The sequence below is a fragment of the Coturnix japonica genome, chromosome Z (genome assembly GCF_001577835.2).
Source record: "Coturnix japonica isolate 7356 chromosome Z, Coturnix japonica 2.1, whole genome shotgun sequence".
Lineage (NCBI taxonomy): Eukaryota > Metazoa > Chordata > Aves > Galliformes > Phasianidae > Coturnix > Coturnix japonica.
The window spans coordinates 58,491,311-58,552,258 of record NC_029547.1 but is presented as its reverse complement, the minus strand read 5'-3'; the positions used below and the strand labels follow the sequence as shown (position 1 = coordinate 58,552,258).

Here is a 60,948-nt window from a genome sequence, read left to right as displayed (position 1 = left end):
TGCAAGGGATTACGACAGCCTAAAAGCGCTGTGCCTCTCCCCCTGCCGTGTGCCGCTGTCTCTAATTAGCGCTCAACAAACACATTTATTTCGCAGTTTGAACCGTGGCTGAGCTCAGTACAACAGCCCCGCACATCCCACGATCACACAGCCCCACAGGGGCGGGCCGGGCCGCCTTCCTCCGGCGGGGCGGGGCGGCAGGTGGCGCGGCGGGGCCTGTGGGGCGGGCGGTTCTCTCGCTCCTCCTCCTCTGTCCTCTTTCCGCTCCTCCTCCGCCGCCGCCTCGTAGTGCGGTGGCGGCGGGTAAGCTCTGGTAGCGGCCCCGCAGCTCCCCGTCGAGGCCTGCGGTTGCCGGCCGGCCCCGGCGCGATGTCGGGTGGCGCGGCGGGCATTCCTAAGCCTCTCCCGTCTTCAGGGCCCAAATCGCTGCGGGAGATGCCGCATCCTTTGGCCACGTCCAGCAGCGAGGAGATGGGGCCGGCGCTCACCCCCAGCCCCGACCTGCTGCTGCCCCGCAGCATCGCCGACAAGGTACGGCCCCGCCGAGGGGAGCGCCGGGGGGAATGGGGGGGTAAGGCAAGCGGAGGGGGAAGGGCTGCGCCTCTGCTTCCCCGCAGCCCCTTCCCGGCTGCATCCCGGGAGCGAGCCTGGGGAGCCGCTGCCATCGCTGGCAGGAGGGTGCCGGGGCAGGGCTGTGCCCTGCCGGGGTTGGGGGCGGTGTCGGTCCATCGCCGTGGGGCTGCTCTGTGCTCCGGAGCAGATCCCCCACCCGATTCTTACAACAGTTGTGTGGAAGGATGCTGTTGTGTACCTCAGCCTGCCTTCCCTTTGCTTCCCAGCCTGTGGTGTGTGTCAGGAAGGGCTCTGTGGAGCGTGCAGCCCGACTGTGGGTCCTGGGTGTGATGGTGGGTCAGTCTGTTTCTGTTAGTGCTGGTCTGCTAACTGCTGTTAAAGGCAGTGTGTGTCTGTGGGCAGAGTTCCTGGAAAGCAGCAAGGTAGGATTTCCTGGGAGCAGGCTGCAACTTTCTCTCTTTGAGCACTTCTGCTGTTCCTACAAGGTGTCACGGACCTGCTGGTCTCTCAGAGATGCAAGTGCTTCCCCTGTGTGAAATGGGATTTGTGGCACTTAGCATTGCCAGTTCCTTATATGGGTCTTCTGGTCTGCCTGGAGCATGACAGTGGTCCTGCAGCCCCTTGGTTGATGCTGCCCATCCATACAACCTCATTCTTGGTCTGTATTGCAGAGATTTGAGTGTTCAGAGCACAAGCAAGGTCCTCTGTGGTTGCTGCTGAAAGATGTCTGAGAGGTGTACCACTGTCTGTGATAGCTGGTCACAAACTGAGGCTGGAGAGGTATTTCTGCCCCCAGGCCAACTTCCTGCTCATCAGGAGGTTTTTTACCAGTTTTTCCCCCAGTGGCACAATGAAGTCCATCTTCTAGTAGTTATGTGTAATACTGCATGTTCTGGGTGCTTGGCAGCATGGGCGTGATATAAAGGGGAGAGCAAAAAGGGGATGAGCTCTGTGCTTGACCTGGAAATGGCACCGGGGTAACAAGCTTTGTGGAAGAGGATTCCCAGTAGGAAGAGAGCAGCATTCTTTTTTTCTTTCTAGCTGAGTTAGCAGAAAATAACCAAGCTCCTGGTCCATCTAATGGAAGGAGTCCAACTGATCTATTGTCTGAAAGCTGTCCCTTCTACTTAATACCTAAAGTGCTGGTAAGAAAAAAATTAAATGAATTCTTTGTCACTTCAGGAGGAACTCCAGTGAGCAGACAAGTGTTCATGAGTTTAAGGCAATAATGGACTTCAGCTGTCTGCACATAGTGAATGGTCTGTGGAGTGACTATGATAAGTAGAGGTAAATAGAGACTTCTGGGTGGTCAGTATAACTCTAATGCTGAGTTGCTGGTGGTGGGTCATTGATCTTTCCAAAGGTGAGGTTAGCTCTCTTGTCTACTTCGTGAAAATAACTCTGGTAGTTGGGTAAAAGGAAGAGGTCCATCTTGAAATCCAACTCAGAATCTTTTCACTTGCTCTTAATTGTTGATGGGATCGGAGCTATTCTCTCGGCCTTCCTATGGACCTTCTTGGGGAGAGTTGGATTCCGGCACTGCAGGACGTGTGTGGGTTGGTCTCTTGCTGAAGCGGCTCTGTGTCTGTAAGCTTCTGTAAGAAACACTCCATAGCCATGCCTGTGTTAGGGCAGTCTGTAGATGAGTAGTGTAGCTGCTGGCCCACCACCATGAACTGCATAACTTTATTTTTCTGGGTTCTTTTTTTCTACTCTGAGCAAATACTTCCTAAACATTGCTGTGAGATAAAGGTCTCCTGCCCTGAGACTGGAATCCTGTCAGGAAAGTGCGGGAGTAAAGGAATTTGTCTGCCCTTAAAGCAGTGCTTCAATTTCCACCACAGATGTGCAGCCTGAAGTGGTTGAACCCATGCCATCACGGCTTTGCATTCTTTAAAGCATGGCTTTCTTGCCTTTTTGGAGCGGATGGATGAGGACACTACTTTATCCCGAGTCAGAGAAACCTGGAGGACAGGAATATTGCCTGCATGTTTCATGCTGGTTTTTTATTCAAACTTGGCAATAGTCTGGTAGCTTAGACCTTATCTGAGTCTGAAGTCTCATAAGATTTTAGTTTTCTTCTAAGAACAGTGGCTAATGGTGTTGGATCAGTTGTTCATGGGAAAGGGAAGGAGATCCTTGTGTGTTATTTTTCTGCAGGTTCTCTGGTTTGGAGCAGAGGGCTACTGTCAATCTTATAAACAGTGCTCCAGAATATTTATTGTCTGAAATAATGTCTTCGTCTTGACTTGTAGGGAAAAAAGCTGTTTTAAGAGCCTGTAACTTCTTAAATAAGGTGGGCATATCTGCCTGAATACTTAGCATTCATGGTGATTCTGCAACAAGCATAAAACATTTGAGCTGCAGGCTCTTATCTCTGAAGTATTTCTGAATTGGCCAGATCTTTCTATAAAGCATTCTTTTCCCCTCAGGATAAACAGCGCTTTATGCAATTAGACTTGATGTCTGACCTCCATCAGCTTTTTCAGACTTTTTCTTCCCATACCCTTGGCAGCCTCCAAACAAGAACACTGCTGAAGCTGAACCTAGGCAGTGCTAACCCCCTGATGTCACCTGAGAGAGAAACATGCAGGAGGAAGCAGTCCCTCAGAGTAAGTGGTGATGTTCTGAGCAGACTTAGAGCAAGCTTTTGAAAGGCCTGCACATCTGGTAACTGAGGTCTACTTTTCCAAGCAGGTTCTTTGCAGAGGAAGGTAAGACCAATGGGGAAGTGTCAGTGTGAATTTATCTTTTCTTCTTCTTTTTCTGGAGGAAAAAAAAAGGGAAGTTCTGCTTGCATGTGGCTGTGTGACTACTTCACCATTTTGTCACTTTCAGTAGTGAATCTACTGTACAGTCTAGGAAAAACACTAACACTGAGGATAAAAGACATTATTAAGAGCTTGCTGGGTTTAGAGCAGAGGTGAGAAGTACGTGGTATGCTGCTGTGTAATTCTACCCAATTTATTGTAGAATTATTGTAAGACTTAGGATCCAGCTCTGCTGGGGTTATGCTGCTTTAATAGGCTATTACTAAATATTGGAAGTGCCAGGCTGTTCAGAATTAGAAATAAAGTATTCTGTTGGCTTACTCCTGCTGTCCTCTAGTGTTGTTGTCTTTGCCATCACTTTAATGTAGTGTCATGAGAGCAGCTTCCTAATAGTGGTATTGGCTGTTCCTCCTATGGTCTGCCTTGAGACCAGCAACTGCTGCATGAGCTCCTGAATGCCAGGGCTAAGTTCCTGTCTGCTGCTTCAAAAGCCCTCATATCCCACCTGTTCTGGTGTCGCAGTCCATTTGGATCTTTCAAGTTTACAAGACAAGGTATTCTGTACGTTAAACTTAACTTTATGAGCTCAGCTGGATAGAAAACAAGCAGTGTTTTGGTCTGCTTCATACAGACTAGTCTAACGTGAAATAATGAATTTATCTCTTATTTCATGAATTCTTAAACTGTTAACTTGTGACTTTCAGCTTTCTTACCTGTGAATGGAATAGTTCCCTACTGACAGCTCTCACCCTTCCTCCTCTGTCGTGATTTGGGCATGGTATTGCAGCAGGAAGCATGGAAACCTAACTGGTCCAGCTTCTGATGGATCCACTACAAAAATGTTTTGGATGAGCTGCTCTAATGGAAGTTTTGTTCTGTGCCATTTCCAAAGATTATGGATTCTGAGGAGACTGCTGGCAGCCAGTATGCAAGAACTGTGGCTGCAGGAGATAGTGAGCTGCAAATGATAATGGTTTCCATCTCTTCCTGTCCATCCTGTCTTGCATACTAGTTGCTCCTGCTTTAATTGAATGGTGCTGTTCCCAGAATACATCAGGCCTTATTGTGAGCTGTGTTAGCTGAAGTCTGAGCAGGACTTCAGTGAGGATTTGCTTGTCCTTTCAGAACCTTTGACTCTTCATAGTGCTTTGTGGCCTATAGCCTGTGTTGCTTTTGTTCTTTGAAGGTACACTTGTCTTCTTGTTGTTTATATTAATACTAGGCAGATGAACTGAGCTTCAGGGCTGTTTTGCAGGCAACGTATCAAGCAGTTTGGATGTGGGTTACCAGACTTGCAATGCATAGCTAGAAATCTGCTAATGCATGGAGGAAGCTGTTAGAACTCCAAATGTCTGTGTGCGCTAACTGGAAACTATTGCTTGCATGTGACCCTTTGCTCGTCTGATTCCAGCTACCACCCTGATGAATGCTTAGGCCTATATTAGCACCTGATCAAGTGTAAATACTTGGTGCAGTTGCTGGAGTGCTTTTACTTAGCACTCATATTCTGGAAGGGAGCCTGGCAACTTCCCAGCAAAAAATATACTGAGAGTCTGGAGCTCTGCTTCCAGCATCCTTGGTTGTTAGTTTAATTATTGCTCTTCATCCACCCACAAATGAAACCAGTTTGCAGTATAATCTGAAAGCTTAAAATAAATCTGCTTAAGCTTCTACAAACTTCTTTCTTTTCTGACTAAATAAGAACTCTTAGACAAGCACCATGTACTGTTCTTAAAGTAGGCCTGAGGTAAATTCTCAGTATTTGGAGAGACTGAAACTAGGAAAAAAAGCCAGGATCTGAAGCTGGTGAACTCATGAAACTAAGTCAGTGTGGATGAATCAAGCTTGGTTCCAGTCTACAGGATATGTATAATTGATATGAGATCATATTAACTGGGAAGCTGAGGTTTCCAGTATTATTTTCTTCACAGAGTTGAAGGTGAAGCTGACTGGCCTGTGTGTCCCTTGATCAGCCTTCATGGAGAGATGAGTGCTGTCTTAGTTATTTCCCTTTCACCTGTTCCTCAGTATTCAGGAGCCTCCCTTGGTAACTATCCTGAAGATAAGATAATCCAAAGTGACGTTAGTGACATCAGCCAGCTCCCTCAGCACGTGTGAGTCTTTTCCATTTTAGCCCATGGGTTTGTTTCTGTCCAGTTTGTTGAAATGTTTCTTAAGCTGATCCTCCCTAACTGACTGTATGCTTTCCTTCTGGCCTTGAAGGGCCACAGGTTCCTGTCAGGGAAGGCTGAAGTGAAGATAGCCCTGATGGCCTTAGCCTTTTCTGATCCTTTGTCATCAGGTCTTCTGCCACATCTTAGCATCTGGACTGCATTTTCCTTTCATTTTGTTTTGCTGCCAGTTACATCCTTAAAAACCTTAATTATTGTTGGTGTTCTCATCTGTCAGATCTGGCTCCATCCCATTAATCCCATCTCTGTGTTCCTTCTGGGTCATCTATTGCTGCTACTACCTCTCTTATACTTCCTTTTATATTAGAATTCAGTCAGGAAAGGCCTTGAGCTGCCTTTGGTCCATTTCCTACTTATTTGGTTGGCCACTTCTGAGGGTGGGGAGGTGTTCTATGGAAATCAGCTGGCTGTTCTGGATGTCTCTTATCTCCTAGGCTGTATCTGTATTTTTCCAGCAGATCCCTAAAGAGGCCAAACTCTGCTCTCTGGAAGTGTGAGGTTGTGGTCCTGCTGTGCTTTGCTCCATCATCTCAGGGTCACTTCACAGTCATTGCGCTGAGTGGAGAGGTAACACTTCGTAGTAGATGAGAATGTCAAGAGCTGCTGATGTTTCTTAAGCTAGGAAGCTTTCATCACATTGGCTTCAGCCCAGAGATCCGGCCTGCCCATGTCACTCTGTAGTTTTTTCTTGTATTTATGTGGAACCTCCTGTTTTCCAGCTTGTGCCCATTGCCTCATGTCTTATTTTTAAGATGGATGAGCTCCAGAACTGACACCTTGTAACTGGTTGCCAGCTGGATTGAACTCCATTCACCACCGTGCTCTGGGGCCAGCCATCCAGCCAGTTTTTCACTCAGCCAAGAGTGTCCCTGTCCAAGCAATGGGCTGCCAGTTTCTCTGGGGAATACTGTGGGAGCCAGCATCAAAGGCTTTGCTGAAGTCTAGGTAGACTACATCAACACCCTTTCCCTCATCTACCAGCCAGATTACCTGGTCATGGAAGGAAAAGAGTTTTGTCATACAGGACCTGTGTTTCATGAGCCCATCCTAGCTGGGCCTTATCCCCTGATTGCCTTGCATATGTAGTTTGATTTCATTTAAGATAATCTCTTCCATAAACTTCAATGTCACTGAAGGCAAGCTAAGAGACCTGAAGTTCAATGGATCTTCCTTATAGCCCTTCTTATAGATAGGAGTCGTGCTGGCAAGCCTCCAGTCCTCTGGTTCCTCTCCAGTAGACCAGGAACACTGATAGATGGTGGAAAATGGCTTGGCAATCACCTCCATTGAGTGGATCCCATCTGGCCCCATGGACTTGTGACAGACCAAGTGCAGTTGGGGGTTTCTGTCTCCACCTGAGTTGTGGGGGGTTTATTCTTCTACTCATTCCAGACTTCCACATTGGGTTAGAGTACCCCAGTGTAGTTGCTTATAGCTGGTTGCTTTCCTTATAGAAACTGGAATGTATTGATAATCACGCTTTCATAATACTTCATAATGTAGACGTTGTGGTGTTGTAAAACTTAGTGTGGTGATCTTTTTGTGATACACAACTTCTCAGTACAGCGTGTTTCTCTGGAATTAACAGTTCTCATCCCTTCTGACCAAGGTGAAGGATAGCTGACATTTAATTGCACAATCACTTGCATTAACTTAACTATCTTAGTACTGTTATTTTTTTTTAGTCTTGCCGTGTGGTAGAAATGCACATAGCTCCTAATGTGCATCTGAATTATTGTGTGGGTCTTATTTCACCTTAATGGAGAAGGTGATATACTTTGAGCTTTAATTCAGCATTGCACAGCTTTCACAGTTTTTTTCTAAAATATTTCTTTTGTGGTGGTTTAGTGACACAGAGTGCTGAAAACAGTCAGACATTAAAAACATACATACAGGAACTTGGTTCTTAACTTCAGCTGTATTTTAGGAGGGTGAGTCTTGGCAATGACTTGTTTTGAGCCATTGTGGAAAAAGTTATGCTTGGTGGTTGGAAAGAATCTTTTGGGCTGCTTCTGCTGGAACCTCTTAGACCTGACAGAGCTACTGAATGCTCTGTGGGATCCCTAATGGGCAGAGTATGCAGGATAAACAAGTTCAGAGTGTCTTTTCCTCACTGTTGGGGCACATCATTCTCTATAAGTGCTGCAGAGGTTTGTGATAAACCTCAGGCAGTATTATTTTTGCAGCTAATGACCTGAGGGATAAAGGATGAATTCCAAGGCCTTCCCATTGACACATGGGTGTGACATCAGTTCTGAGATGAACCTGCAAGCTATTGTCCTGGTTTCTCCTAGCACTGCAGACTACCTCCATGATATCTCATTTACATCATCTAGCTGCTGCAGTAGGCACTCATATCCTTATCTGTGTGGAGAGGCTGGTCTCTCTAAATAGGTCAGGAAATGAGACAGGAGCTTGTGCAGTGAGGTGTAACTTAGTATTGCTAAATGAAAATCTACTTAACATCTCAAGGACAGTTTAGGTGCTGCAACATATGTGTGCTCTCAGTCTGCAGAGTGCAATGCACCAATTAAAAATGGTATTTGATCTTGTGTTCTCTGAAGCAAAATCGCTAATATGTGTTCCCTGAAAAACCTTGAGCATGATATTCAGTACTGAGCTGTTCTGATTCTGAAAGCTGTGGCTAATACAACAGCCTGAGCCAGATTTGCAGTGAAGCTCACAGACCAAGCTATCATGTATACGGTGAAGTGAGTCAGAAAACAAACAGAAAAAGCAAAAACCCAACTCCTCAAAAACAACTACAAGAAGAACATACAAAAAGACCTCTCAACCAAAACAAACAAACAAAAAAAAAAAGCAAACACCTGGAAGATGGTGGCAGCTGCAACCCCAAGGTAAAAGTCTGCTAGTAAATTCTGGAAAAACAAGAGGATCTTTTTCTTACTGTAACTGAGGACAATAGCAAACAGCAAGTTAGGGACTAGCAACCCTGCAGTGACAAACAGGATGAAAAACAAATGCAGTGAGTTGCAGCATTTTAATTAATTTAGTTCATGGATCTGGACCTGCCTATGAAACAGTTTGACAGATTAGTTTTTGGGACCTGTTTTATTTTCTGTATGGGGAGCAGGGCAGAGCAGAAGGAGATGTTGTCTTCTGCTGTGGGTGATGTTGAAATGCCCAAACTGTTGATTTTTCTGCTGATTACTTCAGAGAAAGTATCTGTCTGAATGAGCATGTAGGGGAAGTGAGTTAGTGTATCTAGTTTAAGTTGTTCTGAAAATAAAGGCAGTAATCCAACATTCATACAACAGGCACTGAAAGATTTCATCCAAGAACGCTACTTAAAATAGTCCTCAAAGCATAAATTTGTCTGAAAAAAATCACTGTCTTAAGACCACATCCAGTGCTTCTCCTGTGAAGCAATAAGCAATAGGCAGAAAGTTACTCTGGAAAGTGGTAGTGTCTCTGTAGGTTCTAAAGATGGACTTCTGTTTGGTTCAGGTTAGTATTCTTACGTATCTTAAGTTAAAAGACTTACATTAGTATATAGGAGTGTCTCAAAAATGTTTAGTACTCCGCCCACCATAGGAAAAAAACAACAAAGTAAATGTAAATAGCAATGGGATTTACCCGCTTCTATGTGTTGCCCTAAAATTAAAGAGCGTGATGGCTGTTCTTGTGAGGAGAATTTGCTTTCCTAGAAAAAGAATAGTTGAAATGGTCTATCATTATGTTAGTGGCTTCTAAGCCTGATTCTCTTGCTTTGTTATGGGCTCAAGCTGAACTGAAGCTTGAAGAACCAAAGCCAAGCCACAGGTACAGTGCTTGTCTGATGAAAGTAGCTAGTAGGCTTTTAACACCCAAACACTGGCAAGTGGTAGAGCTTCTCTGTCCTATCGACTGAGAAAGCTGTTGGCCATGCCCACATGGGAAGTGTTGCCATATAGTGCTTTAGTGGAACTAGCTACATCCTGGGGTCCTAAAAACTTACATTATTAAACCTTGTCTGCACAGTTTTTTCTAGTAACTTCAAATGATATGAAGTAGTGTGAACATATGTTGCAGCACAGGTCTTGCTCAATGACAGAGAGGACTCCTCTCCCTTGGTGCTGTGGATGGTGTTTGCAACACCTATTTCCTGTTAACTCAGTGGTGAAAGCATGGATGCGTTTTTGAATGGTGATTGCTCCAGGCATTGCCTAAACCCATGCGTTTCTGGGTATGATTGGCGCTTTTACTGTTGCCTTTTAAACACTCTAAGGCTGGTTGGATGTGAAAGTCTTGTGTGCTGCCAGTATGAAGCTGTGTTTGGATTGTTACCAAGACAATCCCTGGAAAGTTTTTAATCAATACTACGTATTGTCAGTGATCATCGTGGCCCCTTGAGGATTTGTATGCTGGCTTTCATTTTGCTGACCAATATGCTCCATGGATCAATATACTTTAGCTCTGGCAATCCTTTGTGGTAAATGTATGTACTACAGTGCCTGTCATGAGCCTAGGCCATAAAAATAAAGGGTGTTTCTATGGGCAAGTTATACCATAGATATCACGTCTTGTTTCTTTGCTCTTACCAGGCTCTAGATAAGGTTTTCTTTGTTTTGTTATTGGTTTTGGTTTGTTGGTTTTTTGTTTTTGTTTTTTTTTTGTATTGTGAGGGAATACTTGTACTCACCTTTCTTGAAGTGAAGAATGAAGTAGTCTTAACTGTGGCATTTCTTTTCTTTTTCTTCTTTTTTTTTTTTTATTTTTTTTTACTTTGAACAAATATACACTTTGTTTATTTCCCTTCTTTGGAGCAAATCCCATTCTGCTGGAAAACATAGTATTAATCAGCAAATAGTAATTGAGGACTGTCCCTTAAACCACACCTGCCTAAACTGTCTCTGAGAGCTCCTCCAACAGTGCTCTCCTCCAGCTTTTCCAGAGCTTGAGATTAACATGTGAGATGAATAGACAGTCTGATTTGCTTTCTTGAAATTCTGTTGACACTGTCTGGGATAATGCTAATAATGTAGCATATCTGTAGCGGTGAGCATGAGAAATCCATGTCATAATGCAGAGTGGAAGTGTATTTGTGCTTGTTTAAACACAGAAGTCGCCAGGATAGCTGCTTTCCAGTCTTCTCTTATCTTTTCTTCCCATTTTTTTTTTTTCCTCAATTCTTTCTCCAGAAATACAGAACAAAGGTCTCTGTGTCTCTTCAGATTTAAAAAATGTTACTATGTGCTCTTAGGAGCACAATCAGTTCTGTGAATACCAAGGTAAAGGTTAAATCTGTGACCCACCTGAATGTGCTTCTAGTAGAGTATGAATGTGAAAGAAATGGTATTGGGTATGTCTGAGAAGTTGTTTGTCTCTAGAAGAAAGCAGTTTAGTTAGAACAGGTTAAGTTTGTCTGGTTTTTAATCAAATATAAATCTGCCTTCTTGGAGTGTGGATGACTCCTAGTCATATGCTGAATTCAGATTTTTCCTGCTCAAAGTCTGAATCCTTCTGCTGTTGGTGGGAATCTTTGTGCTCCAAGGGTGCTGTTGCCTCTTTCCTTTTGCTGAGGACTAAATGATAGAAACCACACAAGTTTGCTCTGCTGAAGGATGCAAATCCAAGCCTTCTCAAACATTAAACTCACTTGTGTTCTATCAGGTCACAGACACTTCTACTACTTTCTACAGCTTTGACATAACTGTGAATTAATCATGCTGGCTAGTAGCCAGACTGGCTTTTTGCTCAGAAAGCTAAATAAAGCTTTCTGCAAGGACTCTGTACTTTGTGAACTGATGTGAAAGCTAGCCTTGGATCTGGGAATGTCTTCCAAAAGAACAGCTCGTCCTGTGGACGTGCTGAAATATCTTTTTGCATACTAAGGTGAGGGATTTGTAGGGTGAGGCAAACATCCAGCAACTCCTTATTTTCTTTTCTGTTCAAAGGGCATGGAGAAGTGTGTATCCCATTAGTGAGTTAATAAGACAAAAGTATGTCTTATCTCTTAACATTTTACTGAAGTAATATCTGCTCAAAATAACAATCTGCATAATCCAAGTGCTTGGTTCCTAAAGCCTTTTTGCCTTTGTTCACAAGTAGCACAGCTTATTAGTAATATTGATAGGTTTGTCTTAACTGCTGTAAAAACATATGTGAAATGCTACTCATCCTAATTTTTAAACTATAACTGGAACTGCTTTCGACTTTAATGTGACAATCGCTTTCTGTTCAGACTAGGAAAAGGGGCTACTCTCTTAAGGAGTCTGTGAGGAGATAGGCAGATAGCCAGACTGTGTGAGCAGATGGTCTGGTTTGGTACATGACACCTTCCTATGTCTGCATGCACAGAAAGAGTGAAAATAAGGCATATTGTTGCCAAGTCCCTGGAGACCCCTGCAACATAGCTAAGAGGTGGGTTATTGCTCTTACTGAAAATACTGTTTGTAGGAAACACTTCTGTGCCCATATTTTTGCTCTGGTTAGTGTAACTGTGATGATTTATGAGAAAACAAGCCACAAAATGAAATAATCCATCCTATAAAGCTCAACTGTTAGTCTGAGGCTCGAGGTGGGAATCTCATGACCTGCACAAGAATGTTTGGGACCTGTTTGTGTCAGTTTGTAGCATCTCTGAAGTGCATTTGTTCTGGTGTTTCCCCGTCCAGCCAAATAGGCTATAGTGCAAAAACAAAGTCCTCAAAGAATGATACCTTTGTTAGCAGGAGTGCTTTCAGGTCTTCGGTGATAGCAAACTGCGTGCCATTAAGACCAGCTGCTGTATCTGAAATTTATGTGTTTTTAGGGGGTACTGAGGAGTCCTAAGTTTCTAGGCAACACAAACCTGCGGAGCAGAAATAGTTTGAGTGATGAGTTGCAGAATAAAATCATCAGGGCTCATGGCTTGGCAACTTGCTGCACTCTAACACCTACTTAAAATATCCCAAAAGCAAGCTGATATGGTCTTTATCTAGCCAGACCTCAGAAGTAGCTTGTTGGTTGGTTGGACAGAATACCAGTAGTACTGCTGGGAATGCTGGAAGTGAGGCTTGGATGTGGTGCATGCTCCATTAGGGTTTTCTATCCAACCGGCTTGTTGCATAGTATCTAATAGAGCTAGAGAGGGTGGAAGATCAGTGCCTGTGATCTGAGTGCCTGGCACTATTGCTCCTCTACTGATATATTTCCAGGTGATAGCAAGACTTGCTTCTCACTTGAGCTTAGTCTGTATTACTCTTAAAATAGCTTCAACCTTGCAATCTGATTCTAGATTATTAATATAGTGGGAAATTCAGACTGCTTCTGAAAGTACAGGCTAGTTTCTGGTGAGTATGCCCACACACAGTACTCTCCTTCCCCTTTTTGGAGAGGGGTATCAGAAGTTGATGTCTCTGCATCTGCTTCCCCTTTCCTAGAATCACAGGTCCAGCCTCAGAGGGTGGTTCTTGCAGCTTTTGTCAGACTACAGTTTAACACCATTCTGTTTGTGGATCAGTGTCAAATTTATGTGTTACTTTCCCCTGGGAATTTGTAAGGTTTTGGAGTTTCAGTTAACTGTGTGGGTGTTTTGTTTCTTTTACCTTGCAGAGAAAGATTATTCTTTCTTCCTCCCTTTCTCACTGTGTCCAGAGCGTTTGTCCTTCCTTGCAATCTGTCTCCTCTCTTTGATTACTTTCAGAGGGTTGTGCAAGGAAACAAAGGGGACCTGTGGTAAACAAAGATACTAATGCCTGGAAAGCAATTAAACTAAGCGAGGGGGAAGCAAATACCTTTTCTTCCCTTGACCTTCATGTGAAGAGAATTTATGTATTTGTGTGCAGCTGGTGTTGGATAATAGCCTTGTGCAGGTGCTTGGTAAGATCCTTCAGTGGGGTACTGTGATGTCAGTGACATGATCTGGGTGAACTGGAGAATGGAAAGGTACATTCTCTTCCCACACAGATCTGACCTGTGCAGACCAGTGGTAGAGAACTTCAGAAACCAAAGCTACCTTCTCTCAGAGCTCTCTGGTGTGAGATAAATCATGCTGTGAGCAGAGCCAAGTTAATACAAACTTTTATAGCGTTTTTGAATGCTTATGTTTAAACCGTCTTAGTTTTCCAGTCACCAGCAATTCTGCTATGACTTACTGTTAAGTACTGGAGGTTTGAGAATAAGACGGTTCCACAAACCAACTGTAATTGCTGCATGACTGTCTCCTTGCTATCAATGTGTCTGTGGCTGTGCCTCTCTGAGAACTGGAAGGCAACAAAATGCCTTGAAGTGCAAGGAGAAAAGTGTGTTAGAAACGAAGCATTAAGGCTCTAGGAGTGGTACAGGCCTGGGTGTAAAATCACTGATGTTGGCAGGATTAATTGAAGATAATAGTACTTAACTTTGCCTCTAAACAGCAACATTTCCATACAACCTCCTAATACCTGTTAAATGAGAGCTATGTACTTGCAACATCAGGTAGCTTCAGGCTAATCCTTTTCAGAGGTGAGATTATCTGTGCTTGGACAACCTTTGAAGCAGTTTACTCAGCACCTGGCCTGATGGCTGCTGATGGGTCTTGCCGGTCTCAAAGCGAGAAACAGATCTTAGCCCAGGAGCTGGTAGAGCTCATTGAGAGAGCTTTGAACTAGGTATGAAAAGGGAAGGGGATAAAAGCTTGAGGTGAGCCTGGGGAAACAGTGCCTGAGTGGGGGATGAGGGAGATGGTTTAGCTGAAGTGCATCTATATCAATATAAGCAGCTTGGGTAACAAACAGGAGAACTGTAGAGTCATGTCATAGAATCATAGAATGGCTTGGGTTGGAAAGGGCAATAAAGATCATCTAATTTCAACCCCCTTGCTGTGAGCATGGTCTGCAGCCACCAGACCAGGCTGCCCAGAGCCACATCGAGCCCAGCCTGGAATGCCTCCAGGGATGGGGTATCCACAGACTCCTTAGGCAACTTGTTCCAGTGCATCACCCCCCTCTGTGTGAAAAACTCCCTCCTTATATCTAACCTAAGCCTCTGTCTTTGTTTAAAACCATTTCCCCATGTCGTATCATTATCCACCCTTGTAAACAGTCATACCCTCTCCTGTTTATACTCTTCCTTCAAGTATTTGAAGGCCACAGTAAGGTCTCCCTGGAGCCTTCTCCAAAAGGAGAGCAGCTGGAAGCTGTTGTATTGTGGGGAAACTACGACTTAGTTGCTGTTACTGAAACATGGTGGGATGGATCACTGTCACAACTGGAGTGCTGCAGTGGGTGGCTATAAGGTCTTCACCAAGGCAGGGAAGGAGAGGTGGTGTGGAGGGCATCTCAGTGTCATAGTGCTCAGGGCTGAGAATGGTAAGGTAGTGTCACTATGGGTGAGGATAAGGAGGAAGGTCAACAAAGTGGACATACTGGTGAGAGTCAGTTATAGACTGGTTAGGATAAAGAGATGGATAAGGTGTTCTGTGAACATCTGGAAGAAGCTGAGTGATAGCCATCTCTTGTTCTCATGAGTAATTTTACCTTCTTCAGTCTTTGCTAGAAATACAATACAGCACAGAGGAGGCAGTCTAGGATGCTTCTGGAGAGAGAGGAAGAAAATTTCCTGATGCAGCTGGTAGGTCTGGTGGAAGATGAGGAGGTCTGGATGTGTCTTGGGCAGTGACTGTGAAATGGTACAGTTCTCGATTCTTCATGAAGTCAGAAAGAGGACCTAGCAAAACTGCTGCCTTGGACTTCTGAAGGGCAGGCTTTGAACAATTCAGGACACTGGTAGGGAGGGTCCCTTGGGATTCAGTTCTGAAGGGTAAAGAGGTCCAGGAAGGCTGGACGCTCCTTGAGAAGGAAGTCTTAAAGGTGCCGTAAGATGAGCCAGTGGGGAAGAAGAACTGATGTGGCTGATTGGGGAACACTTTCTGATGCTCTGTGTGTGTGTAGGGGGGGGGGGGGGATAAAAATAAAAAAAAAATAAAATAAGAGAACTACAGCAAACTACAGGCCTGTCAGCCTAACCTTGATGCTAGAATCATCTTAAGTGAAATTACACGGTGTGTGCAGAACAACCTGAGGATCTGGCCCTGCCAGCGTGGGTTCTTGAGTAATGAGTCCTGCTTTACCAACATAATCACCTTCTTTGACCAGGTAACCCTCCTGGTCGATGAGGTCTACCTGCTGATGTAGTCTGCCTAGACTTCAGCAAAACCTTTGAGGCTGTCTCCCAAGGTATTCTTCTGGGAAAGCTGACAGCCTGTGGCTTGGTACACTTTTTGCTGAGTAAAGAACTGGCTGAATGGCCAGGTCCAGAGAGTGGTGGTGAATGGAGTGAAATCCAATTGGTAACCCATCATGAGTGATATTCTACAGGGGTTGACACTGGGGCCTATCCAGCTTATTACCTGTATTGATAACCTGAATGAGAGAATTAGGTGTACCCTCAGTAAGACTGGAGATGACACCAAGCTGGGAGGAAGTTCAACATGACTCTGATCCTGGCTTGGCTGAATTGGTGGTAGGTGAACAACTGGACTAAATGATCTTAGAGATCTTCTCCAACCTTAATGATATTATGACTCAGACCTAGTGGAACCACTTCTTTCAATACCAAGCTCTTGAGGTGGTACTTCATGTGGTCTAAGCTGTTGTTTAAATCTAAAGTCTCCAAAAGGATCCTGTGGACATGAAGGAGGGAGAAGATGAGATCAGCTGGAAACTGACTCATTCTACATTGCATATGCAGGCTTCAAGTCTATAAAATTCAGCTGAAGTTTCTTGAAGGATTTAGGATATATTTGTGGACAGGCTAATGAGTCATAGTGTTTGGGCTGCGTAATCCAACAGATAAATGTGAAGCTGCTTCCTTACCAAATAGCAACCTGTATAGTTGTCATGGCTCATGGATCTAGAGCAGACAATCAGTTCCTGTTTTTGCTGCATGCCAGGAAACCAAATCCTTCATTCTAGTGTCATTTCATGCATCCAAAAGTCTGGGTATTCTGATAAGTTCTGTAAACTCCACAAGTTTGTGAAGAGTCTGATTTATCAGTAGGTAGTTGTAGGACTGTGCACAAAAGATTTGACCAGTAGTCACAGGTCTGGAGATCTGAATGTCGAATTATTTATGCCATAGGTTCTAATCCAGGCCTTGCTAGACCATTACCTGATCTGCTGCCTCTGCAGGTGGTAGTAGTGACTGTGGTCTGAGGGGGTGAGGAATTTTTCTTATTTACAGTAGAAAGAGGTTTGAAATCTGAGGAAATCTTCCAAGATACTTGCTGGGACTTGAAGAGTCTGTAGACAGAACCTGTCAGTCATTCCATTTGCCTGGTCACCAGAAGCTGCCTCTTCACATCGCTGTTGTGGTTCTGCTCTGATTCACGGCAGGATGACTCTACTGTATCAGGTGCTGCATGAAAAAGGTTCTTTTCCTATAAAGAGCTTTGTAAGCAGCAGGTGCCTGCTATAACTTGGATTCTGCTGATCTCATAATGCAGCTAGGTAATTAAAACAGTAGCTACCTTGTCACACCAAAGATGAAGCTGATGCATGAGTCCCTAGCACTGAAGCCAGACTCTTTTGTTATATGAAGCATTTTAATATTAGCAGTATTTTAAATGCTCTTGGGTATGATAGTTGTGCTGACAGGAAGTGCAGATGGATGCAGATTTCTTTTCCTGCCAAGCTTTGCAGGACTGACTCCTCTTTCTGTGGTAAAAGTAGGCTAGAACAGATGATGCAGTCTTGCTTCCCCAACTGCAAAAAAAATCCCGCAAGTCCTGTGGAAGAACGCCAGTGCCAATTAACACGATGCAGAAGTGCTCTGTCTCAGGATTACAGCCTGAGACAACTCAGATTGGAGGGCCATCTGCTGTGACACTTGAAAGCCTACCTCTTTTTAGCGATGGTTTAAGATTTCAACAAAGGGATTTGGCCTGCTCCTAAACAAGACTCCAGCAGTTCCTTATCTTGTGCTTGGTGGCTCCACCCATTGTTAAGGCTTTTCACTTGGCCTTCAGCTGCTGAAACCCAGCCAAACAGCAGTGCATGATGCCAGCCCTGACTGAATGGGGAGAAGTTTTTGCCCTCAGAGGTGAAGCTGTATAGCCTAGTAGTATTTTAAATACCTGCTTCCTCTGTCCTTTCTCCAGTCACAGTTTGCAGCCCTCCAGCTCCTAACTGGAGGTGGTGTAGAAGTTGTGCTTAATCTAGATTGAAGCATTTCATTCAAGGCTGAAATTGGGTAAAAGTATTCACAGCCTTTTTTAAGACCTGAGATGTTCCATAGAACCAGTGACTTCAAGAACATGCTCAAGTAGACTGGAGTGGATTTCAGCCTTCACAGTCCTCTGTCCTGCTTAAAAAGTGTGAGGAGTGTTAATATGGTTATTGTAGTTTTCCAGCATAACTGGTGAGGAAATTTCTCATCTTTCTGCACATGGCCATGTGTTTCACCTTTAGGCCTTCTTCCAGTTGTTCTAACAACTTGATGTCAAATGACTGTAACTTAAAGAAAACGGTGGAATCTCTTTAAGTTGCCTTTTGGAAGGGTTTTTTACAGGCTTTCAAGAATCTCCTGTTTGATCAGTTTTAAACTGTTTCCACAGTTAATTCATTTCCATACTGGAAGTTTAGAACTTGCTGCAGTTCTGGCACAATTTATCTTACACTAATGCATATTGCATATGGCCAGTCAAGAGCTGCCTGTTCTTTTTGGAAGTAAGAACAGACTTGTCTACAGCTGCTGCAGTATCCCAGGGATTTCATTGCTCTTTACTGTGCTCAGGCAGATTTGCCTGTCTGGCTGAACTGCAGGATTTCTGTAGCCATCTCCTGCTTCTCATCTTACCCTGACATTTGCTTACTCTGTTTTCCTGATTCTAGCAGAACTTCTTTTTTCTTCTGAATTGTTGTGGCATTGCATCTTCCTGTTTTACAGGTTCCTTCTCTATTGAGTCTGAGCCAAGTGCTTCTTGTGTGGTTCAGGATAGCTACCTCATATATGAGCTGGCAAGTTGTGCCATGTTCATCCTGCTCCTTTGCCCTCTTAAAAGAGCATCTTAGTCCCTACTTTCTTCTTCCCTACTGAACTCTTAAACAAAGGAAGACTTGAGGATGAGGACTACCCTTGTCCAGCTAGAACATAAACCACAACTGTGTAAGGAATACTGATGAGCAAGTGGGATCTTACTCAGAAATAATTCCTTAGATAAAATTACATGTTTCGTTTAGCCACATAAAGACTAAATGGAGCTGGGGCTAATGTGTAGTTCTTTAACTGAACGCTATTAATTGAGGTGCTGCTCTAGCTGTAGTGATATTTTACCAAGTCTTGCAATCAGGGGAACCTTTGTCCTTGCAAGGGAAACATTCTATGTATAGCATCTTGTGCTATTGGTTTTAAAAACAACAAAAAATCTGCAACAATCTGTCTTCTCTGTAAATAAGAACCTCGAATTTTAGTCTCTTTTTTGTTTTGTTTTTAATGCTGTGGTTGTAATTGGCTTATATCAAATTCTGAGCCTTGAAGATGTAGGGATATACGAAGTTCTATCTAAAACCCCTGTTTTCTGCTTTTGGATGGGTTTTAAGGAACTATAGACGTCCCAAACCCTCATTGTGCCTCAGCCTAATATGGCTGCTTGCTGGTTCTTTTAACTTCTGTTTCCCCTATGCACTGGATGATAATCTTGTAATTGGGGACAAAGACCTCCAAGCAAAGCACATGGGCCTTAAGACTCTGGAAGGGTGGTGCACATAGGTACATCCACTGAATTGGGTGGGAAGTTACAGAAAGTCTCCAGAGGGGAAAGCTGACTGGCATCACTCAACAGAAGTGTTGCCACTTCACCCAAAGCCTGTCTTACAAGTAGATCTCCTGGTTTGCCTTGTTGCTGTGTTTTCTGAGTTGGTTCAACAATATCTCTGATTTCCCTTGGAAATAAACTGGTTTGCTTAGCACTAAGGGGAAGTAGGGTGATGATGTGCTTTCTTTTCAATTTATGGAACAGCTTCACATTTCTTGAACTTAACATTCAAACTGCAAACTTGGGAGGATGCCAGGGTGTGCTGGGAGGGTCTGATCCTTGAAACTGCTGAAAGAAACCGTGTGATAATGGCCAAAAAGAAGTATCAGTGAAGCTTGTCAGAAGCATATTGAAGAACACTGCTTTATGGTGAATCTCTTCATTTATCTAAAACTTTGTGATTATTTATTTATTTTCAAAACAGGATCTCAGTCTACCCAACGGCACACCAGTTGACACTTCCAGCCCAGCATCTTCCTCATCTCTCCTCAACAGGCTGCAGTTGGATGATGACTTGGATGGGGAAACAAAAGACTTGTTCGTTACCGTTGATGATCCCAAAAAACACGTATGCACAATGGAGACTTACATCACGTATAGGGTTACAACAAAGGTACTAAGCAACATACTCCTTCTCTACTGCTTTTCTTCTTGGAAAGTTTTTTTGTTGTTCGTTTTGTTTTTGGAGGGAATGCTCTGGATGTTGATGCCTTGTGTTCTATCTCTTTTATCTTATGGACTGGAACTTAATGTCTTTCAGTACCTTGTAATAAATGTATTGATGGTGTGACTTCTCTTACAAGAACTGTTACTACTTCAGTATGTGAAGTAATATAAAGCTTTTAATGTGTCAGCTTAGATCTTGTCTCTTTTTGTTAAACAGAACAATTTGTAAACTTGAAAAGCCAGTTTGTTTAGCTTGAAAAATTTTCATACAAAGTAATCTGCCACCAATTTAATTTGAGGTACCTCTGCTTGAGGGAAATTAACCTGCTTGCTGATTCACTGGTGGTCTTCACTCATTTTGTCTATTGTGCTCTGAAATTCTTTAAACTTGTTGCTTAAATGTCCATCACGCTTCCTCGATCATCTGCTTATCTAGATCATAATATTGTAATTTTCATCCTTGAATGTAAAATAGCTTCCTTGCAGTTGTTGGCTGTTAGAACTAAGTAGTGTTAGAATGCTACTGTATCTGAAAGTATATGAGTTTTTTTTAAGGCAGTGTAGGCCAGCCATTAATGTGACCTAATTATACTTAGGAAAAGCACACTGAAAAGCCTATTGCATTCACAGCTGGAACTTTAATTTCTGTTAACTAGAAGTTCTCATTAGCATCCACTTTGAGTAATATTGGCATCTTCTTCTTTGAGCACTTGTAGCTATCTAATGTAAAAAGTGTCTGCTAGCTTCACTATGTTTATACCTTATCCACTTGTCCAGAAAGATTTACAGCATGCAAATAAAAGTTCCACTCAGAAGTTCCACTTCCAGGTTGCACCAGGGAAAATGTGGTCTTGAAAATAGAAGCAGCTCTTATTGCAGGTTTAACATAGGCCTGCCATTCTTAATTGTTTCATCTTAGTCTTGCAAGAAATAATGTATCTTAACTGGAAAATTCTAAGTATTAAAGGAAATTCTTACATGGAGTGACTTAGCCTTTGGCTTTTATAAGATCAGAAGGAATAGGCTGAAGACCTGATTATTCTGTCAAGATTAACTGTCTTTGCACAGCGGTACTCTTGTTCTTCTGCTTGGAAATTTGTGTTAATACAAGGGCTCCCTTCTTCATCATAAAATCATAGGATGGGTTGGATCGGAAAGGACCTTTAAGCCCATCCAGTTTTAGCCCCTTGCTGTGGGCAGGGTTGCTGACCATTAGATGAGGCTGCCCAGGGCCCCATCCAACCTGACATCGAACATCTCTGGGAATGGGGCAGCCACAGCTTCCTTGGGCAGCCTGTGCCAATGTACCCCAAGTAAGGAATTTCTTCCTAATGATTAACCTAAATCTCTGCTCTTCTGGTGTAAAACTGTTCCCCCCTTGTCCTGTTACTATTGGTTGGTCTGGTATCCCTCCTGTTTATAAGCACTCTTTAAGTACTGTAAGGCTGCAGTTAGGTCTCCCCAGAACCTTCTCCAGGCTGAATAAGCCCAGCTCCCTCCTTTCTTCATAGGAAAGGTTCTCTAGCCCACTGATAATCCTCATGGCTCTCTGCACCTGCTTCAACAGCTTCACTTAAACCAGAATCTAGAAGGTGGATAAGGCATTTACCTTAGAACAGATGTGTTAATTCACTGTTGCCTTTTTTTCTTAATCTAAAAAACCTACACAGATTTTATATCAACCTATCTGTCTGTTAACACTTGCTTTATTCTGCATCTCGCTGTAGCACATAATGCTACTGTATTGTAGCATTACAGTACTATTTTAAAACAATGCATTATTTATTCTTATCAATCACCTCACCTATTTGAGTTTATTACTTATTCTTGTAAACTTCTGGCTAACCCCTTGAGTCAACAATCTAGTCTTCTATTGTTTGAAAAATCTGGTTGGAAGTTTAACCGTATTAATGGCTTGTACAAACAAGTCTTCTTTGATGCCAAGGTAATTGCCCAGCCAGCCACTGTAGCTGAAAGCAGTAATTAAACATGGCAAAAGCTGCATAGGAATAAACCTTAGATGCTGTAATGAGGGTAGGTGGTGATGTTTCTACTTTCAGATTGTAGTTCATATCTTTACAGCCAGTCTTGTTCCAGTCATCTGAGGGGAATGTAATTATCATTACTGTAACACATGCTCGAGTCTCTGGCTGGAAACCACTTAGAGAAAGCATGTAACCTGACTGCAGTAATATTTTCCTGTTTGCTTTTTTTCCCCCTTCTTTTAGAAAGGTCTTCTATTGCGACAGCAGAAACAGAGGTCTTCCAGTATGCCTCAGACTCCCTATGTACTGACATTTTTGTTTGCAGATAGTGGTGGCTTGGGAAGGATCTAGAAAGTTTAGTCTAACAGGCTTGCATTGAAGCTGACCTGAAAAGTATGGAGTTATCTTGGTCTTGCTTGTATTCCTGCTTTCACAGCTTTCTTCTTACAGCCAAGTAGTGTTTCTCAGCAAGTCTTATGGATTAACACATTTAACAACAGCAGAATAAGAATCCCCTAAAGAATGGGGCAAGCAAGTCAGACCTGACTTTGCTGGCTGTTTCTCATACCCTGTTTGCAACCACTGTTGCCTTTCCCTTGCCATTCTCTGTTTGTTTTTTTTTTTAAGTAGCATTTTTTACTATGGCTACAATACTAGCATGGGGTAAATATATTTAAAATGTTTAGTGAGCATAAGACCAGAACTAGAGTGAGGAAAATGATTACTTGTATATAGTTGTCACAGACTAGTATTAGGTTTGGCTGCTAACTCTTTTCAAGAAAGAAGAAGCACCAAGAGTTGGTGTTTCACAAAATCACCAAGGTTGGAAAAGACCTACCAGATTATCCAGTCCAACCATCCACCAATCACCACTACTTCTCACTAGACCATGTCCCTCACCACAACGTCCAAATGTTCCTTGAACACCTTCAGGGTCGGTGACTCCACCACCTCCTTGGGTGGCTCATTCTACTGTCTGACTACTCTTCTAGAGAAGTAGTACTTCCTAACATCCAGCATGAGCCTCCCCTGGTGCAGCTTGAAGCCATTCCCTCTAGTTACATGGGAGAAGTGGCTGATGCGCAGCTCACAACAACCTCCATTCAGGTAGTTAAAGAGAAGAATAAGTTCTTCCCTGAGTATTCTCTTTTTCAGACTGAACAATACCAGCTCCCTCAGCTTCTCATATGGCCTATGCTCCAGGCCCCTCAACAGCTTTGTTGCCTTTCTTTAACATGCTCCAGGGCCACAATGTCTTTCTTGCAGTGCGGGGCCCAAAACTGAACACAGTACTTGAGGTGCAGCTTAATTGCGCTTCCAACAAGATGTGAAAGTCTGTAACCCTTCCTGCTTTTTGACAAGTGAAACTGAGCCTGGAATACTGCAGTGCTTACTTAGTGGAACTGTGCTGGAATCTTCAGTAAATCCCTGGAAGTGTCTTACCCATTATTTTTGGGAGGCTGAGGTCTGCCACATCAGTTTCTCAGATTCCTCTGGGAAAAACTTGTCCTTGAAAAATGAGATTTATGTATTTAGTGAGAAAGCAGGAGGAATATGACTCTGTCAAAAACCTAGACTTCACTTGCCATCCGTGGGTGGTGGCAAGACCCTCTTCCATTCTGTGAACAGTCTGGAAAAAGTAAGTTGTGCCAAGCTAATGAATAACCATTCTGAAATCCAAATTCTTTCAGCATTAGTGAGATGTGGTTAAAACCTTGAAGGGCTCTTATGTTCTGTCCAAATAGCCTTTGAAAAGCTTATTTGCTCTCTAGATCTGACAGCTCATACAGCAAACGCTGAAATGCTGATGAATATGATGCATTTTCATTTGGCTCCTTTTGAAGAACAAAACCTGAAAAATGGAAAACTTTACAAATCTATTTGTAACCTAAAGGCAACAGGGACAGTTTGCTGTAGATGAGCTCTAACTGATACTAAGGTTGTAGATTAGGACTTATCTTCCTTAAGCTCTGCCTCCCTTTTTCCAGATGAAGTAGCAACTAATGGTTTTCTGTAACTGTTAGCAGAACACTTATTAGTAAGGTTCTCAAAGCTGGCAGACTGGACACTGCACTTTCATTGTTGTGCTACAGGGTATGGCAGTGTCTTGTGTAGACATCTCAATTACTCATCCACCCTATGATCTCTTTTCAGAGGACTTTACCCTCTCACAGCCAGTTCACACAAGCTCTCTCTTCTATTAAATTGTTACATTTCATTTCAATTTCAGATGCTATTCTGCAAGGTGAAATACAGCTTCCCATTAACAGGACAAAGCAGTCAGTTCTGGCTGGTGAGGGCTCTTCACACATGTATGCTTTATCTTATTCTAGTGTACCAGTGCTCACTGTCTTACTCCAAACCATTATAAATGTGTCATATAAGGCACTGAAAATCTCATTTGTGCTGAGGCACTCTGCTGTGTTAAAGAAGCTGGTGCTGCTCTGATATGTAGCTGACTAGAATACAAATCCACAGTGGATATCTAAGTCTTGGCAGTCCCTTATTCACAAATATTTACGTTCCACTAATGAGCATTCATTGTGTTAGTGTATGTACTTAAATATACTTCTTACCATAGCTACCAAATCAGAACAGGGATGAGGTGAGCTTGATGTCTTCTGTTCTAGAAATGAAAGGTACAAAGAAACAGAAAACAAACCATTTCTTAGGTTATGTTATGGTAGCATATTGTTCAGTGTATACTAAAGCTGCTGTTGTGCTGATGGCATGCTAAGGCTGCTGGTTCTTTCTAAAGAGATTGCTGGCTTAGAATTTGCACAGGATACCCTGTGGGGATTGGTAGGCAGGTGTGTAGTTGCTGGAGAGCTGGAACCATACAGAAAGCAAATGAAATGATTAATTGTGTTTAAAGGGTACTCACCTGGCTCTCTCCAGATAGTGCTGTATGTGGAAGTTGCCATCAGTCTGGAAGTAAATACAAAATCACTGCTGGAATTTAGCATGGCATTCAGTGGCTAGGAGTAGCAAAACAGCCCAGTGATGGATACAATGGTAGTTGAAAGCTGGGGGAACTAAAGTGTCTTCCTAAATGCAAAGTTTTTGATGTCTGGCTGTAGATGTGATGGTGCATTACCAACATGCAACAGTCATTGCAAAATGGTTTTGATGTTGCTGCAGATAACTAGGTATGACTCCTTAGGTTTCTCTGAGTTGTACTTCTTGGTGAGACATTACAGTAAGGACTGTCTACCTTCCAGTCAGGATTATCTGCTACTAAGTTCTTTGTCAGAATCCCATAGTTAGTGACCAGTTTCTTTAATGTTGGTAGGCAGCTGTAGTGTGTACTGTGTAAGCAGTCCCATGTCATTAGCTTTCTATTCTACAAACTGTTTAAAGACTTAAAACATTTGCCAACAGTTTCTCTATGTACCTGTCTTCTTCCTCAGACTTGTAATGGCAAGTGTAACTCCTTGTCTTAATGAATGGAAATTTGAATTATTTAACTTAATATATTGATGCTGAAATTTGGCATACCCCGTGTGAATGTCATCTAGACAAACTGGTTCCTTCTAGAAAATCAACAAAACTTTTCCTTCAGTAAACTTAGCAATGCCTTATACTCTAATCTTATAGTAATGAAGGCGTTTAACAAGCCTGTGGATTCTGGAATACAGAGTAGTGGTGAAACATTCTTCTCCCACAGTTAAACTACTTCACAAGTAAACAAGTCATGAACTGTCTTTGCTTTTAGTTCTTGATTGCTAAGTAGTCTCGTCCTTGTAGTGAAGAAGTGCATTCTCCTCAAACGTGTGACTGCCAAGAGATTAACATAGTTCACAATATTCTCATCTTCCCAGACTGCCCCCACAGAATTTGAGAATGTGCAAAGTAATGCTGATAAACTTCAAGAACACATCCCAAGCACTCATTTTTCTTATTGTTGACTTTACCTCTGCTTATAAGGCCAAAGGGCATTTCTTTCATGCAGCTTCTAAACTTCATTTCGGGGATGGAGCGTACTGCAAGGCTTGTCTGTCCTCATCCTTACCAGTGATGGCTGTGTTGTATTGCTACTAAATTTTGAAGTTGAGGGGTTTTCATGTGTACTAAACTTATCCTGATCTTATTTTGCAGACCACCCGAGCTGAGTTTGATTTGCCAGAGTATTCTGTTCGCCGGCGGTACCAAGACTTTGACTGGTTGAGAATCAAGCTGGAAGAGTCACAGCCAACACATCTCATTCCCGTAGGTAGTAAGCAAGAATCTGCTGTTAAGGAAGTTGTATATTTGTCTTCAAAGAGTGTAACACTCCTTTAGCTTAAAATACAGCATTTTATTCAGTTTTCTGCTACAAGAGTGAGAAGCTCTACTGATTTTTTGGCTGATTGAGAAGCTTTAACTTCTTTCTTAAGTGCAGCACCTGAGAGGTGAGCTTTGGCAGCCTCCTGCAGGGAAAAGGCTGATGACAACACTTGTCCAACTGTAAGTAGAATGTGCTCAACTTGCTTGCACAATTATTACATCTGAATTCCTGAGTATGAGGCCTTAGAAAAGTTACACAGGTTCTTCAAATCTTAGTATCAACATTCAAGTTTGTCTTTTGAGCTGATTTTAAAGGGTATGTTTCAAGACCACTTGTTTTAGCATTTAAGAGCGCAGACTTGGAGATCTTAACTGATGGCGTGGCAGCTATTTCATATGTTCAGTAGACAGAGGTTTAGCTAAACTACTGCACCATTTCTGTCTCTGAAGCTTACAGGCAGTCTGATCACTATTTCATATGAGTGGACTGATAATGATCTTTAGCAGTCTGTATTTCATTTTTTACAAAATGTGGAAAAAGTAGGAAGACTGTGTGATCATGCCATCAGCTCTTCTGAGCAAGGAAATCCAGGAAGGTCTGTAGTAGGTCAGTTGTCAGGAAATAACAACACTCTTAACATACCTTCACTTGCCCAACTGATATGAGAGCAACTTTGTTTTATGCTCTCTCTCCCTCAGCAAGGAGTAGCTTGTGAGAATTATTCAGTTAAGCTGTACCAGGAGCTATTTAAGTTTTTTAATTTTCTGAGACATGCCTCCAACTGGAATAATAGTTCTGTCTTTTGAAGATAAGCAGTATTTCACAAAATTACATTACCCCAATGCCTGGCACCAAAAAACATTTAGTGAAGGGTGGGGAAAAAGAGAGGAAGGAGTGAGCCTGTCCAGGGTGGGGAGAGTTAATCAGTTTCCCAGTCCTTTGTCTGTTCCTGTTTTCTGAATAGCTGAAGATGTCCAGGTTAAGGTTCTGTGAATTTCTAATTGCGGCCTGCCAGTGCTGCCTCAAGCTGGCATACTCTAGCAGCAGAAGGTAATTTATAGTAAGGGAATCAAACTGCTTTTCTGTGGCAGAGAATTTGATACACACTGGACTGGATGCTTTCGTACAAATAGCACAAGTTGGTCTAATATTGAACACAAAACCTGCTACAGAGCAAGGCAGTCTCTTAAGTGTGCCTCTTCTAAAATGTGTGGAAACAGGTCACCCTGCCTTCTTGGTCTGCCGCTGTGCAAATTCACTGTGGTAACGGTGATGGACTTGCCTCTTAATCTCCTCCATACAATGGTGTGATGGGGAGATTGTCGAATGTTTTATGTATTCATTGCTTACAAGTGGATGGAGAGTGGAGGCTAATGGCAGTTTGAAGTGTACTGTGACTCTAGTGTATTCTGAAAGGATGTTTCCTAGCCAAACTAGGAATATCTGTATTTGTGAACTGAGGTGGTGCAGTCCTTGCACACCTTCTGTCAGACAAAATTCAGGAAGGGGATTGTTTTCCTTGGTAAGGCCTAAAATCTTCCTGTAAAGGCTGATGTCTTCCTGGTGCAGGGAGTCTTAATAGCTAATGCTCAGCAGCCCAAGTAAGACTGAATAGGGTTGTTTTTTTTTTTTTCCTCTTTCGTTACTAAGATCTGAGACTTTATCTCAGCTGTTATTTCAAGCAGCTGTTAAAAAAAACAAAACAAACTGAGGTCAATTTCTGTAAAGGTAAGCCTTTAAGATTCCAAGGATCTTGTCTTTGAGTGGTGGTGCTGGGGTCCTTTGAGCCATTTCTGATTGCAGTAAACTCTGCTGCCTGTGAGCCACACAAGGAAATGTAGTCTGTTAGTTAAGGGAGAGAAGAAACACACAGCAAAGATATCGCTTGCTAGCTGTGTGTGCTATTTCAGATGGACCTCTGAAGGTCTACTAAATAAAAAACTAGAGCTGTAGCTCACTGAAGTGCTTACTGTAATTTCTTGTCTTATGCTCTGTTTCTCTTGTTTTTGGCTGCTACAGTGTGGCCAAACTCTGTTCTCATTTGCAAGTAGTTTCATGGCATACTGAGCTACTGAAATGGGTTAGAGTTATACTGAAAGTAGAATTTAGCTGTTAAATTTGTCATGTACCTACAACTATGTCTCCACTTGTTACTTTCCTTTGTAGTTGAACTAGTAACAGTAGCTTCATAGCCCTGTACTTTCAGAGCCTGTTTGATAAGGCTTAAATCTAGGCTTTTAGAAGGGGAAATTAAATAATGCTTCTGTGCTGTCTTGCACTGAAATGTGAACATCAATTTCTGAGATGTGAATGAATGCCATAAAAGAAGCAACTTGAATTATAAACAGTATTAAAACAAGAAGATTAGGACTCTCTGTGGAGCAGATGTCTTCAAGAAAGCTGTCCAGCTCTTCTGTTTCTGGTTTGCTGGATCTTGCCAAAGGCTAAATGTCCTGCTGGCTGGGCTGTATCGTAGACACTTTCATCTAATTTGAAGTATGTGATTTGATATACCAAAAACACTGTTGGGTATAATTTTATGCGAATCTTAAAGGCTCAGTGTTTATGTAAAGCCACCTTGCTTGCAGAAGGAAATCCTATATAAATGAACCAGCTTAATGCAGACAGCTAAAGTCATGTTAAGTGGCAGAAATTGTAACAAAGATTCTGTGGTTCTCAAGTTCTCAGACTTCAGTTGTTATTCTGTCCCATCTTGGGTGTCTGTCAGAATGGGAGCTCTGCAAACTAGATGTCCAGCTTGTCCTTTTCCTCAAGTGTGTTGAGCTAGGGGAGTGATTTTTGAAATGCAGAGTTCCAGCTAAAGCATACAAAGCAAGGGAAAATAATTTTTTCCTCCCTGAAGGCTACTGCAGTAAGCATTATTCATCTGAAAAAAATCTAATTAAGAGTGTACCTTATATTGATTTAACTAAGATGATTGATATGAATGTTCAGGGTAATGAGACAAGCCTTCAATTACACAAACTGGTTATAGGGCTGTGGTGGGAGCTGCTTTTATGTTTGTTTATTTTTATTGTATGTTTGGAGGTGCAGTCTTTATGTATGTATTCTACAGCAGCTAGAGGAGAGTGTAAGAAGTATTTGCATATGCTTTAATTTCTTTGAATTATTTTGGCCACTGGTTTGAGGTCACAAAGAGCCCTTATAGAGGAGAACCATTAATTTATTGAATAAGATCACCATTGCTAGCATAAGAGCAAGCAAGTTATCTGGCTGGGCAACCTTTCAAAACAGTAAAATGCAAAGTGTGATTTTAAAACAGATATTGGTCTTTTGGGACAGTTTATGCTGTCTTGAATGAACAAAAGCAGAAATTGTGTTTGAATGCAGACAGTCATGCTGAGGCTGAAGCTTAAAGAGCTAGTCTGTCCAGAGGGATGCTTTGAAGTGTGAAGACCAAGCATAAGAAGCTAAATACAACAGAACTAATAGTCCTTGAGGCTGTCTTAAGCTTACATGTTATGTTGAACTGCAGAGATGAACTGGTGGAGGTGAAATAGAAGTAAGGTGAAAGAGTGAATGTGTTGGCAGACATTTGTCACCTACACAGGCATGCTCAGGAATGCTGACTGATAGATGACCAAGGGTGCAGTATGGCAGCTACTTCAGGAAATGTCTGGCCTGGTCTGCTTGAGCATTTGCCATGACAAACTTGTCTGTATTCCTTTGATCATTGAAGTTCTGTCACTAAGGCTAGAGGCTCCAAGACTCTTGAATTCTACAGAAAAGCCCTGTATAGGAGCTCTAGATGTAGATTAGAGAGGAGGTGGAGGAGGCAGAGTTGTTAGGTTTTCCAGGTTACCTTGAAATGAGCCACGCTCTTTGAATGCTCATTCTCAGTGCGTGCATGCAAGCATATATGTGTATCTATATGCATGCCTTTTACTGTGGTGAATGGTGCGCAGCTGTTCTGGTGTCCGCTTTAGAGCTGGTGCTCCATCATGGATGGTGGCTGGAGGAAAATGCTGTAGGCTGTCCTGGAAGTACTTAGTGTGCTTAGTACTAAACCATAGTAGTAGACTCTGCTGTCTTATGCTGAGCTGCTAGGATTAGGCCAGAGTTACTAAAGTATGATTCAGAGGAGGGGTTGCATCCTTTTTTATGTATGGTCCCTATTAACAGAATTTCAGTTCCTGTTGAGAATGGAGTTAGATTGTTTAGCATGTTTCTAACTACAAGTATTTTTTTGGGTCTTTTGAATCTTGTGTGTTTTGTTTGTCTCTCTCAGCCACTTCCAGAGAAGTTTGTGGTGAAGGGTGTTGTTGATCGCTTTTCTGAAGAGTTTGTGGAGACGAGGAGGAAAGCATTAGACAAATTCTTGAAGAGGATAACTGATCATCCGGTGCTTTCTTTTAATGAGCATTTCAACGTATTTCTCACAGCCAAGGTAAGCAGGTGACATCCAAACCCAGTCACTGACATGGACAGCAGAACAGGCTCCTTTGCAATCTTTTCTGAAATAAAAGTAAGGAGTTGTTAATAAAACTGTATGTGTGGGGCAGAGCTTGCCCTAAAAGACCAGGGTCGTGTGGGGGACTTTTGATGTTACATCTGTGTTACAACTGTTCTGGTTTGATTTGCTAGAAAAAGTGCAGACTGCAGATAGAAATCCTCTTTTCCAGATGTGCTTGTTCTGTATCCTTGTATAGAGGCCCCTTAAAAGTGTATTCTGAAGTGTACTGCTGTGATGCAAGAGAGATTCAGAACAGAAAAAACTGTAGGCCATGTAAAATCCTCTTTTCAGGGTGAACAGGAGTAAAAGAGGAAGAAAGATCTCTTGCACAAAAGTTTGCAGATTTGGTTGTTTTTTTTTTTTCCATCCTGGTTCATGCTTCTATGCTGCTTGCACTTTTTGCCTCCAAAGCAAAGGGTGAAGACTCCATTGTTGTTTGTTCTTGGTCAATAACTTCATGCTCGTCTTTTGCACAAAGCACCTACGAGTAATTTTCTTTGTCTGTCTTTTGAACTGCATTTTAAATAAGCTCAAGGTTGTTAGGGTTTGACCTAATAAGTGAGGAGAACTGCAAAAGCATATTTCTCCAGTGTCACATAACACTACCTCACTCAAATGTGAATCTTAATTTGAGCTCACTTTGATGCTCTGCTTGATAGTAATGTGAGACTCAGTCTCAAATTCCCTTTTTTTTCTTCACCCCTCCACTCGTGGTGAACGTTGCATTTTTAGGCTTGCTTTAGCAGTAGGATTAGCTCTTGATAGTTAGGCATGTGATAGACTTGCTCTGCTTTTCAGTTGTCAAAGCATGATGTAAAATACTTAATTGTTTAGTTCTCTTCTACCATTGTTTCATCTTTGTAAAATGAATGTTAAAGCCTTTATCCTCAGCCCTGTGTAATATCCTTCGCTTGGACAATATGGAGAGTCTAGGAATATTGGGAGAAAAGGAAATGTTTTCCAGTCTGTCTTTGGTGCTAGTACATTATTTATTGTAGCAATGAGAGATCAGTTCACTCTATTAGGACTTCAGAATTTAGTTATTGCAGAAAGTCCTGGCTGAGAAGGGAAAACAGCCTTTCTTTGAACTTCCTGTTTGGATTAGTAAGATGGTAGAATGCTCAAAAGAATCAGTTTGTTTTTTTTTGTTTCCGATGCCTACATGCACGTAACACGTCAAACAGACAGAGGGCAAGAGTCAAGGAACCACTTCATTTTGAATGCAAACATAATTCAGAATGATTGTAGCTGTTGAATGTTAGGTTATCTTAATCAGATTTAGTTTTATGTAAGTACTTGAAAAGAAATAGCTCAGTGCATGTTTTGAATATGGAATTTTGTATTCTTTTTTTCAAGAACATTTAAAACATAATTAAGTAATCTGATTTTTATGCTACCATATATTGATTCTTGGTCTCTGTAGGTCTGCTCTGTTTGGAAATTTGTCTTTGTTATGCTGTTTCAACTCTTCAGCAAGTCTTTAAGTTGAATAGTGTCCCTTGATGGAACAAGTAAAGTGCACAGTGAATGGCATTTTGCCCAATTAAGACTACATTTTCTGATGTGCTGTCATCAGAAATCCTCTGAAGATTGTCAGTATACAAGCACTAGCTGTGCTAGTTTCCCCAGGCTGTACTTTCTCCTCTGTACAGTCTTCTTTGTCCTGTCAGACTATACAGCTAGTGTATAGTCTGAGAGGACTATGACATGCAATCCATAGCTCTGTATTAGCCTATCAGAGCCAACTAATGGATGTGCATGATGCTGGTATTATAGGCTGTGTCTTAAATGTTTGCTGTGGTAGACAAGTTCCTCTGTGCTGCTCTCACTCTTCTTTCTCAACAAAACTGGAGGAACAAAATACTTTGAGTTGAAATAGGCAGTGAGAAAACTCACCAGTTACTAATGTAGGCAGGACAGACTCAGCCAAAGTAAGATGAATTTAATTTATTGTCTATGGGTTAAAGACTAGAGCAGTAAGAACTAAAAGCAAACTTAAAACCACCTTCCTATCCTTCCACCCTTTTCTACTTTGTATGCCTGAGTAGTACAGGGGAGTGGAGGCTGCAGTCACTCCATAATGCACAGTCTCTACCACTCCATGGTCACTTCCTGCATGTGGGTCCCTCCCATGGATGCAGTCCTTCCTGCAAGAGCATCCCATAAGCTGCAGCTCTCCAAGCACTGCTCCAACACAGCTCCATACCACAGAGCCCACCCTTCAGGCACTGCTCCACATAGATCCCCATGGGCAGCAGCAGTTCCCCTGGGCTTCTTGCTCTGCTCTAGGCTGCTCTCATTGAGCTGCAGCTCTTGCTGAGAGTGCTTTTGCCTCCCCCAGGCCACATCCACTGCTGCACCGGGGTTTTCTCCATGGCTGCACTGCAGGGGGCAGCCTGCTCCAACATGAGCCTCTCCTGGGCTGCAGGGAGCTTCTGCTCCATACCTGGAGCACCTCCTGTCCTCCTGCACTGACCTTGGGGTTAGTGGGGCTGCTTCTTCCACATTACAGACTTCTCTCTGTTGTGCAGCTCTTTTTTCCCTATCTTAAGTTTTCTGTCCCGGAGCACACCCAACGTCACTTGTGGCTCAGGTCGGGCAATGCTTTCTGAAGCAGCTGGGACTGGCTTTGTTCTGACATGGGGCAGCTTCTGGGTTCTGCTCACACAGTCCACTTCTGCAGACACCGTGTTAGCAAAACCTTGCCATTTAAAGTTTACTGAATGATTGTCAAGAAGTCTTGATGGAAATAGATCTGCTCGTGTCACTGTGTCCCTGGTTGCAATGCAGGAACATGGGAAAGTCCAGCCACACACATTGATGGGGACACTTACTACTCACAGTATACCCCATACCATTCTCCTGGATGGTATATTTCTGTCCAGAAGTAGCCTTGAAACTCTGCTAGGTTGTCTGACTTGTACAAGGTAAGGTTTTATGTCCAATGCTACATGCTGCATGTAATCTTTTGCCTTTGCAATGTTTGATCTTTTGCTGTACTGGTCTTGCAACACTCAAATATTGTTTGTTCTTGCCTGCCAGGATCTTAATGCATACAAAAAGCAAGGAATGGCATTGCTGTCAAAGGTGGGGGAGTCAGTCAAATATGTCACAGGAGGTTACAAATTAAGAAGTCGTCCACTGGAGTTTGCAGCCATTGGAGAGTATCTAGACACATTCTCTCTGAAACTTGGTACCATTGACAGGATAGCACAGCGGATTATCAAGGAACAGTTGGGTAAGGACTAATGTGTTCAACTTTTATACTTCTGGGTTGTCAATCTTTTTCTGGTTGGTAGCATTGCTAGCATAACCTCAACGACTGTGACATGTAATGAGCCACACAGAGCGTAAATTCTAATGCCTCTTGCAGGTTTAAAACAACCTAACACAGTATCTTGTCTTAGCTCAAATCTGAACGTTTTTAAAGTTACTCTTGTTATGTTAACCTATTTTCTTACTGATAGGTATTTCTCAGAGGGCTTTTGGGAAGAAGAAAGCCTGTAGATTTTAGCTGGAAGAGTACTAGTGGTATTCTGAAGATGATAACCTTAATGCATTTGTCTTGATGAAGCAACTAAGTTTTACATGTATAAGATATGACTTTGGCTTCCATACAGAAGTAAATATTTATGTGTACAGAAGTATTCAGGAAAAGTCAGCTAAGCTGGTGTAATGTGGACCAGTCTCCCCCATGCAGCTGTGGAGCTCTGATGATTAGGATGTTATTACAACACTAGACTGCTATGAGAGTTAACGTGTGCCAAGCTTGGTCATAATTTCTTCTTTTTTAATGTAAGTGTTTGCAGATACTTTTGCCCAGTTTATTCTCTGTTTTCATTTTCTTTTCCCTTTTGCATCTGCAGAATACTTGGTGGAATTACGAGAATATGGACCTATTTATTCAACCTGGGGTGGGCTGGAGGTTGAGCTATCAGAGCCACTGGAAGGAGTGTCTGCATGCATTGGGAACTGCTGCACAGCTCTTGAAGAACTCAGTGAAGATATGACGGATGACTTCCTGCCAGTGCTTAGGGAATATATACTGTACTCGGAGTCAATGAAGGTAAAGGGAGCCAAGTGACTGAGGACAGTGCTGTTTTGTATTCATGGAGTGATGTCAGTGTGTTAATTCTCTCTCAGGGTGAGAGCACTTGGTGGTGGGGGAAAGAGAGAAGTAAATGGTTTAATTAGGATAATGGTTTTGTAATTAAGTAAAAAAAATAGTAATGTTTAGTAGCATGAGTACTTGCATGGGTAACGGAATCAGCTCTGCTATTCAGCCACCTAACATAGAGTGCATATAGGATGTTGAAAATCGACTCCTTTAGCTGTCTTTAATCTTCTCTTTGAGATGTTATAACATCAGGTAAAATCTTGGCCACTGGTTTGTTGTCTGACACTGCAGGGAATGTCACATGAGGTTTCTGTCACTTGTATGCAGCAGTGTTGTATGGCTCCTTTTAGATCCAGGAGTCCAAATGACAAATAAGGCTTTTCCTCTCTTCTCTATACATTAGGCAGGATGTGTCTGTCCAGCTTTTAAGTTCCGCTTATCAAATAACTGCTTAAAGATGTTCATCTGTGACTTTTTGTCTTGATATCTTGAAAAACCTGATAACTTAAGCACTTATGTGCAAGTAGTAAGCATTAAAAGCTACTTCACAGTGGTATTTTTCTCTTGAAGTAAGCAGTGATTGCAAGTCTTATTGCATGGCAGAAGGTTTACTGAAACAGACCACTCTAATTTTGGCTGCTGGCGCTTCTCACCACACAACCATGGAACAGTGTGCATTACTAATACCCTCTATAGAGTACTAACAAATTCCTTTGAGTACTTTCTTTTGGAGCAGCCATTATGAGAGCATGATGTATCCTCCTTTGTTGGAAACCCAGTATGAGCACGTTAGTCCTCCCTCTTGGTCATCCTATACTTCTGAAACTGAGAACTGGAAATACTTATTTGCAGATTTCTCTTCTTAGCTTCAAATGGCTGGCTGCAAGTCTTTCTTGCCTGGCTTAAGCAAAGTATTCTTGGACAAGGCTTTGTACTCATTTTCTCAAGCTACCATTTGTTTTCATACTATTTATAGCTATAGGTAGATCTAGTGTAAGTGTAGGTGCATTTCCTTTGCAGTACCAGAATGCTTGGAGATGAGGCTAGAATCTGGGATGTTCAGGTTCCTTCTGTAGGAGGGAGTATATGTGTATTTAAACAGGATGTGAAATTAGCAGAAAAAAACTCTTAGCCCTGAGCATCTGGCTTTTCATGATACAGATTCCATGTCCAGCTGGAAATGGCATCTGAAGTATCAGACTGATTTATATGTGGTGTTTTGCACAAATGTATAGAGAAGTGAGAAAGATTTATTTTAGGTTTAGGCACTCCTAGATGGTAACAAAGATACTGAGTGCATTCTCTGGGTGAACAGTCTAGCTGCGATACTCTTTTTTTGTCTTTTTGCTGCAAGTCTTTAATGCTGCTCTCTGTGGTAAGTGTTCTTGAGCTGCCTGAAGTACCTCTTCAGTTGAAGAAACCCTTGCTTTGTAGCTTAATTTCCATGCTGTTGACTTGACTTTCAAGTGCCCTAAAAGATTCTCTCCTCCTGTCAGTTTTTCTTTTAGTGGCTGAACTTGCTCATTGTGTTGGTGCTTTGGAATTAGTTGGATGCAGTCTGTATTTGCAAAATAAAAGTTCAGTAAGGATTATGTTGCTTAGTGTCAGGCTTGGTCATTTCACTACCTTTATCACATCTGAAATCAAGAATAAAAACCCTTATAGGTAATACTGCTCCTGGTTTCCATCTCTGCCAGATACCAAAATTGAAATCTGTCAAGCCATACTAAGCGCAGTTTTCTTATTGTAATGTAAATCTCTTAGTATTGACATGGTAGCCAGCTACAGCACCGTGTTGCCAGACTTGATGAAACCAAGTAACTGAAAATGAGGTTTCTCATGGAGTGCAAGAAGCTTTCTCTTGAAAGCACTGTCCTCTTGGTGAGAAGTGCTGTTCATCATCTGCTTTGAAGCCTGCTGTGAAGTGTCTGTGTAGACAGCTTTTGGAAGGGGTACTTGGGGGAAGGTAAGTTTTTGGGCTCTAGTAATTCAGTGCAAACTTGACAGCTTTATCCACTGCAAGTTGCACCCTAGCTGCGCAGCTTAGAAATCTGGTTTGTGGTGCTGTCTTGAACTGGGTGAATGCCTCCTTAGTGGAAGAACTGCCAGGTTCACTTCACTTTTTTATTTTTAGCAGTGAGTGCTCCCCTTATCTTCTTAAGGAGCATTGTTTTTACCTGGTGGGGTCAGCCTGAGGGAACTATACCTACAGAGGCAAAGCCCAGAAAGCCTGGTTGAATTACCCATGAGCTCATTCTAGGAAAGCCACATATCTTGGCTCTGTATTCGTTTGAAAGATTTGCAGAAGTGGATAGAGGCTGGGATTGTGGGCTTGAATTTAAAATATGTGTGGTGGAGGCTAGGAGAGACCTTGACTGAAACACTAGGCCACACATGAAATGGCCAGATAGTATCTAGAATCACAGAATTGTAAGAGCTGGAAGGGACCTCCAGAGATCATTGAGTGCAACCCCTCTGCCGAAGTAGGTTCCCTATACCAGCTCGCACAGGTAGGTGTTCAAGAGCCTCCTGGACGCCTGTCTGTGCAACCTGTGTAGGGAACCTGCCTTGGCAGGGGGGTTGAAGTTGGTGATCTCTGAAAGTCCCTTCCAACCACTACAAAACCTGGCACAGATGTGTGGTAGTGTTTTTTGTCATATGCTGGTGTTCCATGGAGGTATGTGCAGAGGACAAAGTCAGCTCTAAATAATTTAGTGCTGATGCTAAAATCATACATGAACTCTGTATGCTTAATGTGACCTGAAAGGCCTACCAGGTGATATCGTTCTCAGCTGTGTGCTTGGACACCACTCCTAATGTATTTATAAAGCAAACAGTGTCTGAAGACTCTCTTCAAAGGCGTGCAGTAAATGAGGATCCTTTGTGAGCTCTAGCTGCAGTAAGAGGGTACATGCAGTGCAAGTGGGTAGCACCACAACATGAGAAAAGAGGCTGCTGGGAAACTACTGAAACTCTTTCAAAGGTATAGATCAATGTGGAATGTTTTAACTAAATACAAATTGAAGAAGGTCCTATATCACTGAAAGCAGGCTGTCTTGTTCCTTGTACAGTGACCAGTGGTTTTGTTCTTTACACAGCTGAAGTGGGGTTTGTGACTTTTTGTGTGGTGTTTTTTCTGGTTTTTTTGGTATTTCCTTCTCATTGAGGCTTTAACAATCAAGTGTTGCATAGGTAGCAGTAAATCTGGTGTTACTCAGTACAGAGCTCTTCTGAGAAGCTGCTGAAGTGTAATGCATTAATTGGCAACTGTGAAGAGATTGCCTGGGGCTGCCTGAGTAAATACATCCTCTCGCATATGGGACAAATAAAAGGGAAGGCAATATTTTTCTCATTGCTTTCAGGTCAACCATTAATGGGTAGCTAAAGCTGTATTCAGAAGCATGTTGCTAATGGTCCATAGTGGGCACTTAAGGAGAAATGAAATACTTGCCCTTTGAATCTACTCTGTCGGTGTGTGTTAATCATTGGCTAATGCACGTTCAGACCCTGTGTGCTTGCTCCGTGTTCATGGGGGCTGAATGCAATTGCTTGAAATGGTTATTTTTCTGTGAAAATAGTCTCAGTTGATTCAGACTTAAGGGGCACTATGAAGTGGAAAATCAGTCAGGTTTTTGTCACACTGATAGCCTCAAGGACTTGAGTACTGTTTCACATAAGTGCTTAAGCTGTGAAATGGGGGAGTATATCATGGTTTTTCAAAGCAAGCATGACTGATAGCATGTGTGCTGTCCTGCCCCTTTCTTTGTTTTGGTTTGGTTTTGTGTTTGTTTTTTTTTTTTAAACCTAAGCCAACAGCAAATTTGTGAATGGAGAGTCTTTCCAGGTATCATGGGCTGAGGCTTTAAAGAGTAACGATTGCAACATCTCCTGACTCTCCAGCAATAGTTATTCCTTCACTCAGAATGGAGTTCCTGCAGTGGTGACCTTAGGAGGGAGGAGGGAGAAGGTGATGATTAGCGGGTATAACGCTTGTTCATTTTGGCCAGATCTTACGTGTTATACCTTTTTAGTAGTATATATCCTTAAAAAGATTAATTTCTATTTGTTGTTTTTATACTTCAAGCCTGTAACACAACTGTAGCAGAGAACTTGGCTTGTAGATGTAGTAGAACATAAGAATAGACTCTTTTGTTCTCAGTTCTGGTAAGCCTCTGTCTGTAAAATGTTTACAACATGAAAGTCACACGGGTGGTTCAGAGCTTTCACATAAAATGTGCTTTTCATAAGGTTAATTCTTTTATTATTAAAAACAGCAAACCAAAACACCCAAACTGCCTCCTTGTCTTGAGAACTGAGTTTTTATCTGACCCTCTAATTGCTGGCGAAAAAGTGTTCTTTACTTTTAAATGCTGCTTACTAAATATTGTAAAACAGGACAGCATACTAAAAGGCAAATTTAGGACTGAGTTATCACTTCAGCTGTAAAACTGCAATTTCTTACAGACAGGAAGGGGAATAAGCAAGAGCATCCCTCTCACAGTTGTCTTTTCTCTTGCCCATAGAATGTGTTGAAGAAGAGAGACCAAGTTCAAGCAGAGTATGAAGCAAAACTGGAAGCTGTAGCCTTGAAAAAAGAAGACCGTCCAAAGGTTAGAACTTCACGTTACTCTGCAGAATCAACGTGTGCTTCCACTGCTTTCTGATAAGTGAAGAAGTAGAGACTGCTTTTTCTGGGTCTTGCTTCCTCTTTCCAGCATAAACACTTTGGGGCAGAGAAAGAGTTTGGTGGCAGGCTGGTGCAAAATGAAGACCTAGGTATGAATGTATTTAACCTTTTCTGGAAATGTCTCTTATTACTGATTTCCCACCATTTAGAGAAGGGTGGCTCTGACCCATGTTGGAGCATCTAGTTGGACTGTTCAGTAGCTATGGCTTTGAACGATGGTTACTAAGCAGTCTCTGGTAATTTTGGTCTACAGTTGCTGAATCAAGTTCCTAGACACTGGCATCACTGAGCTCTACCATATGACTCTTGTGTTGCTCCTTCTTCTAGGGAGACCTTCCCTCGTGGTGCTGAGCTTGTGCAGCAGGGGTCACTGGGTGACAGGTTTTGGCAAGACTTCATGTACTTAGCATTGGTGAGGCCCGACCTTGTGTGCTGTGTTCAGTTTTGGACACCTTAATGCAGAAATGACATTGGGGTGCTGGAGCAGGTCCAAAGAAGGGCAACAAGGCTTGTGAAGGGCTTGGAGAATATGCCCTAGGAGGAGCAACTGAGGGAACTGGGGCTGTTTAGTCTGGGGAAGAGGAGGCTGAGGGGAGACCATATTGCTCTCTTTCAATATCTGAAAGGTGTTTACAGCAAGAGTGGGGTCTTTTCTCACTGGTGACAGGTGACAGGATGAGGGGAAATGGCCTCAAGGATAAGTTTAGGTTGGATATCAGGAAAAATTTCTTTACAGAAAGGGTAGCTAAGCACTGGAATAGATTCCCCAGGGAGGTGGTTGAGTCACCATCCCTGAATGTGTTTAAAAACTGTTTGGATGTGATGCTCAGGAACGTGATTTAGCAAAGGGTTGTTCGAGTTAGGGTAGTATGGCTAGGTTGTGGTTGGACTTGTTGATCTTTAAGGTCTTTTCCAACCTGAGTGGTTCTGAGGCTCTTTGATTCTAAGCTTGTGTGCTTATGCTGCCACCTGCTTTCTGCGTGAAGAGTACTGCAAGAGCTGTATCTTGTATCAATGTTATTTTGAACAACAGTGAAAGCAGATTTTGTCCTTTCTGCCTGGGTTTTTTGGCTCTCCTCCATCTTTCTGTTAATAACTGAAGAATAAATTCTAATATTACAGGTACTGTATAACAATCTTAAAGGAAGGTTAAAGTCTTTAATTTTGAAACTGAAGAGTACAGACTCTTGGAAAGCAGCCCTTTTTTCCAATCTTCAACCTGTTTTTGTCACAGACTCTGACAAAGGTGATAGCAGGACAGCTTGGATATCTTCTTTTGTCTGCTCCAATTCTGATTCATGTGGTATTACTGTTACTTCTGAAGTGCAGCTTTGTATGTGTAGGTGTTCTAACCTGTTCTGTATATGGAACCAAATCTATCACATCCGCTAAGCCAGCTGAGGATACTGGGTACTGATTTCTGTCAAGATCCTGGTTCAGTAGAGCTGGCTAATTTTGCTAATCTCTCACCTACTAAAATGTTTTTGAAGCTCACTTCTTGGTAGGATTATTGTGTAAAGTGTTAACATTGAAATAGCAGTCTTAAGAATTTTCTGAATTTTTACATTTCCTCTCCAGAGTACCATAAGCATATCTTTTGGTAACTTCTTGTACCTTTTTTCTTAATGTAAGACCTTTACAGTGCATTGAAGGGGAAGCTGAAAAAAAATTTAATGGAATTCCTTGCATGTTCATAAAATACCAGCATACAACTTTTAGATTCTTTCCAGCCTGAGTGGAATGTTATTATCTACAAGAACTGATAAGTTAGAGCAGTTAGCAATGCATCTTACATTTAGCGAGTTATCATGGCTATAAATTCCCAGAAGCTATAAACAGAATAATAACGAGCTAGCTTATGAACTGAATGTCATGATGGCATTTATGTCCCTTTCAGCTTATTTGGTTGATTGGCAGAAGTTACCTTAAGGTAACAAACAAACTAAACCAAAACAAAAAACCCACAAAGCAAACCCAAACAAAACTAGTTCTTGATCATTTCTTGTTAACTTCTCCCAGTGGAGGGCATTCTGGGGCTCACATTACATGTAATCAGACTGCCTCAACAGAACTCCACTGATATCATTATGTGGTTCTCAAATCAGCTTAAAACTCAGTGGGCTATAAATACAGCAGGCTTGTAGGGCTGCTATAAATGTCTGTCAGGAAGTATATGATGAAGTTTCCACCAAAAGCATTGTGTAGGTTCTTCTGTATGTGTGGTGTTAAATATTAGAGTAACAGTGCAGAGTCTCTAGTTTTCCTGTTGGTAAGCAAAATGCAGAGGAAAAGTGCTGCTTGTGTTGGAATGTTTTTACAGTAATTCAGCTGATAGTGAAGTGCAGACATTTCCTTTTAGCGAGGTAAAATCCACTCCTAATAACCTAGGTCTGTCTTTCTTAAGGATTTGTAGTGTGGTGATTTGTGGGAACAGTGAATATGGCAGCCCTGACTTTGAAGTGAGAAGTGATTGTGTGTGTTTGAAGGGGGAAAGGCCTGTGTTTCCAAAGAACAAGAAGAGTAAAAATACCATATACATATACTTAGAACTCCTGAGTAAGACCAGTGTGTATGTGGATGCTTCAAGAAGTCTGTGTAAACTTAGTTGGAATTGCTATAGTTCCTCAGTTAGAACATGCACAATCCATCTGCTGATGACTGGATTGTTCTTGTCGCACAGTCCTTTCAACCTGAGGGAGAACTGTCTATGGGAAAGAATGCTGTCTTTTAAATCTTCATTGTAGATTTGGATCTTGGCAGAAGCAGGGAGCTACTGAGCATTTAGAAACTGAATTGATTTGGAAAATGTTACGTGGTTTTGCTTGTAGAATGAATGACTCTTTCTCTTGATAGCTATGCCTTTCCTATTAAATTAACAGAGTTATTAAAAATGATGTGAGACATGCCTGCTTCAAGAGGATCATCCCCTGAGCCTTCCAGCCAACTATCTTGCAAGTTCTTGTCTGAAGCCTGTGAGAGATCTGTATTGTGACTTTTAGCAGACTGGATTCAGTGACCAGAAGTGTAGTGGTCAGAGAAAGTGGAAGAACTATGTAGCTACTGGCCATGGAGTTGCTTGTAATATGAATCCAGTTGTGTAAATGAAGGGTTATTCAAAGCCTGTGAGCATCAAAGAGATGCTGCCTTGTGTTTTGCAGAGCTATATTGGAGCCCAGATGCAGGGCTTTCTCAATTATTAGCCTATGGAGTACTTCACTGATTGTCCCTAACTGCATTATGGAGAACAAGTACGTTTCTGCTTAGCTATGTGGCTTGCCAAATGGAAGGTAGTTGTAAACTCCTGACTTCCACCTGCAAAGAACAGAAATAAAATAAAAGGAATTTCCTGAAAACTTCTGCAGATATTTTTGTTTCTACCTTTTCTACAATTCACAGCTTAAGGGAGGAAACAGTATCAATCTTGATTTTTTTTTTATATATAAATTTTATTTTTTTTTTAATTTTAAGGGTTTTTGTGTGTTTTTTTTTTTTTTGGCAGGTACCCACAGATGTTGAGAAATGTCAAGACCGAGTAGAATGTTTTAATGCCGATCTGAAAGCAGATATGGAAAGATGGCAGAACAACAAGCGACAAGACTTCAGGCAGCTACTCATGGGAATGGCAGATAAAAACATCCAGTACTACGAGAAGGTATGTGGCATTGTTGTAGCACTGGCAGGAATAAAGGTAGTTCATTGTCCTCCAAGACAGTGGTTATTCTTCAGGAAATATTTGTACTATTTTACAGTAAAGAACTTGGGTATCTTAATTCTTAAGTATTATGGAAGTACTATGAACTTGCATTCTGTCAGTTTGGGTGGGTGGGGCAAGAACCACAAGAGCTGATATGTAATCCATCTTTTAATCTTTCTTTCTTTCTTCAGTGCCTTACAGCATGGGAGTCAATTATACCACTATTGCAAGACAAGCCAGAGACCAAATAAGAAGTACCTTCATGGACAGTCTAGCACTTCAGTGCTCAGTACCACTAGGCATACTGGAACTCTATGAAGGTCTCTTTTTTTTTGTCAACTGAGATACCAGCTGTGCTCAGGCTGGAACAGACCCTCTGAAGACTATTTGACTTTTCTCCTCGTTTTCTGTTTAAACTGGGGTGTGTTTCATCTTTTTGAGTTATCTTGAATGGTTCCTTCTCTATCCTATGGAGTGACATGGGGCTTATAGTGAAAGTGCATGGGGATCTTGATAAAACTTACCTCTTTAGCCTGGAAGGAACTGATGAGTAGAACACTAAAAAGATGAAAATAAAACTCTACTGCAAGGTGCCAAAATGACATCTTTATTACTATTCTGTTTTGTTTGCTAAAAATATAATTATTTCCTAACAAACCCTTTTTTTTTTCTTTTTTCTTTTTTTTTTTTTTTTTTTTTTTTATGGAGAGGGAAAGACTGGAAGTGAATATCTTCTGTTTTGCTACCACCTGTATGCTCCCACTGGCTAAAATGCCTTCTGGGGAGTTTCCTGCGTGGGAGTTGGGCTGGTCCTAGGCAGAGCATACTGACACTACCTACATATAGCCTGTGATACAAGCATGAACTGTGTTTTTTTTTGTGAGCGTGGCATGCTGTTGGTTCATACTAAATATCTTTGTTTACCTTGGTGATTATGAAGTAATGTCAGTTGGCTGAAGTGTTCTTGTGACCGGGTTGGGGATCAAAATCATCCTGGGTGTCCACGGGGGATGGTGGAAGCAAGTGTGAGTTCTTCGGTGTATTTTTTCTAAAGCTTGCTCTGAAATGTGCATGGTAGAATTCTCTTGATCCATGCTTTGTTTTGTTTTGTTTTTTTTTTTTTTCTTTTCTCATCTAGAGCCTCTTCACTAATAACCAGTTAAGGTGCCTGCTGTGGTAAAGGTAGAACTCTTTCCCTATTTACATTTGTTTTGCAGTTGCAACTAAAAAGCCAAAAAGTGTCAAATGCTTGCCCACAACAAGCATCATTGTGTGTATGTGAAACTTGCCTTAAACAACTCAGTGAGGCTTACTAGGTACACATAGTGTCCCTGCCTATCTCTACTGAACCTCATGGCAAGTGTTTTAAGACCTCTTCTGGTACAGATCTATTTTTAAGTAGTTTCTTTTGGCCTTTAGCAACGTAGCTGCTTCTGCAAGTCCCTTCTCTTTTCTCCTGCAGTCCAGCCTCAAGTAAATGCCTGTTTGGTGTTGATAGCCTTAGTACAGAGGGTGCTGCCTCGATGAGTATCAGAGTCGTGGATTAACTGCATGCAGATAAACCCTCATTGGATGGATAAATTCAAAGTGAGGAGTCTTGGAGTTAATATCGGTAAAATAGTGGAAGCTGGGGGGAAAAAAGGCATTGAGCACTTACTCCTAAGCTTGGGTGATTACTTGGTCTCTGGCAACATTCTTGTGAAGAATCTGAAGGGTAACTGGGTTTGTGCAACTTCTATGTTCTCCTGTCAGGTACCAATCTGATTTGGACTCATAAGCACCAAATATATCTGACCCCCACCCTTGCAGGTGGCTATAGTGGCTGTATAGCAACTGTCAAGATGAGTTATCTGTGCAATGTGGTAGCTGTCAGGCTAATGAGATTATAACTCTCCAGATGCAAAAGTCAAGTTTTTAAGCAGTTTTGAAGGGTTTTCATTTTTGACTTAATGTCCATTGGCAGTTCTGTGGTACTAAAACCAGCTGCTTTCTGATTTAAGCTCACAGTTTATCAATATACACTTAAGTAGAGTAACATCTTGAGGTTGTTGTTGGGTTTGGAACAACTAACAATGCCTGCTGTGCAAAGGGAGTACTTGAAGATATAGTCTTGATGCAGTAACCTGGTGTTTTCCTTTGTCTTTCCCTTCTAAAATAAGCACCTCTACATGTATAAATTTTCTACAGTTTGACCTGCAGGGTTAGAGTCAATTCCTGTCTCCTCTGTTTCCCACAAATGGATCATCATGCTTCTTTGAGCTGGTGCCTGTGTGGTAAATGAAGATTTGTAGTTGACTATGAAACATCACTGGAAGTCAAGCAAAGCAAATTTGGAAATAATATTTAGACATTCTTCTGTTCCACCTCATCAGGAATGTGCAGGATGAGTGGAAAGGTTGTTTTTTGCTGCGTTAAGTTCTGTCTGATACCTTATAACGCTGGCGTTCTGTTTCCATTCAGTTTTGTGCCTACCTGAGGTGCGGCTTGGTTCTGGGGAATTCAGCGGTAGACATCACAGCCATTCATAAGTGCAAGAGGCAGTGGGGGTTCCAAGTGAAGTGTGAGTAATCATCACTGCTGGAGTGGTTTAAGATCAGCTTAAAGTTTCATTAAACTGATGCCACTGCTTGTGCATCCTAGTTTCTGAACAACTACGTAGTCAAAGCATATTTTGATTTCAGATACATCCCATTCTGATTGAGCTGTTGAAAGGTGGGTGTTCCCACCTAGGTAGAGTGTGTGGCTCTGTAGCACCTACAAGCTAACTGGAGGAAAGGCTGTAACTTCAGGCTGTGATCTTGGGTTTGGTACCAGGATTTTCTTATCATCTGCAGGGGAAGTGAAACTTAATGTTCAGAAGAAAACCTCCTCTGCAAGAGTTGCTGCAGTATAAGAAGAGTGCGTAGTGGTGGACCTCCTAGCTCCTGTGGACTACTACTGAGGCTCTATGAAAGAAAGAGCTGTTATTGTAGACCACCAGGTAGCTGTGGGAGGAGATGTGAAGTCTGGGGAAGCAATGCAAGCAGGGAGAACTCCAGAATAGCAAAATAACTCCTTAAAGATGTAGTTTACTTATTTTGCTACTGTTAGTGAGAGGTTGAGATCTGAACTGTTGGTCAAAATGGCAAGGCCTGTAATCCTTTAGATGATGGATAGATCTCTCTTAGGAGGACCCAAACCCTAATAGTGGGAAAAAGTGAGATGCTGGGAAAAGGAAGCTGGAGTAGGACAGGAGCTTAGTCTTTGAGTAACTTCCTGAGTGTTCAGTCACTTATGGTCACCTTCTGTGCTTGCACTGAAATGGTGCCAAAAGTGGCTGCATCCTTCCAGTGAGCCCAGATAAGATGAGTCCTTCCCAACAGCCCGTAGGTCAGCCTAGCTTCCTTTGTAACCTGCAGCCAGACCAAGACCTGTCTCAGAGGATGTAAATTTCACTGCTGTCCTGGTTACTCCCGCATAGCCTCTAGAATGTTTGTTCCTTCTCTCAACTGGCACCAGCACAATAAAGCAAGCACTGAGATATTGTTTTTTGTACTCAGTAAGGAGCCATGCATTGTTCATACATGTTTTTATCAGGTACTGACTCTTGCAATAAACAACTGTTGAAACATCTCATGGCTTTTTCAGGTATCCATTGAAAAACAAAATGTTGATAAGTGTTAGCTGTTCAGTCATAAATGTTATCAAAGAATAAACTGTGGATTCTTCAGAGCTGTCTGCTTGGATTTTTGTTGCACTTGTGCTAAGGCTGTTGTGGTCTAAGTCACAGAAAGAAACTTCAGAGAATCATAAAATGGTTGGGTTGGAAAGGATGTAAAAGTCCACGAAGTTCCAGATCCCTCCTGTACAGGGGCAGGTTGCCACCCACCAGACCAGGCTGCCCAGGGCCCCATCCAGCCTGGCCTTGAGGGCCTCCAGGGGTGGAGCAGCACCTCCAGGGATGGGGCACCCACAGCCTCTCAGGACAGCTTGTTCTGCTGCTCAACACCCTCTGAGTAATTTGCTCTGAATGCCGAGTGTAAATCTCCTCTCTTTTAGTTTAAGACCATTATCTCTTGTCCTATCACTGTTAGACCATAAAAAGTCATTCTTCCCCATCTTCATAAGCACCATAAGTACCATATTCAGGTACTGGAATGCTGCAATGAAGTCTCTTCAGAGCCTTCTCTTCTCCATCCTGAACAAACCCAGCTCCCTCAGCCTTTCTGCATAGCAGAGATGCTCCAGCCCTCTAGTCATCTTTGTGGCCCTCCTCTGGAGCCCTTCCAGCAGCTGCACACTTGTGCTGGGGCCCCTAGTCTTGGATGCAGTCCTCTCCTCTATTGATACAGCCCAGGATATTGTTGGCTTAAATCCAGTTCTTCAACCGGAGCTGTTCTGAATTTCTGCTTAAGCTTTTCTCAACTCCTGGAGGGTTTCTGTCTTATGTGAATGCTCTGGTGGACCATGAGTTGGGAGCTGCTTCTGAAGGCCATCACACACGGTTGCATGAAAATAAAGGAGGAAAATAAAGGTCCTTGTTCTGCTTTCTTATGTGCATGTGTCTGTCAGTCACTCCTTAAAATGCAGAGACTCTGGCCAGCCAGGGAATCAAGCCAGGTTTGCCCTGGTTCCCCTCCTATGTGTGAATTTGATGGTGCAAAAGAGAGCAGCGCTCTTGTCTCATGTGCTCAGCCAGCTCTGACAGCTGTGCTCTCATTCAGACTCACAGGTTATGAAATGTCTTGACTGATGGTGCTGGCATGTTTCTATATCCTTTCATATATCTCTGTACAGGTATATGTAGGTTGCTCTGGAAGTGATGCCTCCTATTTAATTCCATGGAAACTACAACAAATATAAATAGCACGATAGCACTGGTTGATAGAGCGAATTCTGAGCTACAGAATGTTATTTTTCAACACAGTCACCACCACTAGTTATTTGTTTTCACCAGTGATGAACAGAAGCCTACATGTTATGCTCATAAAAATCTATAGCAGCAGAAGTGACGTGCTGTTGTTACTGCTGAAACACACCACCCTCTGCTCACATGCACTGTGTGGCCTATACCAGTGTTCAGTAAGCAATGATGAATGTTGGTGGATGCAATTATTTCCCCACAGAGGAACACAGTATCACACCTCAGCTTAATCTTCTTCCATGTCAGACACCATTTTGTCACAGTGCTCCTGTGCTTCCATCTGTCACATGTGAGCAAAAAGCAATGCGGTACTGGTGGCAAGGTTCAAGTTATACTGCCGTACCACTGCCATTTGCCTCTGGCATTGCAGGCTATCATTGTAAAATAGGAGGTGTTACTTTCAGAACAGCCCTCGTATTTTGTTCAGTGTTTGCAATGGAACTAGTATTGATGGAGAGAAACACTTGGAGGTAAAATTGTTTGTTGTTCCCTATCAGTGTTTACAGTTTTTAAATGCACCATTTGTTTACCTCAGTTTGATGGAACGGTCCAATAAATGTGTTTAAAGATGAGTCCTTTACAAAGAATTCACTATTTCATTTTCTGTCACCTTCACCACTGAAACGTGATGTGTGTATTTACTGGGCAGCCTATTATTGTGCTACAGAAGCACTTTTTGTGTAGAAGTTTATTCCACTGCTGATTTAACTGAGCGTCAGTTGTCTGTCACCATGCTTAACTGGGATAACCTGAAAGCAAAGACTGGAGCTGTGGCAGGGGTGAAACTGTAGGGGTGGTGACCTTCAATCGCCCATTTCTTAACCTGCTACAAGAGCAATACATCCTGGGGCTGGAGATGAAACACCAGCTGCTGAGTCATAGGAGTCTTCCCATAAACTGTTAATGCACTACCATGGCAGTCTCCCAGAAATGAGGAGCATGAACATGTATTAAGAAGTGTTTTATTGTAGAGATTACAAAAAATCTACCTTGTGGGATTTTTTTGTTTTGTTTGTTTTTGTTTAGTATGACAATTCTGTATTTTTCTTCCTAACATCAGTCATCTTTACTCTTGTCTGTAGTATGGTAGAAGCTGTGCATTCCCAGTGTGCTGCTTCTGGACCTCTACCATGTAAACCAAAGTCACAGAACTGCTTTGAGTTTTCAGACTTGAAGGACTAGAAGAAAATAGTGGAGAACTATGGCTTTTCCCTTTTACACTGGATGATGTGCTTAGAAACACACCTCCCATTTCTGCCCTGTTCTTCTCCCTCTGCATTATTGCTAAGTAGCCTAGAATGAAAGGAAGATGTTTGGAACACTGACAGTAACCTACAGCCAGTGCACCCATCACTCTGCATGATGATGTACTGCAGAAACAACAAGGCACTGGGTGTCTCAGTGGCTGAGAGCATGGCATGCTGTGAGGTGAGGACAGATGAGGTGCTTCCTGAAATGAAGTTAATTACAGGGGCAAATGCTTGGCAGACCTTCCTCAAATTACTAATCAAGACTGAAAGATGTGTTGGATGGTACAGCTTCTGTCACTTGGTCAGAATCTGAAGAGAACCAGTGCTTGAACGTTGTTTGATGGCCACAATGCTGTAAAGAACAACAAAAAAACAGGTTACTAGAGAGCTAACAAGATACCTTCTCAAGACTACTGTTTGCTCTTGTCGAGCCTTTAGGTTAAAATTTGGTTTCTGTGGTGTCTGCAGTTGGCTGAGTGCTGATGCACTTCCTTTTGAAAGTCTGCCATCTGCTCTGTGAGTTACTGCTTTGTGTACAAGCCGTGTTGTCTTTCAGGTTTTCATGGAGTTGTAGAACAGCCCCAGGTACTTCTAAAGACCATCAAGTCCAACCTTTCATGGGAAAGAGAAGTTGCTTTTGTTCTAAGAACTTATTGGAATTCTAACTTAATCACTCTGTATACAGCTGCGCATTTAGGCAATCTCACTGCATCAGAAAATGCAGCAGGAAAATACACTGTCCTTTGCTCTGCAGTAATTGGAGTCGATAAGACCTAGAATCATGAAGTGAGTGGAAAACATAGTGTGCCCCATTGGTAAAGCAATTCCTATTCCTTACCTTAAAGGGAGGAGACTCAGGCAGCCAGCCAGGAAAGACAGAACAAAGCAGAAGCCGCTGTACCAGTTCAGCGTGCTTTGGTAGATCTTGTTGTAGGCTGTGGATGTTACTACTCCGGTGATGACTAAGGACAGCTGCAGCAGGAAGAACACCTTACCTGTAAAACAGCAATGTTGTCTGTCATCAGGGAGAAAAAAGCCTGCTGTGACACCTCCCTGCAGCATCCACCACTGCACAGGAAAGCAAAGCAGTCATGGCTTAACAAGGGCCAGATTGCACAAACTTATATCTGCTGCTGTTCTGGAGCAGGGTTAAGCAACTCTTCCTTAAAGGACAGGACAATGCTGCTTGCTTAAGCAGTCTAGGTTTTGAGGTTGCAATGAAAAATTCTAACCTCGATTCCAACTGGAAGTAACTGCTCATTTCCATATGATAAGAAAAAGCAATATATTCAGGGCAAGAGAGATCTTAATCAACTCCTGCCTCTGACCAGACGGGTCATCCATTGGGCTGAAATGTAATGATACCTGAAATGGAGAGCTGTGTGTGATTGTGCAGTGTGTAGTGAGGAGCAAACTGAGTGCCATTCAGAACTGCTTGAGGACAGACATTTTCACTGAAGTGCACTATTCTGTTTCTGTTGTAGCAAAAGGGAAGGGGAGCACTCTGACACTTCCAGCAAGGGAGGAAGGGAGGAAAAGAAAGAAATCCATCATTCCCAAAACTGGAAGAAGCCAAATATAAACTATGAGTGTCACTGTGCTTCAGCCCAGCATGCCCTCTATTTCCCCTGGAGCACTGTGTTTTTGAGCAATACCTCGTGTTATTTTCCCTGCCTTTGAGCTGCACACTGATAGTAATCTCTTGAAACATATACTGAAAATTCTGTGGATAAATGATGAAGCAACAAGGGAGGAGAGGCTTGGAAATGACAGGCTTGTTCTGCAAGTTTTTCTGCTCCTCCCTTCCTTTTTGTGGTACCAGCTGTTATTGTGCAATGCACAGATTGTAGTGGAAACTTGCCTCTCCCCAGAGAGAGGGATTTGACAGTTTTTTGCTTGGTGGGATAACTGAAACACTTACCATAGGATGATCCTTCAACATGCTTGGACAACATGGACCTGATGGTTGGTAAGGGGATGAGGGCAAAAAGCATCACTGCCCGAGCTGCAACACAGTGAATATACATGGTTATCATCAGTACCTGCTTCCCATCTCATAACACAGCACCCACTGCTTTTGAAGACTGCACACCTCTGGCATGAGCAGGGCCTTTGCTTCACCTTGTCACATTCCCTCAGCCTCAGAAAGAGCTTAAAATCTGCAGGGGGAATGCAGGTCCTTGCTTCATCCAGGTGTGATAAGCCACCAACTGGGTCAGCTAGCAGAGTCACTTTGCCTGAGCTAGCCACTCTCCTTGTAGTAGTAAGGTGGACAATTCAGGTCTAACCAGTGGAGAGAGCACCCTATCTCAATTCCCTCACTGCAAGAAAGACACCTAGGCCCTGGAACGTGTTCAAAGGAGGGCAACAAAGCTGGTGAGGGGTCTGGAGCACAGGCCGTGTGAGGAGAGACTGAAGGAGCTGGGAATGTTCAGCCTGGAGAAGAGGAGGCTCAGGGGAGACCTCATTGCTCTCTATGGGCCCACTTCTAGCAAACTGAGGTGTTTCTCCAACACAAGCAGTATGCATCCTACAAACCCAGTATCAGCACTTTTTGGTGACAGACTTAGTACTGGACAAGCATTTTTTAAATTGTAATTTTGTCTTTTTTTTTTTTCCTCTGTCCAATTGCATAGTGAATGAACAAAATCTGGTAAAAATTTAGCTCAGTTTTCAGCTTGGTACAGAAATAACATCTGACCATCTTTCGCCTTAGAATAACTTTGTTTAATTTTCAATGTCTCCCTTCTTGTAGGGGCAGACAGAAGACCTCCTTCAGGTCATTTCTCTCTGATCCTTTTCTCACTTCAAGAAAAAAGATCCCGAAGCTGTGTGAGAAAGCCATACTCTTTCTGTTAGTCAGGAATGAGTCACTCACCTCACTGTCATCAGGGATACTTTCTTGGCCTTTGGTTTCCTGTGTTCCTGCAGAAGCTGCTTCCCCAAAACAAACCTGCCCCAGCTATTATTACCTGTCCCTTAGTCATTTATATACAGCGTAAGATTTGTATTGTACATTGCCATAATATTGCAGCTCCATTTTCTCATATACATTCTCCCACCAGTCATAAAAAACCTTAATATAATAAAAACAAATGGCATATTAAGAGATCACGTAGCAGGAAATCTTTCACAATTGTCTTCCATTGTAGTCTTATGTCTTATGCCTTGAGAAACAAGAGCTTCACATTACTGGAGCAGTGTTTTCTGGCTGGTACTGGTAGCCTGCAACAGTTCCTGCCCTACTGCATTGTAAGCATTTTTCTCCCACTCAGATCTGGACTATGACAAGTGACAAATTTCAGGTTAACAAGCCTTGAACTGAGCATAGACATGAGCATATGCCTTCTCTGGATATTGATGTATGCTGTACAAGAGAGGTGTGGGGTGAGGGCACTTGCAGAAGCTCTACTCACCGATGTAGAACAAGAAGGTCCACTGCACAAAGGCCATGATGAGGATGCCGGCGCTGAATGACACCACTCCGATCATGATCATGGTGATGTCCTTAAAGCACTTGGAGAACACAAGTACCCCCAGGAAGCTGGTGATGAAAATCATGTACCCGGCAGCATTGCCGTGGCCGATCTCCACGGCATTCCAACTCAAAGGCTCCCTGATCAAGAAGAGTGGAAGTACATTCATTGCACCAACCACGGCAAGATCATAGAGGATCGCTGCCACAAAAAGCATAATGATGATTAGTTTTGAGGGTGTTACTGGAGTTTGGCTGCTGCTCTCTGAAGGCTGGGTGCTCTCTGCTCCTCCTGTATGGCCTGGTAGCTGGCTGCCAGCCTCCTCTACACTCTTGTCTTTGTCTGGGCAGGAAGCTGCTGGCTTGGGGACTGTAAGCACAAAAGCACTGTAGAGGAAACAGAAAGCATAGCAAGCAATACTGCAGCTCACCAGCACAGTGCCCTCTCGAAAGTGATAGCTGAAGCCAACAAAGAGGTAGCCAGATGCTATGCTTCCCAGAAAGCCTGCAAGGCCATACACCATCTCAATAATGATGAGCCGCAGAGACCTCCTGCTCTCAGAGGAGCCCAGAGATCCCAGAGCCATGATGCCTGCCCAGAATGTGGTGAAGCCGCCTGTCAGCCCATTGAAGGCTGCAGCCCCATACATCACCTCAATTGGCCAGTCCAGCAGGATCAGGAGAAGCAGGACAGATTTGGAGCCCAAATAGCCAAGAAGTGAGACGCAGATAGGGATCTTCCGATGCACCTTGTCCCCCAGCTTGGACAAGCCATAGGCTGACACCAGTGGACTCAGACCCAGGACAAGGTTGTAGATGATATAAAAATTAGAGACAGCTTTCTGCTGAGCATCTTCCAGCACTTGGGAAAGGGCGGTTGAATTGGTCTGGTTGTAGAAGTTCTTCACCACCAGCAGCAGCGCTGTGTCATAGAAGGCACTGGCCACCTGGGAGCCTGCGACCACTGGTTCAACCCATCTTCTCATTGCCATCATCCCCAACATGGTGCAGATGACCACCTCTAATCACATAGAGAGGAGAGCTGCTTTCTGAGAGATGTGCTGGAGCCTTCTCAGAAGTTCTGGTCTGGATACATGCTTGAAGTAGAGCAGTGGAGGGAAAACAAAAGGTCTGCCAGGTTGCATAGAATCAGGGTTGTGCAAGACACAATCCAGCTGGGAGGATGTTTGCACCTCACCTTGATACGTCTGCGTGCATTTGTATGCACATCCCTGTGCTGCTCTGACCTCTGGCTCAGGCAGCAGAGGCTTTTGTATGGAGACGCCCTGCACTCGCTGGCTGCTGCTGCTCTTCCTGGTGCAGCTTCAACAAAGATCATATGACCTAGGGGGAATTTCTGTCACCCACTTTAGGAAGTGAAAATGGTCATGTAGTTACTGCTTTTTTTTGTTTATCCTTCTCTCTTGGCATCCTTCACATGCCAGAAGGCTCTTGGGGAAATGATGCTGATGCCTGATGGCAGGGACAGGAGAAGGCTGAGTGCTTTTCTTGCCAAGTCATTCACGAATTCCTCTTCGCTCCATTCCTTCCCTTTCTTTCCACACAAATGTGGTGCTGGCTCCGTGGCTCTCAGCTTCTCCCCTTTGCCCTGTTGCTACATCATGCCTCTGATGTAATTGTTGTTTCAATAAAGCAAGCAGGAAGTTTTACACCAAAAATGAAAGAAGAAAATCCTTATTTTTCACAACCTGCCTCCCAGTCCTTGTGCTGTGTCCTTGGACTTTACAATGTGGGAATTTTCAACACTACCAAGGCACTGGCAATGGCCACACAGCTGCCATCCATGACTTCCATTCTGTGCATTGGCATGGTGTCTCAGCTTGTAGCCAGACATACACTTTACTGCTGCCCCGCACTCTGGGTCTGCAGGAAACACTCAGGGGATGCTTGGCAGCTTCAGAAACACTAAGTGAAATGATAATGATCTCATCCTGCGCTGGCTGAGTGATTCATAACAGGCAGAATAGCAGCCTGCTCTGGGAAGATTCACAGCGATGGCTTAAAAAATAAATTAATGATTAATAGCACGAACCACGTTAAAATCCCCATCTGTTGCACTGTGTTGATTCAGGTGGCATCGACTCAGTGCCTGTGTACTCATGGCTCAAGAGTGGCATTTTTTCACTCCTTAGTCCACTTGTGCAATACCTTTTGTTTTAGGTTTCTATTTGAGGGAAAAAATCCCAAGCACTAACGTAGGAAGGAATGGGGAATTGTCTGCTGGAATGATTTGCTGCTGCCAGAGAATTATAATAATTATTATTTTTTTTAACAGTCCAAAATACTTGTAGAAAATTGTAGAATATTTTCTCATCTGTTCCAAATGTTTTAATTTTTTTTTTTTATCAGATTTTCTGCAAAAGCCATTTCTTTAGTTTTTCTTCCTTTTCTCCAAGCACTGAAATACTTCCAGGAGATGGAAAATGCAAGCAGACCCACTGAAAGCCCCACAGCAACAGTGTGGGACTGGTTCAGTCAACACATGCAACCAGAGTCATGGACACATTTGGCTACGACCTGGGAGCCCCATCTTTTATTCCAGATATTAGAGGGAAAGAGAAATGGCTTCATCCCATTCTAGCTTTGATGTGGGATATTGGTTGTCTTGTCATGCAGAGGAATTCTATGAGCACTGAGCTGGAGAGGCTGCAGATCTTCTCAGCTCTTGAATGAGGGATGATTTCCCTCTGCACTTGGTGGCTGCCTGGCTTATTCATCTGACACTCTTGACATTTAGGTGATACCGTGCTATGCTCAGTGCTGTTCAGGCCCAGAGAGCTAATGAGCTGTGCTAAATGCCATTAGTGATCTCATGAATTGCATATGTATTTCCAGGATACTCTGAGTGCTTGTTCTCATTAAATGTGTTATAAGAGCTAGTTCTCATAGAAGCATATAATTTTATGTCAGCAACTGCAATACAAGTGTAACACAAGTTTAACTCAGGCTGTATAACATATCCTACTTCGAAACGCTTTGTGTGAATACCATATTCACTGATCCCACAAAGACTTCAAGATTACCATTCTCTGTAAGCAGCTTTTCCACAGGGCTCAGTTCTTGCTTTACTGATATCTAAGGGATCAATTATGACTCCTCTAGAATTTAATATTTGTGCAGAATTAGCACAGGGGATCCTTAAGAGCCTTAAGAGAGTGGCTCTTGACATTTGAAAACAGGCACCTACAGAATGATTGAGGTTAGTTCTAATGCAAAAATACATTGCTGTAGACTGCTGAAACCCACTGGTTAAAGGTAACCAACCCCATGGCCCTTCAGCCTGGGGACCCTGCAGCATGGTCAGCACCAGCTCCTCTCCACAGAGAGAGGTGCACTGATGTGTAGTGGGGTGAGGAAGGACCAAGGATTGTCCCCATGGTACAATGGGGGAGACCTAGCAAGGACACATGGAGGAAGCTGTCACTTGGAAAGTAGTGTCATGTTTTCACCCTCTATAATTACAGTTCCACTCATTTTTTTTTCTTATTTCAGAGCTCTCTTCTTACCTGGTCAGAGTCTGTTGTTGAGTCAGCTGTGCTTTAATTTAGCTCAGGGAATTTAGGCGATTTAGTGCTGACAATTAACTGTATTTTAACTGTGTTTCTTCACATAAATCCTTTGCATGAAGATAAGAAAAATGGCTCCTTGTGGTATCCAGTGCTTGCTTAATCAGCTGGACTGCAGGACAAATCCTACAGTACTTCTTAGACAAGACCCAGAGGATCCTTGTGCTAAATGCTTTTTTTGTGTGTGTGCACATTCTACTTTTTATTAATATTCACCTCTTTTAAATCATTGACAGTCTATATGGGTTTGGCACAAAGCACTGCAATTCAAGAATATACCGGTAGGAATGGACTTAAAATAACTGTTTGAATTGGAAGGGACCCTTAAAGGCCATCTAGTCCAACTCCCCTGCAATGAACAGAGACACCTACAGCTCCATCAGGTTGCTGAGAGCCTGGTCCAGCCTGACCTTGAATGTCTCCAGGGATGGGGCATCAACCAGCTCTCTGGGCAACCTGTGCCAGAGCTTCACCACCCTTACTGTAAAAAAAACCTCCTTCCTTATGTCCAATCTAAATCTCCCCTCCTTTAGTCTGAAACCATCTCCCCATACCACATCACATCAGACCCCATTAAACAGGCTGAAAGAGATGTGTCTGAGAAAAGGTATTCAGGGTGACTAAAATCTCAGTAGAAGCGTGTGTGAGCAAATTTGACTTTGGGTCTTTGAGGCTGGGGAGCCAAGTATGTATGTGAACTAGAGAAAGGCTTTATGCAGTGCCAGTAAGGAACGCTGTGGCAGAATAAAGCAGGAAAAAGAAGTAGCAGTCTTCACCCCCATCCTTGTGGGGTGAGGGAGAAAAGAAGAAAAGTAGTGCAGGGGAAAGAGGACCACTAATTATTCTGGGCTGTGAAAGCAAATCTTGGCCTTAGACGTAAAAGAGAAGAGGAAGGATGGAGAAGAGGCTGGATGAGAGTGCTGTGATTTTTGTTATGACCATTATCTGGATGACTACATTCTTGGGAAAGCAGATCAAGGAAGAGAGAAAGGGTGGTGAACTGGGATGCACCGGCTCTATAACAAGGGCCTGGAATGTTATCTGAACTGTCCTGTTCTGCTCAGCTAAGGTGGAGCCTTTCCAGGACCTGGCTCAGCCCTAGCCAGGGGCAATTGAGTGGAATGAGCGCCTTTCCAGAGGCATACAGCTCAGTGGGATCCAGAGGAACCCCTGGTTCAATGGAGAGGAAAAGGTCTGAATCCACCCAGTTTCCAGAGTGAGAAAGGTTGGCTATGGTTTTAGTCGCACTGTGTTTACATTTTCCAGGCAATGGAGAGCTGCTGATACTGCGGCATGCTGGTGACACTTAGGAGCTCTGCCATCTACTTTTTCATGTGGCAGCTCTTCCAGCTGAACTTCTGCAGCTCAAAACCAAGCCAAAACAAATGTCCAAGTCCAAAACTTGAGTAGGAGTTCTCAAACTTCTTCCTGGAGTACAGAACTCCAACTGCTTGGGGCTGGGCCGATCCATGACACTCAGTGAGTACCCCATGAAGGCTGTTGACAGCTGCCTAGCACAGCCTGAGGTGGTTTCGGGGTGGGAGGCTGTGGAATAGTGGCATCACTTGTGTGTCACTGCTTGTCTCAGTGTGGTGGGTGAGGACTTCCAGGTGACCTCTGATCAGGAGGAAAGGTAGCCCTGTTTGTTAGCAGATGCTGCAGCCACACCTAGATAATCACCTGCCCTGCAGCATGGAGGTGGGGTGCTTGTTTGAGTATGGCAGAGTGGAAAGGTCCCTGGGACAGCAAGGAAAGGTGGTAGGATGGAATGGACCTGGACCTGGAGCCTGCCCCACATTGGATGTACTCTTGTGTGATGGTGTATGGCAGGCTATGGGGTACTGCCCCACTGCAGGGTGTTTGTGAAGAAGGGCATGGATGGGGTAATCTGCACTTCATCCACAGTGCAGGCATGGCAGGAGCCCCTCACCAGTAGGGCTGCTCCAGTTCAGGTGCTCCAGGGAAAGCACATGTAGGTATGTCAAGGTGGGTCTCGTTATGTGCTGTCTGGGAGGGAGCATCCTCCTGGGTGGACAACAACAGATGGGGGGAGTTGCAAACAGGCTTGGTAGATCTGGTGAACTGATTGGGTTCCAGTAAGTGTGTGAAAATACATTAATGTGACAAGAAACTGGGAAAAATCTGAGGAAAATCTTGGAGTTGAATAATGGGATGATGGATAAAGTGTACCCAGGAAATGAGAAAGTCTGGGCAGTTTTCCAGCAGTATCTCAGCTGCTAACTTTTCCCAAGCTGCAGCTCCTCAATGTCTAGCAAGCATGAACAAATATATATACAATATTAAATGTTAAGCTGTGTGGCAAGACAGCTGCTGTGACTGGCACTCACTGTTCCCTTTTTTCCTCATTTCAGCTCTCTGGGACACTCAAAGCCTAGTCAAGAAATAGTTTGGATGTCATGGCCTGTTGTGTAACTACTGAAACACTGGTCAAGAACAGTGCTGCTGCTAACTGCTGCAAAAATGCTTTTCCTGACAAGCTCCTCTGCAAGCTCTCATATCTCCTGCTCTCTGCACAGCAGCAGGGGGAGGAATCCCCCCAGCACTTCATCCCCTTGTCACTGTGCACTTTGGTCACAGGTTGAGTGCCCTGCCCTGGGACATCACCTCCGAGATGACTGTGGGAGCCACAAAGGACTGATGTCCAACGTAGAACAGGGCAAGGTGGGCAGCTGAATGCACAGGGGCAAGGCCAGAGTGATCTCTGATGTTTAAAAGTACAGTGATTTAATATTTCTTCTGTGCAGGAAGGGGATGAGAGATGAAGAAAGCTCTGAAAAATCAAGCCTTTCAGGTACTGAAATGATGTTTTGATCCTTTAGCGCTGAAGCATCTCAGAAACAAATTCCTTGGAAACATCCTGCTAAGCTCAGGTAGGCTATATGGACAAATCTCGTATCTTATAAGCTCAAAGAGCCAGCATATCAGTATATTAGGGGACAATGCTACAATCTAGCCATTTCCTGACTTCCTTTTGACTGACTGCTTTGCTTTCGTGACCCTCTTGCTTTCCTGACTCCCTTGCTGACTCAGCAAACAGTGGCCTGGGGTCACCAGGGCTGATCCTCATCCTGCACCATTGTTACCCAGGCCTGGCAAAGTCTGAGACCTGTTCTGAGGCTGCCAGATTTCTGTCTGCTTCCCTAAGAGCTTGGCTAAGCTCACTGCTTGCTACACAGCGTCCAACCCTGCTCAGACATGGCCTGAGCTTGCTTTCAGCTGGCTTCAGAAATGGCTCCCTCTGTGAATAAATTCCTATCAGCAAGATTTTCCCCTATTTGTCTTTCTGTTTTCCACTGTTTATAACTCTGCCTTCTGACCTGCTTTACTTAACCCCTGTTCCTGCCAAAAATTTCCACTTTCTTTATACAGAAAGTATCATGACTTGAAATTAACTTCCCCATTGGAAACAACCCTATCGAGCTTATATAAGCTCAGCATCTCTGCAGCTCCCCGTGGCTGAAGCTTGGCATGGCTGTTTTCCTCAAACACAGAGTTAAAGGAAAGCTGTAGTTATGCTCCTTTTGGCATGAGCAATGCAATCAAGAAACTTTATTTAACTTACTCTGTTCCAGTGCCCATCCAAATCAAAGGTGGTCAGTAAGAGAGCTGTGATGTGGGATAAGCTCTGACTAAGGGCCATCTCCATCCCATGAGGCAGATGCAGGATAAGATCTCTATGGGAGCCCCTGATCTTGCCACCTGGAAGCAGCTGTGTTTTGTGTGAAGACAGGGTCATACTGAAATTAGGAGGGAACAGCAGAAGCAAGGAGCTGGGAGGGAACAGAGAAAGGTACTGCTGCTGAAGTGTGTATCCTCTGAGGGCTGGAGCTGTGCCCCAAAGCAATGCTCCTAGAGGCAAAGAAATGAGCAAATGTCCTACTTTGCACCTTTTCCTCTTCACCCTAATGGAGCAGGGCTGAGTCTTCCTGTCTCCTCTACAGAAGGTGGAGTGTCACCTGGGGTGACAGGGTTGTTGGGAAAGTCAGTTCCCATTGTATACTAGGAAACTCCACATTTCTCCATGGGGCTGACACTTCACAGATACTCACAACTCTTCCCTCCTTTTTAATGATAGGTTATTTACCTGTCAAGCCATGCAGGAACACATCAGGATTATGTCACTATCTGTTTTGCTAGCACCTTCCCAGATCGGTGTCCTTCAGTAGTGGCTGGAGGACTTTGCTCAATTTAGCACGTGGCAAAGAGATGCTACAAGAGGCGGATACAGTTTAGTGGGCATAGTGGTGATGGGTTGACAGATGGACTAGGTTTTATTGATCTTTCCCAACATTTATGATTCTGTGATTCTATGAAGTGCTTACTGGGGCTGCTTGAGGAGGGCTTGCTGGCTTGGTAACACAGGTGGTGTCTTTGTGCACTGAACTCACTCTGAGATGTGCCAAAGCAATGACTGTAGGCACCTTCCAGAAGGACAGAGCCTCATGCCTCCCTCCATCCCTCTGTGCAACCACTGTGCCTTGTGTTTTGTCCGGGAGGATCTGTGCAGTGCTACTGTAGGCTGAGGTGGCTCCCCATACCCCTGCATCCCACCCTCCAGATGTCAGTGCT

The 60,948-nt window shown here is 43.0% G+C and overlaps 2 protein-coding genes across 4 annotated transcripts; one reads left to right on the top strand and one right to left on the bottom strand.

The window, feature by feature from the left end:
* Window positions 1-259: 259 nt before the first annotated feature.
* On the top strand, window positions 260-46,854 carry SNX30 (sorting nexin family member 30). 2 transcript variants are annotated; one of them, XM_015849851.2, is made up of 10 exons: window positions 260-531; window positions 14,996-15,070; window positions 19,678-19,866; window positions 26,003-26,113; window positions 30,421-30,579; window positions 33,688-33,883; window positions 34,512-34,711; window positions 39,286-39,372; window positions 42,949-43,101; window positions 43,335-46,854. In XM_015849851.2, the coding sequence occupies exons 1-10, from the start codon at window positions 370-372 to the stop codon at window positions 43,392-43,394; spliced, it is 1,392 nt and encodes a 463-aa protein (XP_015705337.1). In that variant the 5' UTR covers window positions 260-369; the 3' UTR covers window positions 43,395-46,854. The 2 variants fall into 2 exon arrangements, with proteins under 2 accessions (XP_015705337.1, XP_015705338.1); XM_015849852.2 differs by lacking the exon at window positions 14,996-15,070 and having other exon boundaries at window positions 262-531.
* Window positions 46,855-48,992: 2,138 nt separating this feature from the next.
* SLC46A2 (solute carrier family 46 member 2) lies at window positions 48,993-56,726 on the bottom strand. Of its 2 annotated transcripts, XM_015849867.2 has the most exons (5): window positions 53,970-56,726; window positions 52,713-53,868; window positions 51,218-51,301; window positions 50,135-50,291; window positions 48,993-49,648 (listed from the first exon to the last, which is right to left on the bottom strand). In XM_015849867.2, exons 2-5 carry the CDS (start codon window positions 53,773-53,775, stop codon window positions 49,591-49,593), a joined length of 1,362 nt encoding a protein of 453 aa, XP_015705353.1. In that variant the 5' UTR covers window positions 53,776-53,868; window positions 53,970-56,726; the 3' UTR covers window positions 48,993-49,590. The 2 variants fall into 2 exon arrangements, with proteins under 2 accessions (XP_015705353.1, XP_015705352.1); XM_015849866.2 differs by having other exon boundaries at window positions 52,713-56,726.
* Window positions 56,727-60,948: the final 4,222 nt, after the last annotated feature.

Bases quoted from the DNA above. Each gene is read 5' to 3' on its own strand.
- SNX30 (XM_015849851.2), top strand. From the start codon at position 370: ATGTCGGGTGGCGCGGCGGGCATTCCTAAGCCTCTCCCGTCTTCAGGG. The intron at 33,884-34,511 runs GTAAGGACTAAT...TTGCATCTGCAG, and splicing joins GATTATCAAGGAACAGTTGG to AATACTTGGTGGAATTACGA. The intron at 43,102-43,334 runs GTATGTGGCATT...TTCTTTCTTCAG, and splicing joins ACATCCAGTACTACGAGAAG to TGCCTTACAGCATGGGAGTC.
- SLC46A2 (XM_015849866.2), bottom strand. From the start codon at position 53,775: ATGTTGGGGATGATGGCAATGAGAAGATGGGTTGAACCAGTGGTCGCA. The intron at 50,292-51,217 runs GTAAGTGTTTCA...GCTGTTTTACAG, and splicing joins TGTTGAAGGATCATCCTATG to GTAAGGTGTTCTTCCTGCTG. The intron at 49,649-50,134 runs GTAAGGAATAGG...TGTTCTTTACAG, and splicing joins CTGAGTCTCCTCCCTTTAAG to CATTGTGGCCATCAAACAAC.